The sequence below is a fragment of the Doryrhamphus excisus genome, chromosome 18 (assembly GCF_030265055.1).
Source record: "Doryrhamphus excisus isolate RoL2022-K1 chromosome 18, RoL_Dexc_1.0, whole genome shotgun sequence".
Taxonomy (NCBI): domain Eukaryota; kingdom Metazoa; phylum Chordata; class Actinopteri; order Syngnathiformes; family Syngnathidae; genus Doryrhamphus; species Doryrhamphus excisus.
Genome location: NC_080483.1, coordinates 414,330 through 486,418, shown reverse-complemented (window position 1 = coordinate 486,418; position 72,089 = coordinate 414,330). Strand labels below are relative to the sequence as shown.

Sequence of the window (72,089 nt, the reverse complement as noted above, 5' to 3'; positions counted from 1 at the left end):
ATATAATATAATGATAATAACATTACTATAACTAATAATAATAACAATAGTAATTCTAATAAAAATAATAATAACAATAATAATAATACATTTAATTTCTAATACACTTCACATCAAATAAATGATTTCAAAGTTCACATATAGCAGATTGCATGACACTTTTACATGTAAAATATGTGTAAAAATATAGGTGTAAAAATTGACCGTTGATCGTTAATACTATATACCCCCCCCCCCCCCCCCCCTTCCCGGCAATTTTGTTAAATCAATGCGGCCCGCGAGTCAAAAAGTTTGCCCACCCCTGGTGTAAGTCATGGAGCAAAAGCTCTTGTCTGTGTAGCATTATAGAGTGCGCATACAGGGAGCAGGTTGGTAATGGCCTTTTCCCACCACAGTCAGTGGCTCTACACGACTTTTTTTAATACAAATGGCCCAAAAATGAGCATAATCGGTCCCCTGTAATAATAAACGTACTATTAGTACCCCACTCAGTTTCACTATCCACCAAATTAAGTTTTTGATTGGACGTATTAACCGATATCATGGGGCCTTCTTGTTGTCTTTACTGTTAAAAATAATCATTTATCATCAGACTTTTATTCTTAAAAGTGGGGGGCCACGGTGGCCCGGAGAAACAGGTGTAAAGGCTGTGGGGTGCAAGGTGCCCCCCCCCCCAGTGGGACTTTTCCAAAGGGAGATGGATGGAGGTGGTGAGCAGGGAGCAAACCTTCCCCTCCAGCGACCACATGACTCAGCAGCCGCCCCCCCCATCCATCATGCCCCTCTATGCACCTTTTTATCTGGCCCCTCCAGTTACCCCCCCACCCCCCCAACCACCCTTTCTCACATGTGGTTGAAACTCAGCACTTTCTTAAGCACACTGTATGCGGTGCACCTCGGACAGCGATCCATCTTGTGCATCCGCAGGCAGGCAGGCGAGGAGCATGTGCAGGGAGCCGTGTGGGCGCCCGTGGGCGGGCGGCGTGGGCGGGCGCCAGCAAGAGATACATGGTGTGCTCTTCTGTGCGTGTGTGTGTGTGTGTGTTTGGCTCGCTTTGCACCCGCTTGAGGACTTGAAAACATGACACTGAGAGCTCGTTCGCATCCCGGCACTGCTGTTTGGAAAATAAGAATAAAAACCATGTTGGGACCAGACCACCAAAACCGCTCCACGTCGCTCAGGTATGTTTTCCTGGCCACATCGGCGCACGTGGGCGCAGACGCTTGTTGCTAGGCAGGATTCATAGCCCTCAATCCGACATGCCCCGTCGACCAATCATATTCATATTTCTTTTGTGTCTTGACATTTAACATTCTAAAAATGTCATTTATAGAAGCATAAAGTCTAAATATTAAGACAAACAAGTTGGAATCTAACAAGGGAAAATATGAATATTGTGAGGAAAAATAATAGTCAATAATAATAATATAATTTATAAATAATAAATTATTTAAAATTTTATTTAAATAATAAATAAATAAATAATAATAATAATTTAAAATAGTCATTTTAAATTAGGGTTCTCACAAATAACGCCTTAATGGCGGTAACTAATTTATTTTGTTCATTACGTAATTTTTTTTAGCGTAATTAACACGTGCGCATTGGGCAAGCCACCACTATCTGTTATGATGACAAATTAGCAGTTATTTTGCAAGAATAAATTCCAAATATTACAAAAAAACACATAATATTGTGAGGAAAAAGAATGTCATTTTTGAACTATGAAATATTATCATGGCAATATTATTAGATTAGATTAGATTAGATTCAACTTTATTGTATTATTTTATTATTTATATATATTATATATATATTTATTATTTTATTTTTATGATTTTTTATATTTATTATTTTTATTTATTTTTTATTGTATTTTATATTGGTGTTTTTATCTCCTGTACAGCGACCTTGGGTGTCCTGAAAGGCGCTTTTAAATAAAATGTATTATTATTATTATTATTATTATTATTATTATTATTATTATTATTATTATTATTATTGTTATTGCTCATGTCACTGGTACAGGGCAACAAAATGCAGTTAGCATCCAACCAGAAGTGCAATTATATAAGTACATTAGTATGGACAGATCTATATGTAAATAAAACTATACAGGCTATGACTATGATACAGTGAGAATATGTACAGGGATATAAATGACTATAATATGGCTATCGTAGATTATACAGATTATAAACAGAATGGATATGACAATATATAATAACAGTATTATCATATAATTGTCAGTATTATCATGTCATGGCTGAGATCAAGTAAGTTTTTCTCTCATTTTGTGTGGAAGTGGTAAGTTTTTAGTTCATTGATCCTTCTTCTCCACTCCATTTCAAACACTCGAGTCTAGAATAAACCCTAAACTGGAGAGGCTAACTAGTTAGCCGGCTAGCTTGCTGTGCTATGAACATATTGTGTTTATTCATCGTAATGAATATTGAATCCTACTCATCGCGGTCGGGTCTGGAACCGATTAACTGCCATAAACGAGGGACAACCGTATGATACAATTACACATTTGACTATTATGATTAGGATTTTCCATCATTTTTTAAAATGAGAAATAAAAACATAAAAATAGGAAGGCAACGTGCCAAGGAGAAATGTAAGTAAGCTGTAACTGTTGTACCGCGCTAGATGACAGTAGGGGATGAGGTCCTGCCCCGAGTGGAGGGGGTTAAGTACCTCAGAGTGGAGGGACTACTATGACTACCTCTGGGCTTAGGCCGCCGCCATGACCCTCACTCGGGTAAGCGGAAGAAGATGGATGGATGGATGGATGACATGACAGCGGTGCTCACACCAGCTGTGAGGTGGACTCGGCCATTTTGCCAATCATGGCTGCGTGATGGCTCATCCTCAGTGGATATTCCACCCAAGTCGCTCTACAACAGGGGTGCTCATTAAGTCGATCGCAAGCTACCGGTCGATCGCGGAGGTGGTACTGGTCGATCGCGGCGTGACATTACAAAAATATCATCCCAGCATCAATGCCGTCACTTGATTGACATACAGGGCAGCCATTCAGATGACAACTGAATGTTGCCCTTCGGGCGACCAATCAAATCAAACAACGTCTCTAAGTGCAGCAGAACTTACCATGTCAGCCTATCATCCATCCCCGTTACTTGATTGACATACAGGACAACCAGTCAGATGACAACTGAATTTTGACCTTTAGGTCACCGCTCATGCGTAAACAACGATGCAAAGTGCTAAGCTAGTCGGCGAATTGCGTCAGATTTTAAGCCCTCGCTAAAGTTTATGGTCACTAAAATGAGTGAAGGAGCTGGACCAAGTAAAAAGGCAAAAACTGGACCAAGTAAAAAGGCAAAAAACATATGACTTCCATACGGATATGGAATATTATACGGATATTATGATACGGATATTATCCATGACTGATAAACATTTGGAAGTGTGCTTGAGGCTGGCTATCAGCAGCTACTGTCCGGACTATGCATCCCTGGCTGGTTCAATTCAGTGCAAGTCATCAAAGTAAACTCAGGTAATTACAAAAAATGTTAATAGTTAATTATGTGTGTTTTGCAATATTGGCTCATTTGGTTATGTAAGGTACATCAACATACATTGTACGTACAAATAATCCTCAATACATTTGAAAATAAATAGATGTTTTGCATTTTTGTAGTGGGTAGATCATTTTGACTCGCTCATTTTAAAAGTAGCTCGCATGCTGAACAAGTGTGAGCACCCCTGCACTAGAACTACTCCACATCTGCCATCCACAGTGACGGCATTGCGCTGCCGAATGGAGCGCTTTTAGGCATATTCCGTGTCGCCATGTTCATTGTATTCATCATCCTTCAACACACATATATATACGTACATATACTCACACACATGAATATATATATACATATATTGAACCGTGACACTAAAATTGCACAAAATTTTCAAAACTTTTCAAATTTTTGAAACTTCAAAAATTTTCAATTTTTTAAATTTTTGAAACTTCAAAAATTTTCAATTTTTTAAATTTTTGAAACTTCAAAAATTTTCAATTTTTTAAATTTCAAAATTTCAAAAAATTTCAATTTTTGAAATTTTTCAAACTTCAAAAATTGAAAATTTTTGAAATTTTTCAAATTTCAAAAATTGAACATTTTTGAAGTTTGAAAAATTTCAAAAATTTTCAATTTTTTGAAATTTTGAAATTTAAAAAATTGAAAATTTTTGAAGTTTGAAAAATTTCAAAAATTGAAATTTTTTGAAATTTTGAAATTTAAAAAATTGAAAATTTTTGAAGTTTGAAAAATTTCAAAAATTGAAATTTTTTGAAATTTTGAAATTTAAAAAATTGAAAATTTTTGAAGTTTCAAAAATTTGAAAAGTTTTGAAATTTAAAAAATTGAAAATTTTTGAAGTTTCAAAAATTTGAAAAGTTTTGAAATTTAAAAAATTGAAAATTTTTGAAGTTTCAAAAATTTAAAAAATTGAAAATTTTTGAAGTTTCAAAAATTTGAAAAGTTTTGAAAATTTTGTGCAATTTTTCAAACTTCAAAAATGTTCAATTTTTGAAATTTCAAAATTTCAAATATTTTCAATTTTTGAAATTTTTGAAACAATAATGAAATGACGTGCTATTCTGCTGTGTGACTGCAATTTTAATGACATGGTGGAATATTTCCAGTTTTACTGAGTCGTTGTGATGATATATTTTGTGCTAATTTCCTCAATACATTTGAAAATAAATAGATGTTTTGCATTTTTGTAGTGGGTAGATCATTTTGACTCGCTCATTTTAAAAGTAGCTCGCATGCTGAAAAAGTGTGAGCACCCCTGGTCTACAAGGTGTACCCTGCCACCTTTCCTTTCTGTCGTCTTGTGCCTTGAGAAGAAGACAATGTGAGATTTCGTGAGCTGTACGACAAACAGGAAGTGTTGAACTTGAGTAGTCGGTGTGGTTGTCCCGTGCACGTGGTTCCGCCGAGGACCCGCCAGGGATGCTGCTGCCCACCTGCCTGGCCGCTCGCTGTTAGCGCTGCGGGAAGAACGGAGTGAGATAATGAAGGCCTTGATCGATTGTCTCACTGCGGACGTCGGGAATCCCTGATACGGCGGCGCGTCAGCACGCCGCATGCATGCGCCATCATCCTGCCGGCTTCTTTCTTCCCTTTGTCGTCGCCTCCCGTTCCTCTCCTCCCCCAAATGTCAACTAGCGGCGTCTGCACAGAATCGGAGCTTTCAACCTCAGGCCTCCCCATTTGTGGTGACATTTCACAGTTTAACAATGAAACATCCATAACAGAAGGAAGAGATGACAAGTTGGTCTGGCCTCAGTAAAGCGTATTACGCCGCAACAATGGCTTCCATCTTTGGGAGTGTCGTCGGGTTGGCGTGGTGGCAGTGTGACAATTATTCCCATCACTGGGTGGAACCGGGATTTCAAATTGGATTCCCAATGAAACAGGGGTGCTGAATATTTATAGACATCAACTTCAGCCGTGGAGACGTGGAGCAAAACTACCAGCTCCTAATATCATGGAGGGCCAGCAAAGCCTTCCCTGCTGGCCTAAACACTCTCGGAAGCACTGACCTACATTTGCAGCTTACATTTGGGGGGGGTCTAAAGTGTGGCACCTGCAAAAAATACCATTGAACCAGAAAACCTTTTTAAATACTTCAATAGCAAACATGGAAAATAAAAATGGAATAAAGTCAAAATATGAAGAGAAAAAAGTCTTTTTAGAAAAGAAAAGAAAACAAGAAAAGATGGAACAATTTTAACAGCAAAAATGTAAAAATAAACACTAATTTCACAAGAAAAAAGATATTAAGAGAAAAAATAATTTCATGTCATAACGTAATATTATTGAAAAATAACATTATTTTAGTAGAATAACGTTGAGATATTCAAGAAACACATTCATTTTTGGCGCATTCAAAAATATGATGACCCCAACCCTATATCAAAAATGAAAAACGACAATAAAAGTTAAAATATTAAAGTGGACCTATGATGCTTTATTCCACTTTTCTGCCCTATAAATGTAGTTAGAATGTTTTATTCCGGTGTTAATCCATTTGGAAGTTAGCCCTGAAAAAAGTCTGGGATGTTCGCAGAACGCTCGCTTTATTCCATTTATGGCCGTGCCACCTGGAAGTCCTCGGGAGCACTTGGGAGTGTGACCATTCCCAGCGGCGTGGCCATGCCGTGGGTGGAGGAATAAATGAAAACCGTTTTGGAAAGTCAGCTGGAATAGGTGCAGATTCTGGAAGATCTAGAAAGCTTTCTGTGCGAGTTATTATGTGTAGCTGCTCTATAGGAGTCTGGAGGGCCTAAAATGAGTATATGAGGTCCACTTTAAGAGAGAAAAGTTGTATTCTACAAGAAAAAAATAATAATTTTACAAGAATAAATAAAAATTATGCGGGAAAATAATGTCATTTGAGAAGCATAGAGTTGAAATATTAAAGAAACTTTTTATAAAGCTGTGATATGATGAAAAAAAACATTTAAAAAATGTTTAGAAAATGAATTTGTGGTTATAATGTTACAATTATTATTATTATTATTATTATTATTATTTATTTATTATTATTATTATTATTATTATTATTATTATGTTAATAATGAACTATTATTATTTTTATTTATTTTATATATTATATATATATATTATTATTATTTTTTTGCACATTGTTTTTGACTTGTATCAGCGTTATTTCCTGTGGGGAGACATTGCCTGGGTTTGTGTACGTTTGGGTTCTGGTTGTACCTTTCGGTAACGGTGTGGACTCGAGTCATGTGACTTGGACTCGGGTCAGACTTGAAGCTGGACTCCAAATAAGGTGATTGTTTTTATGTGATAATAACAACAAACATCATAACTATACAACAAATATGAAAATGCATTCAAGGACTCAAGCCTGAGACTTTGGACTTGACTCAACCTGGCTTGTTTTGACTTGAGACTTGACTCGGACTTGGAAGTCTTTGCTGGAGACCTGCTTCCACCTCTGCCTCTGGGAAGAAGTAAATAACAATCAAAGACCAGCTAATATGATGGGTGTCGCTTATTGCACACCCTCCCCTTAAAAACAGCCCGCAAAGACAATTTCCTGTTTGAGATGATTGGCAGAGGGCGAAGTTAGGAGTCAAGTATTGATAGCAGTCTGATAGCAACCAAGCGTGGGCCCCACTCTGTGTTCATCGCTTTGATAAATCTTCATTTGGGCCTTTCGTTGCTGCTGCTCGCCACTCCTCGTTTGCATAACGACTTCCTCGCCAAGCCTCCAATGGAAACACAGAGATCGAGCTAGCATGCGGGGTTGGGGGGTGCGGGGTGGGGGTCCCCTGGGACCAAGTCGGAGAGCCACTTTGATGTAATCCTCTCTTGAGCTGACATAACTTCCAGCGCGTTCGCTTACATCATCGCACGGCTTCACGCAAAAAGAAAAAAAACCAAGGCCCTTCGCCAACATGGCTGCTTGGTTGTTGCTATGCTCCCATTCGCTTTTCCCGTTCATTGGCAATAAATTCCATAATTTGTGGACTATTTCAAGTCTTATTTGGAGTTGCTGTGATGATTTATTTTATACAGGATTACTTTTATATTCATGAAATAACACATTCTATTATGTTGTACTTAAATCTATGATTTAGTGGACTATTTTCAGTCTTGTTTGGAGTTGCTATGATTATTTACTTCTGACAAAATTGCCTTTGTCATTAGTTACGTGCAAGAGGAGCAATCATCTTAATGAAGTAGTTAATTAGCTCTGCCTTATTAGGTCAAGTTCTATGATTTAGTGGACTGTTTTGAGTCTTATTTGGGGTTGCTCTGATCATTCATTATCTATCCGTCCATCCGTCCATCCATCCGTCCATCCGTTCATCCGTCCATCCAAAAGGGGTGATGGTGCATATTAAATAATACATTCCATTCTGCTGTATTACTGCAATTTCTCTAACTTTATGGACTATTTCAAGTCTTATTTGGAGTAACTCTGATTATTTAATTTCCACTAAATTGCAGTTGTATTTATTAGGGGCAGTCACATTAAATGAATTGCTCGTTGTATACTGCTGCATTACTCATTTTTATGACTGTTTGGAATATTTTCAGTCATCTTTTCCGTCATTCAGATTTTGTATTGTGCACAAGGTTTTTGCCGTCGTTAATCACATGGAAGGGGACGATGGCGTTAATTAAATGACACAATATTTTCTGCTGTATTACTAACGATTTTATGACTTGGGGGAATATTTCTATTATTTATATGAAGGGGGGTGATCACATTAATTCCATCACTTGTTCTATTCTGCTGTATTACTGCAATTTTTATAAATGGGTGGACTATTTCTAGTCTTGTTTGGAGTCATTGCTATTATTTATTTTGTATGGAGGACCAAAACTGACAAAATAATAAATAAATAAATAAATGTGAAAATAAAAACAAAAATGAAAAAAAAAATCAAAAAATTAAATACACAAAAATAAATACAAATGGAAATAAAAACAAAAATAAAAAAATATATACATAAATAAATAAATAAAAACAAAAATAAATACAAAAATAAAAAACAAGATTCAAAAATTAAAAATAAATACAAAAATAAATATATAAATAGAGTTACATATCAATAAATAAATAAAAGCACTGATCTCTCTCCTCCCCGACGGAGCTTTTTCGCACTCACATGTCGATCAACCAATAGGCGAACAGTTCAACCCAAGACACACTTAGGACCGCCCCCTCATTTGAATAGTTTTTCCTTCTGCATTTCAAGCTGACATTGTCCGCTGCATGAAATAAATACATATGAGAGCAGAGTGCTTTTATTTATTTGTTGATATGTAATTCTATTTATATATTTATTTTTGTATTTATTTCTACATTTATTTTTGTATTTATTTGTAATTTTTGAATCTTGTTTTTTATTTTTGTATTTATTTTTGCTTTTATTTATTTATGTATATATTTTTTTTGTTTTTATTTCCATTTATATTTATTTTTGTGTATAATTTTTTTTTTTTTTTCATTTTTGTTTTTATTTTCACTTTTATTTATTTATTTATTTATTATTTTGGCAGTTTTGGTCCTCCATAATTTTTGCACCAAATTGCTACTCTCACTTGTAAGAGTGGCGATTGCATTAAGGAATAATATTTATGGAATATTTCCAGGCTTACTTGGAGTCGTCGTTGGTGTTCTCGTTAATTACTTGCAAGAACGGCGATGGTGTTCCTTGAATGACACATTCTATTGTGCTGCATTACTGCAATTTCTATCATTTGGTGAGCATATTTCATATGTCTTATTTGGGAGTCACTGTCATTATTTAGTACCGGGTGGCCTCTGTCGTTAATTACTGGTGGGGGCGGCGATCACAGTAATGAAATGACGAGCTATTCTGCTGTATGACTGCAATTTTAATGACATGGTGGAATATTTCCAGCTTTACTGAGTCGTTGTGATGATATATTTGGGATGAATAGCAATAGATATACGAGTAATAAATGTGGTGTTTGTTCATTGAAGAAACAGGTTGGGTCCCGCTGATGAAGAGTCATTTCTGCTGCGGTGCTGGCCGGGAATGTTGTCATTTATTGATTGGTTCTTTGTGGTGGCGTTCCGGTGCATTTCTATGAGTAAGCGCTGGTTTGAAACAAGCAAAGAGATGAATGACACCACCGAGTAAAACAACACGTGAACATCTGCCAGTCTGCTGTCCGTACCAAAAACACACACACATCTTTTACTTGTTTGGACGCAATTACGTCTCTGGCAAGAAAGGAGAGAAGCACCCGTGACAAGATTGTGTGTGTTCATCCTGCAAGGCTGGGTCGCATCAGGACAGCAGGAGGTACAAAACCCAAGAGGACGGCAAACAATCTGCCTGAGCGTATGATGCCTGATCATTCGAAGAGGCCTCGACAGCCATTAACACCTACTCCACAACGACCCCGGCAGAAGGCTCCAGGAAGATGTGCAGAAGATGCAGTCGGCGTAAATGGATCTAACATGGCAACGCTTCTGGGAGTTCAGACTCGTCCTTTTAGTCCACATGTGTTCTTCCGATGAAGGACTTGGTCAAATGACATCGGGCCTGGACTCACACCCACAAACAAACACCAGGACGTTTTTCCTGTCCTCCGTGTTCCTCTCAGTTTCTTTTTCATCTCATCACATGACACCTCATCAAGTGTCCGTTATCACCAAACCACGTCCCGGCGTCATTGTTGCACTTAGTCAGAGAACGCCATCAATTACTGCTGCTGAAAGCCGCTCGGCCTGCTCATTTCAACAGCGCCATTAACCCTTGCAAGTTCTGGCAAATGAGAAACCGATGATGTCCGAACGCTCCATCATCTTCCTCCTGAAAAATCTGGCTTCTTTTCACCTCACAGGGAATCGACGCTGCCATCTTCTGGCGCTAGGAATGACTTGGAAGTTCTGATGACGCTTAGCGACGCGTCAGGGTTGGCAATACTGGAAATTGTACAGTAAGAGTATTGGCACTTCGAATACGATAGTTTTTACATGATTTAGTGATTGACATTTTTTGGCAACGGTGTGGACTCGAGTCATGTGACTTGGACTCGGGTCAGACAATAATGAACAATAACGGAACAGCAGACTGGCAGATGTTCACGTGTTGTTTTACTCGGTGGTGTCATTCATCTCTTTGCTAGTTTCAAACCAGCGCTTACTCATAGAATTCCACCGGAACGCCACCACAGAGGACCAATCAATAAATGACAACATTCCCGGCCAGCACCGCAGCAGAAATGACTCTTCATCAGCGGGACCCAACCTGTTTCTTCAATGAACAAACACCACATTTATTACTCGTATATCTATTGCTATTCATCCCAAATTAGCATAAAATATATCATCACAATAAAGCTGGAAATATTCCACCATGTCATTAAAATTGCAGTCACACAGCAGAATAGCACGTCATTTCATTATTGTTTCAAAAATTTCAAAAATTGAAAATTTTTGAAGTTTCAAAATTTCAAAAATTGAAAATTTTTGAAGTTTCAAAATTTCAAAAATTGAAAATTTTTGAAGTTTCAAAAATTTCAAAAATTGAAACAGTAATAATTTCATTATTGTTTCAAAAATTTCAAAAATTGAAAATTTTTGAAGTTTCAAAATTTCAAAAATTGAAAATTTTTGAAGTTTCAAAATTTCAAAAATTGAAAATTTTTGAAGTTTCAAAAATTTCAAAAATTGAAAATTTTTGAAGTTTCAAAAATTTCAAAAATTGAAAATTTTTGAAGTTTCAAAAATTTCAAAAATTGAAAATTTTTGAAGTTTCAAAAATTTCAAAAATTTTCAATTTTTGAAGTTTCAAAATTTCAAAAATTTTCAATTTTTGAAATTTCAAAATTTCAAAAATTTTCAATTTTGAAAATTTTGTGCAATTTTAGTGTCACGGTTCAATATATGTATATATATATATTCATGTGTGTGAGTATATGTATGTGTGTTGAAGGATGATGAATACAATGAACATGGCGACACGGAATATGCCTAAAAGCGCCCCATTCGGCAGCACAATGCCGTCACTGTGGATGGCAGATGTGGAGTAGTTCTAGTGGGTATGATCAAGACCGCCTTGGAACGGCTAGCTATATACGCTCTGAAATGACACTCTTACCAACTATTTTTGTTGTCATCGTTAGCATTTGTATCAACAAAAGTACTTTTAGCTGTGCCAGGCGTTCAAGTCGGTAAAAAAGAGGCTGGTCCACGACTGTATATTTATATATTTTATATACACTCACATACTGTACATTGAAAAAAATCATGAACTGAAAGTACTAATCTGAGATTTTGAGAATAAAGTGGCACATTTCCAAGAATAATGTCGTGAATGAAGGAGAATAAAGTTCATATGAGAGGGAATATAGAGCACAGCTCTTCAGGAAGGAAGGAAGGAAGGAACCTTTTATTTGTAATGTGGCAGCAAAACAGATTAGCATGTCTAGCTAGCCCTTCTCACGTCCGCCTTCCTTACCCCGCCCCCTTCACATGCCCGAGGTCAAAAGTCATATAAGTTACCACTTTGTTATCTTATAATTTTACAACTTTATTCTCTATGCAGTGAAGCATAAAGCGTATTCAAGAGTACAATAAATGTGTACACGTTGGCAGGTGTGCAGTAACATAGAAAGTAGAGTGATTAATCCATGGTTAGTTGATTAGTTGGTTAGTCATCTATTTTTCTAATCAATAATATTTTTTTTAATTTAATTATCCTCAGCCTGTCGAACGTGAATAACCTGAATGTCCTATTTGTTGATATCGATGGAACCGGATGATGAACAGATGCACGGCTGTGCACGGTGCCGCCGACACCAGAAGCCATCGCGGCCATCCCAGCGGGGGGGGAGCGCCTCCGTCTGCTCTTTCAGCAAACCTTCCCGTGACCTGTGTCGCAACGAATTAGCAACACCCGCAACGGTTTTACGCTGCGCTGAAAAGGAGAGCGCAGGTAACCCGCGAAAGGACGACGGGGGACTGTGTTTGGGCGCCCCCCCCACCCCCCCCGTCCGCCCGCCCAAGCTTGTCAGATCGATGATGCCTTAAATCGATGTTCCAGCAACACCGCAAAGCCCGTCGAGGCCATTAGCGGATTAAGATAGACCACAGTTCCACTCCGAGTCCCTTTTCCGCTCGCAGGGTCCCTCCCACTTGACAAATGAGGCCGGGGAAGTGTGAGGTAAAACAAAGAGGCACATCAGGAAAACTTGGACAGCGGGGGCGGGGGTCGACACTGCTGGCAACGGCGCACCTGTAGCCGTGCGCTTCCTGTGCACGTGTAGCGTCTGTGCAGCCTCAAAATGTATTTTTCCTCACAGCATGCGGCCAACATAAAATGCAAAATAGTCGTCTCTTCCAGGGAACTGCAGGATGGGATGTGAGGGAACGCAGGAACGGCAACGAGGGGGGGGGCGGGGTGCGGGGTTCTTCTGATAGGGTTGTTTATGTGCCACTGTCTGTGGATCATTGATCCATTCGTCTTCATTACGTCTCCCTGAGAGAACTATTAAGTCCCGCCACCCTCGCTCGGGTGTCGGCGGCGTTGACATTCGCCGCACGGGCGAGCAGAGATCCTGCCACGTCTCCTAACAAAGGCTTAGAGCTGACACTTTTATTCTGCTTGCGGTCGACGCTAGACGCTTGAAAGTGACCTTTTTTTAGATCTCACAGAAGTAAACACCAACCTCGCGTTTTTTAGGACAGTCCAGGGTCAAATGAAACCCGCGTATACGTACCTTGGAGTAGTCAGCGTGCAGCTTGTGGAGCAGTATAGCAGTATTTACTAGCCACTCAAAGTGAGTCAACACACATGAATTAGAATTTCATTGTGTTTTTCCTGTTTTCAATCATGGACAAACTGGACAGTACCAAGTTTGTCAAGATGTCTCTCAATGCTAACGTTAGCATCTTAGCGTTTTCTACAGCATCAGTGACCCAATGTAGCCACTCATTGTGGTTGGAAACGGAAACTTACACACTTCCTCACTGCTTGCTCAGTCCACACCGCCCTGTGATTGGCTGGCCACCAGTCCAGGGTGTACCCCGCCTCTCGCCCAAAAAGAAAGAATGAATGAATGAATGAAAAAAAATAATAATAAAAACAAAAAAGGGCTGCACTGCGGTTGAGTGGTTAGCACACAGCCCTCACAGCTAGGAGACCCCAGTTCAATTCCACCCTCGGCCATCTCTGTGTGGAGTTTGCATGTTCTCCCCGTGCATGCGTGGGTTTTCTCCGGGTACTCCGTTTTCCTCCCACATTCCAAAAACATGCTAGGTTAATTAGCCACTCCAAATTGTCCATAGGTATGAATGTGAGTGTGAATGGTTGTTTGTCTATATGTGCCCTGTGATTGGCTGGCCACCAGTCCAGGGTGTACCCCGCCTCTCGCCCGAAAAGAAAGAATGAATGAATGAAAAATAATAATAATAATAACAAAAAAGGGCTGCACGGCGGTTGAGTGGTTAGCGCACAGCCCTCACAGCAAGGAGACCCGAGTTCAATTCCACCCTCGGCCATCTCTGTGTGGAGTTTGCATGTTCTCTCCGGGTACTCCGGTTTCCTCCCACATTCCAAAAACATGCTAGGTTAATTAGCCATTCCAAATTGTCCATAGGTATGAATGTGAGTGTGAATGGTTGTTTGTCTATATGTGCCCTGTGATTGGCTGGCCACCAGTCCAGGGTGGACCCCGCCTGTTGCCCGAAAAGAAAGAATGAATAAATGAAAAATAATAATAATAATAACAAAAAAGGGCTGCACGGTGGTTGAGTGGTTAGCACACAGCCCTCACAGCTAGGAGACCCGAGTTCAATTCCATCCTCGGCCATCTCTGTGTGGAGTTTGCATGTTCTCTCCGGGTACTCCGGTTTCCTCCCACATTCCAAAAACATGCTAGGTTAATTAGCCACTCCAAATTGTCCATAGGTATGAATGTGAGTGTGAATGGTTGTTTGTCTGTATGTGCCCTGTGGCCACCAGTCCAGGGTGTACCCCGCCTCTTGCCCCAAGACAGCTGGGATAGGCTCCAGCACCCCCGCGACCCTGGTGAGGATAAGCGGTAGAAAATGAATGAATGTTGTCCAGTTCTTGTGGCAAGCCTATTCTCATGTGCGGGTGTGGTTTTTGTCTATACCCAAAGTCACCTGGGATAGGCTCCAGCGTACCCTTAGTGAGGATAAGGCAGCGTGTAAAATGGATGGATGGGCGCTCCCACCAAAGACTGACTGAGGTTACATAAGCATGACTCAAACATGCGCCCACTCAGCTTTGGCAGAAGGTGACATGTTTAGATTCAGCAGCCAATCCTCAAGTGTTCTCGTTCAACGTATTCAAACGTGTGTTTTTATGCTCCGTGATCCAAAGCTAATGCTATGAATCCGGACTCTCCCGAGACATCCCGCAGCTTTTGTGCATGACTGTGCCCCGCGCCTCCAATCAGCGGCGCCGCGTCGACTCTCAGCTCCTGACTTGCAGTGTTTGTGTCTGAGAAAACGCTTCAATCTTTCCCCCCCACTGTTTTTTTTTCTTCACAGATGACCATTTTGGACGCCATCTTGATCAGTGTCTCGTGAGACCAGGAAGAAAAGCATGTGGCGTGCTAGCCGCCGTTGCTATGTGTGAAGGAGTGGCGTGGCGCCCATGGAGACCGAAGGCTATCGTGACCTCCCGGAGACCAGCGATGGTCAGGGGGTGGGCCTGCTGGACGGGCGGGGCGGGGGTGCGGCCGAGGAGGACTGGAGCGCCCCCTACCCTCTGGGCTTCCAGGTCTCTTTGACCACAGTTCTGATCCTGGAGCTGGTGCTGGGCTTCAGCAGCAACCTGACGGTGCTGGTGCTGTACTGCGCTCAGTCCAATCTGGTGGACTCGGTCAGCAACCTGGTCACCGTCAACCTCCATGTCCTGGACATCCTGGTCTGCGTGCTGTGTCTGCCGCTCACCGTGGCCGTCATCCTGGTCCCAGCTAACGGGAGCGGCGTCGGGAGCCTGGCGACCTTGTGCTGCTTCCACGAAGCCTGCGTGACCTTCACTAGCGTGGCCACGGCCGTCAACGTCCTGGTCATCAGCCTGGATCGCTACGACATCTCGGTACGTCCGGCCAGCCGCCTCCTAAACCCACGCCGAGCCGGACTCCTCCTGGCGGCAGTGTGGGCCGTCTCTCTGGCGGTCTTCTTCCTGCCTTTCCTGGAGGGGGACTTCTTCTCTTCGAGGGACGAGGACGGTGAGGACGAGTTGCCGGGAATGCCGAACATGGACTCCGAGTCTCCTACTGGACACACGGCACTTTTTTCTTCTCCTTCGCCTTCCGTTTCACCTTCAAGGCACCCCGCCGCACCTTCACACAACCTCTCTCCGCTTTGGCAGAACAGGACGCTGCTCTGCGTCGGAGGGCAAGGGTACTACACGGGGATGGCCATGTACTACCACTTGTTACTACAAGTACCGTGCTTCTTCATCGCCGTGGTCGTCATGCTCTTCACCTACTCCCGCATCCTCCAGGCCCTCAACATCCGCATCGGCTCCCACATGATGAGGGGCTCCCGGACCAAGGACTCCACCTGCAGGATACGCTGCAGGACGAGAAAGACGCAGCTCACCTCGCCAACGGAGGCGGTCTCCTCCAACCAGAACCAGAATCTCTCTCACCCTCCCCTGATTCCCTCCCCGACCCCCACGTCCCCTCCGCCACTCTGCTCCGTGCCCCAGGCCATTTCTGACAGCGGCGCCACGGTCACCACCGTCAGCACCGCCGCCACCACGCCCATCGCCACCACCCCCGCCACCCCTGCTTCTCCCACTCTGGCTTCGGGATCCACGCAGACCCGCGCCACCTCCCCGCTGCCGGCTTCCTCCATGGGCGTCCAGGCCTCGGTCTCCGCCATCATCGCCTTGAGACGAGCCGTGCGTCGGCACCGGGACCGTCGGGAGCGCCAACGGCGTGTTCTTAAAATGTCCCTCATAATCATATCCACCTTCCTGGGCTGCTGGGCGCCCTTGTCTGCCGTCAACATTCTCATCCTGTGTCTGGGCCCCAGCGACGGCTTGGTGCGGATCCGCCTTTGCTTCCTGGCCATGGCTTACGGGACCACCATCTTTCACCCTCTGCTCTACGCCTTCACCAGGCAGAAGCTGCGGCGAGCCCTCAAAACACGCGTGAAGAAACGGGTCGTCTCCCTCCTGCAGGTGGACCCGGCTCCCATTGGGGGCACGGTCATTCATAACTCCTGGGTGGAAGGGGGAGGTCAGAGGAAGAGTCGCAAGCCCCGGGTGGAGGCCAGCGACGGCACTGATCGATGCCTCACCGAGGCTGTGAGGGAATGAGGCTGGTCTTCATGGTGCGCGCGCCTCTGAGGGATGGTGCGCCATCTTCCCTTGATGGATGCTGTGTATATCCTTGCATGCGCGGGAGAGGCAATTAGTTTACAAAGGATGGATCCGCAACCTGCGCTGGCAGGCTGATGTGGCGACGACAGCTGAGGTCCAACAAGAGCCATTTTCCTGCAGTCCTTTACCGACGTCACACGTGAAAATAGCCCACTGTATAGCGGCGTGGAGGCCCGGACGACGTCGGATTCGTACCTTATGGCCCCCGCATCCGTAGATACAACACGCACACACACACACACACACACACACACACACACACACACACACACACACACTGGTCAGCGCTTAGTCATTAAAAAGCACACCAATGTTACCTGCACATGTAATCTCAGTGACTACTCATTTTCCCCCATTTTTTCATGCCTTTTTAAGTTATTGATGTACAGTATTATGGTGCTGCTGTATGTTTACAAAAAATATGACCCAGACAAAAATGCGGCCTGTAATTGCAAGCGTTGGGGTTCAAAGTTTACAGTGTGAAATTACCAGCAAACTGGTAAAAAAAATAATAATAATTTTTTAAAGGCACCAATTTGTGAAACCAGGGCAAAGTGAAAGGAAAAGTGTTTTTTTTTTTTTGTGTGTGGGGGGAGGGGTGATCATCTGCAATCCATATGAGACATGAACACACTCATCATTCTCCATTCCGTGCGTTCTAAAGATATAAAAACAGATAAAAAAGGCCCAGTCTGGCCAATCAGGAGCCTTAGAAAGCCCACCGTTTTTGCATGTTTAATGGGAGCGCCGATTTGTCCCACTTTGGTTGGTGGTCCTTGAACGCACACACTAACTTTCTTACACGCTGCACCGATAGACTACTAGTTTAGTCTTGGTTTGACACAGACTACTAGTTTAGTCTTGGTTTTACACAGACTAGTAGTTTAGTCCTGGTTTGACACAGACTAGTAGTTTAGTCCTGGTTTGACACAGACTAGTAGTTTAGTCCTGGTTTGACACAGACTAGTAGTTTAGTCTTTGTTTTACACAGACTACTAGTTTAGTCCTGGTTTGACACAGACTAGTAGTTTAGTCCTGGTTTTACACAGACTACTAGTTTAGTCCTGGTTTGACACAGACTAGTAGTTTAGTCTTGGTTTTACACAGACTACTAGTTTAGTCTTGGTTTTACACAGACTACTAGTAGTTTAGTCCTGGTTTGACACAGACTACTAGTTTAGTCTTGGTTTGACACAGACTAGTAGTTTAGTCTTGGTTTGACACAGACTAGTAGTTTAGTCCTGGTTTGACACAGACTACTAGTTTAGTCTTGGTTTTACACAGACTAGTAGTTTAGTCCTGGTTTTACACAGACTAGTAGTTTAGTCCTGGTTTTACACAGACGAGTAGTTTAGTCCTGGTTTTACACAGACGAGTAGTTTAGTCTTGTTTTACACAGACTAGTAGTTTAGTCTTGGTTTTACACAGACTACTAGTTTAGTCCTGGTTTGACACAGACTAGTAGTTTAGTCTTGGTTTTACACAGACTAGTAGTTTAGTCCTGGTTTTACACAGACTACTAGTTTAGTCCTGGTTTGACACAGACTAGTAGTTTAGTCCTGGTTTGACACAGACTACTAGTTTAGTCTTGTTTTACACAGACTAGTAGTTTAGTCTTGGTTTGACACAGACTAGTAGTTTAGTCTTTGTTTTACACAGACTACTAGTTTAGTCTTGGTTTGACACATACTAGTAGTTTAGTCTTTGTTTGACACAGACTAGTAGTTTAGTCCTGGTTTGACACAGACTACTAGTTTAGTCTTGGTTTTACACAGACTAGTAGTTTAGTCCTGGTTTGACATAGACTACTAGTTTAGTCTTGGTTTTACACAGACTAGTAGTTTAGTCCTGGTTTGACACAGACTAGTAGTTTAGTCTTGGTTTTACACAGACTAGTAGTTTAGTCCTGGTTTGACACAGACTAGTAGTTTAGTCTTTGTTTTACACAGACTACTAGTTTAGTCCTGGTTTGACACAGACTAGTAGTTTAGTCTTGGTTTGACACAGACTAGTAGTTTAGTCCTGGTTTGACACAGACTACTAGTTTAGTCCTGGTTTGACACAGACTAGTAGTTTAGTCTTTGTTTGACACAGACTAGTAGTTTAGTCCTGGTTTGACACAGACTAGTAGTTTTGTCTTGGTTTTACACAGACTACTATTTGACACAGACTAGTAGTTTAGTCCTGGTTTTACACAGACTACTATTTCACACAGACTAGTAGTTTAGTCTTTGTTTGACACAGACTAGTAGTTTAGTCCTGGTTTTACACAGACTACTATTTGACACAGACTAGTAGTTTAGTCTTGTTTTACACAGACTACTAGTTTAGTCTTGTTTTACACAGACTAGTAGTTTAGTCTTGGTTTTACACAGACTACTAGTTTAATCCTGGTTTTACACAGACTACTAGTTTAGTCTTGGTTTTACACAGACTAGTAGTTTAGTCTTAGTTTTACACAGACTAGTAGTTTAGTCCTGGTTTTACAAAGACTACTAGTTTAGTCTTAGTTTTACACAATCGTTCTGAAAGGGTTCAGTTAGAGGGCATTCATGTCCGTATGTCGAAAGTCGGCGCGAGCACGCCGCCGATGTTGTTTACATCCATTGTGGTCTTCAGCTACAGTCACATTGACACAAGTCGCCAGATAGCTGTCCTTGGCTATGCCTGTAATTAATAACAGCTCGTAAGCCAAATTTTAGCTCCCATTTTAAAGCCAAATATGAGTGGAGAGACGGCCGGCATTTAAAAGACACGTGTGACGCACGTATGGCAAGGTTTATGTTTGTTTCTTTTGGCTTTATTCCAAGGCACCACTGTATAAATGACAATAAAAAGTACCGTCAGGGCCCCAGTAACGTCTCGCTTCTCTCTGGCAATCAAAACACAACAACAGAAGATACAAAAGATGCTGGTTTTGTTGGTTTTGTTGCTAAATTTACCCGTCAAAGACCCTTTTCTTTCGTCATTTGTGCTCAGAAACAAAAATACAGTAAACCTCGGATATATCGGATTCAATTGTTCCCACTGGTTTTGTCCGATATAAGCGAAATCCGTTATATGCGTATACCGGAAAATGTCCGTTTTACGCATATATGGGATTTATATCCGGTATATGCGTAAATGGGATTTTATCCGTTATAAAAAGGCACTTCCTTGACTATGTTTCCAATGTACCTGGACGCGCAGGCAACGCTGCAAACGCTGCAAATGACGTCGTATAGCGGCCTGTCACCATTCAGATTCGAATCGGAGCGCCACGATGCGGCCATCCGATATATGCCAGGGAAATTTCATGGAAATGCATTGGAACGGGACTGGAGATTTTGTCCGAAATAGGCGAAATCCGTTATAAAAAATCCGATATATGCAATGAATTTTTATTGGAAATGCATTACAGAAAAATTGGTTCTTTTTTATCTGTCCGTTGTGAGCGAATTTCCGATATATCCGAGTCCGATATATCCGAGGTTTACTGTAGTTTCACATCCCGTTAGGTCCCATTACATCCAGTAATTAGCTGCCTGTTGTGTTGATGTCTCATGTCAGGATTGTGGATGATTTTTTTTTTTAAAGTGGACTTTTCCTCGAAACTAAAAGGCATGACTTTTTCTACAGTCGTTTTTTTAGAGGAGCATTGATTGGATGATGAAGGGCGAGTGATGGCGTGTATGTGATGAAGAAATGTTTGTTTATTCCCAAACGAGCAAAGCAATGACCCCTGAACATGTGAAGAAAAACAATGTGAACACACAATTGTTGCGTTTTCTATTTCCACTCCCCCCCCCCACTTCCTTGACATGGGGCCCCCTGTAAAGGGCGGCGTGGCTAGCTAATAACTTGCTGTACGACGCCCACAGGAGACTTACCACCGCTGTGTCCGTTTCAGAGTGGAAATCTAAGGGCGATATTTTGTACGTGACGGCAGGTAATGAAGTATTTGGAAGCAGATAAAATACCGACGCTGATACTGTGGAGGGTACAACTACTGACCTTTGCGTCCCGGACATATTTCCGCCGTACCTGTGTTTTTTTTCGATCTCCTCAGGGCTCACATTCACAAACGTGCTGGACATGAAATGATGGACCAGCCCTCAATCAGCTCTTCTATTAACGCGTGTTGCCGTAAGTCAAGAGTTACGTCAGCGAGTAGGTAGAGAACACGTTCATCGCCCTCACCCCCCCTTTTACACCACTTGTGACCCCGACACATGTCAATCATTCTTGTGTGTTCTTGTACATTTTTCAGGGATGTAAATACTGAAGTGCCAGATTTTGGGTTTAGTCAATAAGCTTTTTTTTCCCTCCCTTTTTTGGTCACAATCATCTGCCGGACAGAAAGATCCATCGTGATGACGTGAGTTCCTGTAGAGATTCGTGTAATCGTATTTGTGTTAATAATCTATGTGTGTAATCTGTACTGTACATTTATGAGCCTGTGAATAGAGAAATATTAGTATTGTATAAAATTTATATTGCGTGTTATTGTATAGAACAGAATCTGAATTAAAATGTAATCTAAGAATTGAGCCGTCTCATCTTTGTACGTGCGTCACTATGGGTCGGAATGGTTTTTGGATTGCTACGATCGCGCCGATATGATGGAATTATGACATCCTACCGATCAATACGATAAAATGAAACGCTACAATGAGGCTAGATTATGCGTACTGTGCTGGTGAGCAAATCAAGCACTACGAGTTAACGATCTGTTGTAGCTTCTGATGAGCTCACTTGTACCAAAAACATTCACTTCAGGAGGAAGGAAGTTGGACCAAATGTTCCATAATGATGGGGGTTAGGGTTCCATGATGATGGGGGAAAGGAAAGAAACGGCCATGTTGAAATGACACCAGGACAAAAAGACATAACGCATATTTTTGTTAGTTTGGGGGTTTTGGGACCCCCAAACTGGAGGAATAAAGTGTAGAACGGAGTCGCTTGGACCAAACAAACTAGTGTCTAGTACAGGGGTGGGCAAACTTTTTGACTCGCGGGCCGCATTGATTTAACAAAATTGCCGGGAAGGGGGGGGGGGGGGTGGTATATAGTATTTTACACGTAACGGTCAATTTTTACACCTATATTTTTACACATATTTTACATGTAAAAGTGTCATGCAATCTGCTATATGTGAACTTTGAAATCATTTATTTGATGTGAAGTGTATTAGAAATTAAATGTATTATTATTATTGTTATTATTATTTTTTATTAGAATTACTATTATTATTATTAGTTCTAATAATATAAGTAATACATTATAAGTAATGTTATTATCATTATATTATATAATATATTATAATTATTATTTATATTATTATAGAATATATTATTATTATATATTAATAGTAATAATAACAATAATATTGTTTATTATTATTTTCAATAATAATAATATTATTACTATTATTGTATTAATATTAACAACAATATTAATATAATAATAGTAATATTATTATTAACAACATTATTATTGTTATTATTATTATTTTTACTATTGTGCTTGTGTTCCTTTTTCCTGGAGCATTTTGTAAACAACAGACCACATCAAATATTGAAATTGATAAAGCAGCTACCTCAACCATCAAAAAGTTTTCCCAAGCCACAATGGCAGGTTGTATGTTGAATTTAAATAAAATACTTTGGAAAGAACGGGCGGGCCGTATTGAAACACTTGGCGGGCCGGATGTGGCCCCCGGGCCGTAGTTTGCCCACCCCTGGTCTAGTATCAAGTGCCCAAATTGTCCAAATTCTGGATTGGGAAAGAAGACATTTACGTCAAACGTCTCCAATGTCTTGACTTCTCTAACACCCAATCAGGTGAAGAAGCGATTGTCATGCAGGACGGCTGTTTGCCAGCCCCGCCTGGCAACAACCACAACAACAATGACCCCATTGTGGCCACCCCAGGGGGGCCCGGGGCTCTCCAAGCTGGATAGCCCATTTTAGGACATGTCATGGCTCACCATCAACAGGGACGCTAATTGACTGACATGAAGGGCTAAGATTGGGGTTCAGCCTTGTGGATTCTTCTGGGGAAAACCATGGATTCATCCTGCTGGGGGGCGGGAAACCGGAATCCATCCCTTTCTTTTGTTCCTCCGGACCGTCGCTGTCCCTCCCTCTCTGCATCTTGTGATTCCTCTCCACGTGAATTTCATCCCTAAATATAGAATCTCTGTCCCAGATATTTAGCCGTGACTCTACTGGCCCAGCACTCGCACTTCTGGAGTACTTCCATGTTGAGGCTTTTTTCCCATCCCGAAGAAAACGTTCCTGGGATGTTTTGTTGTGTTAAGTGATTTGCTGGATCATCTCATTCACGTCCTTCACGAGCCTTCATTTCCTCTTCTTCTCTGGCGCATCTCTTCTTCTCTCATCCACGCCAAGGCCTTTCCAAACTAAGTGGGGAACAGCTGCAGTGTCTCGCAAGGAAAGGAAAGTCACCTTGAGGGATGAAAGAGGAACAAAAAAACGTGAGCGAGCGAGGGAGCGAGGGAGGGAGGGAGGGAGGGAGGGAGGGAGCGAGGGGGGAGGAGGGAGAGAGAGGAAGATTAGGAGGGGCGAGGCGGCCGTGGGATCTGGCATCAGAACCTTAGATGACTAATTAAAGGGACAAGCCCCGCGTGGCTGCGGACTAGCGGTGTACTGTTGGGGCCTGTGGTGTACTACAATGTTGTGTACTACTCACTACAAGGCACATACATGTACAGGAAGGAAGAGTACAAGTACACGGGAGTCCATCCGATCCTTAATTATTTGGGTCTTAATTAAAAGTGATGGTCTTAAGTTGCTGTCCTGGTGCTGAGACTGCCCTCGTTGAATTTGGTCAGATCCACTAGGAAATGGGAATCCAAAGGCCTGCATGAGCAGTAACTACTCTAAATTGATGTGCCTTAGTTCTTCAGTAACTACTCATTAGTTCCTCAGTAGGTACTCTGATAGGTTCCTCATTAGTTCCCCAGTAACTACTCTGAATGAATGTGCCTTCGTTCCTCAGTAACAACTCTATTCATTAGTTTCTCAGTCACTACTCTAAACGTATGTGCCTTAGTGATTGGTTCGCCATGACTTCATCAGTAACTACTCTAAATTGATGTGCCTTAGTTCTTCAGTAACTACTCATTAGTTCCTCAGTAGGTACTCTGATAGGTTCCTCATTAGTTCCCCAGTAACTACTCTGAATGAATGTGCCTTCGTTCCTCAGTAACAACTCTATTCATTAGTTTCTCAGTCACTACTCTAAACGTATGTGCCTTAGTGATTGGTTCGCCATGACTTCATCAGTAACTACTCTCAATTGACGTCTTAGTTCCTCACTCACTCCTTTACTAGGTTCCTCATAGTTAGCTGGTAACTACTCTAAATGTATGTGCCTTATTTCCTCAGTAACTACTCTACTCATTAGTTCCCCAGTAACTACTCTAAATGAATGTGCATTTCTTCCTCAGTAACAACTCTATTCATTAGTTTCTCAGTCACTACTCTAAACGTATGTGCCTTAGTGATTGGTTCGCCATGACTTCATCAGTAACTACTCTAAATTGACGTCTTAGTTCCTCATTCACTCCTTTACTAGGTTCCTCAAGTTAGCCGGTAACTACTCTAAATGTATGTGCCTTATTTCCTCAGTAACTACTCTACTCATTAGTTTCTCAGTAACTACTCTAAACGTATGTGCCTTAGTGATTGGTTCGCCATGACTTCATCAGTAACTACTCTAAATTGACATCTTAGTTCCTCAGTCACTCCTTTACTAGGTTCCTCATAGTTAGCCGGTAACTACTCTAAATGTATGTGCCTTATTTCCTCAGTAACTACTCTACTCATTAGTTCCCCAGTAACTACTCTAAATGAATGTGCATTTCTTCCTCAGTAACAACTCTATTCATTAGTTTCTCAGTCACTACTCTAAACGTATGTGCCTTAGTGATTGGTTCGCCATGACTTCATCAGTAACTACTCTAAATTGACGTCTAAGTTCCTCAGTCACTCCTTTACTAGGTTCCTCATAGTTAGCCGGTAACTACTCTAAATGTATGTGCCTTATTTCCTCAGTAACTACTCTACTCATTAGTTTCTCAGTAACTACTCTAAATGAATGTGCCTTCGTTCCTCAGCAACAACTCTATTCATTAGTTTCTCAGTCACTACTCTAAACGTATGTGCCTTAGTGATTGGTTCGCCATGACTTCATCAGTAACTACTCTAAATTGATGTGCCTTAGTTCTTCAGTAACTACTCCTTAGTTCCTCAGTAGGTACTCTGATAGGTTCCTCATTAGTTCCCCAGTAACTACTCTGAATGAATGTGCCTTCGTTCCTCAGTAACAACTCTATTCATTAGTTTCTCAGTCACTACTCTAAACGTATGTGACTTAGTGATTGGTTCGCCATGACTTCATCAGTAACTACTCTAAATTGACGTCTTAGTTCCTCACTCACTCCTTTACTAGGTTCCTCATAGTTAGCCGGTAACTACTCTAAATGTATGTGCCTCAGTTCCTCAGTAACTACTCTACTCATTAGTTCCCCAGTAACTACTCTAAATGAATGTGCATTTCTTCCTCAGTAACAACTCTATTCATTAGTTTCTCAGTCACTACTCTAAACGTATGTGCCTTAGTGATTGGTTCGCCATGACTTCATCAGTAACTACTCTAAATTGACGTCTAAGTTCCTCAGTCACTCCTTTACTAGGTTCCTCATAGTTAGCCGGTAACTACTCTAAATGTATGTGCCTTATTTCCTCAGTAACTACTCTACTCATTAGTTTCTCAGTAACTACTCTAAATGAATGTGCCTTCGTTCCTCAGCAACAACTCTATTCATTAGTTTCTCAGTCACTACTCTAAACGTATGTGCCTTAGTGATTGGTTCGCCATGACTTCATCAGTAACTACTCTAAATTGATGTGCCTTAGTTCTTCAGTAACTACTCCTTAGTTCCTCAGTAGGTACTCTGATAGGTTCCTCATTAGTTCCCCAGTAACTACTCTAAATGAATGTGCCTTCGTTCCTCAGTAACAACTCTATTCATTAGTTTCTCAGTCACTACTCTAAACGTATGTGACTTAGTGATTGGTTCGCCATGACTTCATCAGTAACTACTCTAAATTGACGTCTTAGTTCCTCAGTCACTCCTTTACTAGGTTCCTCATAGTTAGCCGGTAACTACTCTAAATGTATGTGCCTCAGTTCCTCAGTAACTACTATACTCATTAGTTCCTCGGCAACTACTCTAAATGTATGTGCCGTAGTTCCTCAGGAACGACTACTCGGTTCTCAGTTCCTCAGTAACCACTCTAAATTTATGTGCCTTAGTCATTCGTTGGCTCTAAATTGATTTACCTTACTTCCACAGCAACTACTCTACTCATTAGTTCTTTGTTAGTTCCTCAGTAACTACTCTAAATGTATGTGCCTTAGTTCCTCAGTAACTACTCTACTCATAAGTTCCTCAGTAACTACTCTAAATGTATGTGCCTTATAGTTCCTCAGTAACTACTCTACTCACTAGTTCCTCAGTTTGTCATCCAAATGTATGTGCCTTAGTTCCTCAAGAACTACTCTACGAGGTTCTCATTAGTTCTTCAGGAACTACTCTAAATTGATGTGCCTTAGTCATTCGTTCGTTATTAGTGTTCTACATTTATTTACCTTGCTTCCACAGCAACTACTCTACTCATTAGTTCTTCATTAGTTCCTCAATAACTACTCTAAATGTATATGTCTTAGTTCCTCAGTAACTACTCTACTCATTAGTTCCTCTGTAACTACTCTAAATGTATGTGCTTTATAGTTCCTCAGTAACTACTCTACTCACTAGTTCCTCCGTTTCTCTTCCAAATGTATGTGCCTTAGTTCCTCAGGAACTACTCTACGAGGTTCTCATTAGTTCCTCAGTAACTACTCTAAATTGATGTGCCATTTGTTTATTAGTTTTTCAGTAAGTGCTCTAAATTGATGTACCTTAGTTCCTCAGCAACTACTCTACTCATTAGTTCTTCTTTAGTTCCTCAGTAACTACTCTAAATGGATGTGCCTTAGTCATTAGTTGTCCATGAGTTCTTCAGTAACTACTGTATTTTTGTGTATCTTATTGTAGTAAGTAGTAGTGTAGTAGTGTTTATCACGTTGTGGAGCAGATTGCTGTTACACTCATAAATACGTAGTGTGCTTGAATGCCTCATCAGGAAGAAAGGAGGGAGATACAGAGTGGTATTTCCCACAGGTTTTTCAAATATTATTTCCACCTAAGGAGGACAAGCGGTATCAAACATGGGTAGATGGATGGATATGTGTACATATGTGTACATATGTGTACATTATCGTCTTGCTTCTTGTACAATGCCAAAATGAGACAATGTCTTCCATCGGTGTTGCACTACGTTGTTGTTATTATGGAGGCTCAGTGAATGAATGTGTTACTAATGGCTTTGGCGCCCTCTTGTGTTCAATCATCGGAACAACAACAACCCAGCATGGACGGCAAAGCGGTGGGAAAACCAAAGTCCAACCAAGACGGTCGAGCCGCAGACCTCCGCTGTCAGACCCCCCACCCCCCCACCGGTGTCAGGACCGGAATACGTCAAATTTGAAAGTCAACTCAACCACCACAGGAATGAATCATACTGGCTATTGGGAAGACTAATATTTTATTGAAAAATATTGACTCCTCTCGTTGTCTCGTCTCGATGCAGTAAAGTACATCATCGTGCTGCTTTGACAAACGTCTACCGCTAGAGGGCGGTCTTAACACAGAAAAGCCATAAAAGCTTACCAAACCCGATCCTCCTCCCTCCTCCTCCTCCTCTTCTTCCTCCTCCTTCTTCCAGGAAATGTTTACTAATGCAAAATTAGCAAATAGGAGCAAAACTAATGGACAAAAAAGAGGATTAAAACAATATAATGCAGTAAAATACAAGTAGAATGTAAATGTATATTAAAATAAGCTAATTATATAATATACAAATAAAAACAAAATAATAAATAATAAGCATGAATAAGATGATAAAGAGAATCCAAAACAATGAGCAGGCAAAAGAGGCAAAGAAAGCGCCAAAGCGCTGAAATGGCACGGAAACTTTAAACAAATGTAGCTAGCTTGATAGCATGTTTAGTCTACAAGTCTCGACTTCTGAAAACGGCTACAATGCTAACATTAGCATGCAACACCCAGCATACAAGGACGAGTTAATACTGACCAAAATGTCTAAATGATACTATGCTAACATTTATTCTACCTATGAACACAGCTAAAATTATACTTCCCAATTATACTATACTATACTATACTATACTATACTATACTATACTATACTATACTATACTATACTATACTATACTATTTACCACTATATACCATTTCAATTTGCCTTAAAGTGTATCACCCCCCTTTCTACATGAATAATATGAATAATTGAACAAGTGGATATTGTATTTTCATGCAGTACTGTATTCCACGAGGTGACCGTGACCAAGAGTGTGTGTAAAAAAAGGCATTTTATCTTCCACTTCCTGGTCCTGGTGAAATATTAACCCTCTGTTTCCTGCTTTTCATGACTTTGGTGTCTCCATCGGTCTGTGTGAAGATCCTGATGCTTGTCTTCTCAAGGTATGGGTGAAGAAGCAGAGGTGTGTATATGTGTGTGTGTGTGTGTTAAAGTGTGAAAGGGTAAAAAACAAGAGACTGGTTCCTCAGGCCCAGCAGGTTTCCACAAAGCGGTTCAGCTGGTTTTCCTCCTTGGACGTGGCCAGGAAGTTTGAAAAATAATAAGACGACTTGTTTAGAAATGTCAGCTCTGGTTTGTGACGGACATCAGAATGGCGGAATGTTTCCCTCAGTGACCCGCAGCTCCCTGATGCCGGCGGCACTCGTGCAGCACTCGTGCAGCACTCGTGCAGCACCGGACCACGATGCTACCGTTGCCATAAAAATATGAGCGCTGTCGTCACGTCCTCTTCGACGTCATCAGGAGGAAAACAAACAGTTGCTGACCTTTGGGCGCTGACAAAGTGCCAGGAGGTCAAAGCATAAAGCCATAAAAATACGACTAACATGGCGGCGTTAACAAGCCTTCTGGTGAAGGTGTGTCGGGTTCAAAGTCCCCAAAGGAACCTGAACTAACCACCATGACATGACATGACTCTTCTTACTGCTGCCTTGCTTCACTTGGCCTACTGCTTCACTCGGCCGCTTGGCGCCGATGCTGTGGTCCAGGCGGCTAATCCCGTCTTCAGTCCGAAACGATAACATGCCAGATTCATCTTTCTCAAAGGTTTACCATTTATTCATTGATTAATTAACCATTCATTCATATATTTAAACAAACAAGCATGCTTTAAAGATATGTATTTGTAATAATTGTTAATAAACATTAATTAATTAATTAAGTTTAGAGAATAATTTAGATTTTATTTTTAAAATATTGAACATACAACATGCACATCTTTATTTTGTTACTTTCTAAAAAGAATTACAAAAACAAGCATTTCAAATGTTTTTCCAGATTATTTTTTTCGATTAATTATTTTTTTTTTAAAAACATGCATTTAAAAAAATTATTTGGTTTGTAAAAAAATTACTTTACAAAAAACCCCGCAGTTTAATTTTCTCATTAAATGGCACAATTTATATTTCTTTTTAAATAATATTGATTATTTTTAGAAAATATGCAAGATTTATATATTTTTTTAATTGTATTTTAAAATATTAATTACATTTTTAAAATGGCCCCTATATTTCTTTTTATATAGCATTGACCATTTTTTGAAAACATGCATGATTTATATGTTTAAAATATGTTTTAATATATTGATACATTTTTAGAAAACTAGCCCTTTTTTAATATTATTTTTATGTTTTGAGAATAATTTTTATCATTGCTTAATTACACTTTTATTGCTTATTTTTTATGTTTTAAAAATTATTTGGTTTGTTAAAAAAATTTTTTAATGTTGATTAAATTAATTTTAAAAATATTATGAAATTAAAAAAACAGGCACAGTTTATATTTGTTTTTAAATATTGATTATTTTTAGAAAATATGCATGATTGTTAATGGTATTTTTAAAATTGTATTTTCAAATATTATTTACGTTTTTAATACAGCGCCGAAAAAATGTTTTTTAAATATTAAACAAAAACATGCACAGCTTTATTTGGTTATTTTCGAAAAACAATGACAAAAACAAGCATTTCCATTTTTTTTCCCAAATAATATTCCTTATGTTAAAATGATATGTATTATGTATTTATTTTTAAATATTCAGTTAAAAAAAAAACACAAGTATGTTTTTGATTTGTTTTAAAAAATATGAAGCCATTTGTCTAGTGTCAAGTGTCGGGTGCTGTGCCACACATTATTCTTCTTTTAGGGCGTGTAGCGAAGCCATGCGTAGTGAAGGCGTGAACTTTGACAACACTAATTATTAGTAATTAGTTGGGATGGATGAAAATGAAGTCATAATACATTCTACCAAGCTGTGTGTGTTTAGTCCCTCCCATTTAAATCAGAGCGAGAGAGAGAGAGAGAGAGAGAGACGCTCCGTTCCGTGATTGGCCCCCAGCGGTGCTCCAATCACTGCTGCTCTCATTCCCAGATCCCACACGGCTCACGGAGCAGACGTGGCCTGGTCTTCCTGGCTCTTTTACCTTCACGGGCTCTTGATGGGGACTTTTCTTCGGAGGATGCTGACCCTGACCTTTTGAAGGAGGATGACGCCGCTGGGGAGGAAGGTGCAGCAGGCGCTGCTGCTCTTGGTCCTGCTGAGGTCCTGCACTGCTCAGACTCAAGAAGGTGGGCTCTCTCTCACACACACACACACACACACACACACAGATGCGATTACCCTGTGGAGGTCGTAAGTCGAACTCTCCGATGCTGACCAAAAAACACCTGCATGTCCGCCACAAAGTCACAACCTGCTCCGCAAACTCCACAACCTGTTTGCTCTGACTCACCTGCACCGCTCCCACCGCACACACACACACACACACACACACACACACAGTTGTGCAACATTTCAACACACCAGCCAAGACTTTGAGGGCAACTGAAGTCTAAACTCCAGTCATCCTTTCCAGTCATCATCCTTGGTGTGTTTCAGCACTCGTTGGATTCTTTTCAAAAAGCTTTGTCGCCCAAAAAAAGATTATTTTTCTCTATTAGAAATTGTTTTTGTCAATATTTTGATGCTATAAATATTCAAAAATATATATATTATTTAAAATACTAGTATTTTATTGTAAATATTTGATAGGTTACAAATATACTACATTTAATTATTAATTATTATTTAATTATTATTAGATATTTTATTGTAAATGTCTTTTAAAAGTACATTTATTTAACAAAATGTTATTAAAAATTGTTTTTGTCAATATTTTAATGCTATAAATATTAAAAAATAATATATATAATTTTAAATACTAGAATTTTATTGTAAATATTTGATAGGTTACAAATATACTACATTTAATTATTAATTATTATTTAATTATTATTAGATATTTTATTATAAATGTCTTTTAAAAGTAAATTTATTTAATAAAATGTTATTAAAAAATGGTTTGTGTCAATATTTTAATGCTATAAATATTAAAAAATAATATATATAATTTTAAATACTAAAATTTCATTGTAAATATTTGATAGGTTACAAATATACTATATTTAATTATTAATTATTATTTAATTATATTTAATCATTAATAGATATTTTATTGTAAATGTCTTTCAAAAGTAAATTTATTTCATAAAATGTTAGTAAAAAAACATATGTATACCCAAAAACAATTAATGAGAAAAAACTATCATGAATATTATATTATATTTTTAATTATATTATAAATATATTTTTAAATATGTATTAGTTTTAAAAAAAATGCTTTATTATAAATATGCATTCATAAATATTCAAATTTTTTATTTATTTAAAAATTATTAAAATGTGACATTTTTGGTAAATATTGTATTTTGTTAAATGTATATATTTTCCAAATAATGATTTAATTATGTTAAGTCAATATTTTATGATATTAAGTTTATATTTTATTATAAATATTAGTTACTGTATGCTTGTAATTCTATTTCAACTGCAATTTCTATGACTTGGTGGACTGTTTCAAGTCTTATTTGGAAGCCGTCTGATTATTTCTTTGTCACGATGTTGCAGTCATGAATTACTCGCAACAGGAGGAACCTCATTCGTGCAACAACACTTATTAATCGACTATTTTACTGCAATTTCAATAAAACGGTTTATTCTGGTGTAGTACTGACATTTCTATGACTTTGTGGACTATTTTGAGGCGTATTTGGAGCCCTTATGATGATTTATTCTGCCCCAAATTGCTGCTGTCTTTAGATACTCGCAGTCACGTGACTTCAATGACTTTGTTCTGTTATGCTAACTACAATTTCCCTGACCTTGTGGAATATTTCCAGTCTTGCAAGTAACTTGCAAGAAGGGTGATTGAGTGACATGTTTATTTAGCCGTATTGTCTCTGTTCTGACTTTTGGTTGGTTTGGAGTCTTTCTACTGAATTGTGTGATGACTTGTGGTTTGTTGTTACAATGGATGTGATTAAGATGCTACTAGCAAAATGTCTCATGCTTTAGGCGTACCCCAGAGCTAGCACGGCTGCTATATGTTCATTTCTGATGCTACACTGATGCTGCATTCGTTGTTTTCACATAAAAGCGACGCATGTCAAGTAAACGATCCCAAGTGATTCATCCAACAAGTGAGCGTAGCATTCATGCGCTCCTTCGCACGCAAATCTGACACATTTGTTGACATATTCCACCCGCTCGTTCGGGCGCAATCTCGTGCCAAGTTTCTGTTGACCTCGCTCATTGTCGCAAAGGCTCCACTCCGAGCTGATTATTACCTCCGCCCCGCCTTCCCCCATTCTGTCTCCGAGGTGGAATCTCGGTAACGACAACACCAAAACCTGATCCGTGCTGCGCCGTCTTCTTGTGTGACATACCAGGCTACATTGGCATAAAAACAGGACAATTATTTGGAGGTTTTTGAACCCGAGTGTTCCCAAAAATCTCCTCTTATGTCATCCTTTGGGTCCTTTCTTGTGTTGACTCGAGTGTTTCTACTCTTTTTTTAACACGATTAAATCAATAAGTTCACTTTCAGTGAGTGTACTCTGCTCCTTTCACAGACCAACTGTAGAAACGCGTGTCAAAGATCATCTATTAGCTAAGGAGCGCTCTTAGGAATCGACAAAAGTCAGAAATGTTCTATTTTGTATCAACATTTTTTGTGCAAAAATTTCAGAAAAATGTGCAAAAAAGAGTCGTCAATTAACAAGAAAAAGAGTCGTAATATGACCTTTATCCAAGGTCAAGGGTCACAAAAGGCCCCCCACGTGTAGCTGTCTCAGGCAATGCGTGTTACAACCGAGTATTAAAAAATCGGATCTTTCGAAAATTAAGTTGTACATTTGGGAGGAAAAAAAGTTGTAAAAAATAAAAGAATAAAGTAATTTTAATTTTTGAATAAAGTCATAAATTTATCAGAATAAAGTCATACATTTACAAGACTTTCTTTAAAGTCATAAGTTTGCCACTTAGTCATAAATCATATATTTTCCGGAATAAAGTTGTACATTTGTGAGGAAAAAAATGTTGAATTTAGGAGAATAAAAGTGTTGATATTATTTACCATAATAAAGCTGTGAATTCACCAGAAAAAAGTTTGGGGGAAAAGTCATAATGTCATAGCTGTCTCTGGCGATGCCTGTTGACTAAATATTAAAATGATCTGCAATTTTTAAAATGAAGACATAAATGTATGAGAAAAAATTCTAATATCACAAGAATAAAGTTGTACATTTGCAAGAAAAAAATCTTAAAATTATAAGAATAAAGTTATAAACGTAAAAGAAAAAATTATAATATTACAGGAATAAAGTTATAAATTTATAACAAAAAAATCATAATATTACAGGAATAAAGTTATAAATTTATAACAAAAAAATCATAATATTACAAGAATAAAGTTGTAAATTTACGACAAAAAATGGTAATATTATGAGAATAAAGTTGTACATTTACAAGAAAAGAATCATAATATTACAAGAATAAAGTTGTAAATTTACGACAAAAAATGGTAATAATATGAGAATAAAGTTGTAAATTTACAACAAAAAAATCATAATATTACAAGAATAAAGTTGTAAATTTACGACAAAAAATGGTAATATTATGAGAATAAAGTTGTAAATTTACAAGAAAAAAAATCATAATATTACAAGAATAAAGTTGTAAATTTACGATAAAAAATGGTAATATTATGAGAATAAAGTTGTAAATTTACAAGAAAAGAATCATAATATTACAAGAATAAATTTGTAAATTTTTTAAAAAAATATTGTAATATGACGAGAATTAAGTTAAAAATTCACGAGAAAAAAAATCATAACATTATGAAAACGGTCTCGTCAGAGCGCTCCCTCCTGATTGCACAAACACGGTGGAGGTTTGGAGTCGAAGGAGTCAAATGAGTCGAAGGAGTCAAAGGAGTCAAATGAGTCGAAGGAGTCAAAGGAGTGTGATGTTGTATCAGATGTGCAACATCGTCATGCTACAGTTTAGCCATCTTTCAAAAAGGAGGCCATTGTTTATCTGCATGCATGTTCACGCCAATCCCTTTCTCTCTCTCTCCCTCTCTCTCTCTCTCTCCCTCTCTCCCTCTCCCTCTCTCTCTCTCTCTCTCAACCGCCATCCATCTGCCAGCGCTGAAAGTCGTCCTTTGACAGAAAACCCACTCGGCCTGTTGACATTCCCAGCCTCCCCCAGCTGCAGCCTGTGCATTGTTTGCACGGCGCTCATGCCATTACCCCCCCCACCCGCCACCCCCCCCAACGTGTTCAACGACTGTACTCTCGGTCGCCCTGTGCATTCCTCGGATCGAGAGGTTAGCGTGCAGGTTAGCATCTGCAACACTGATGGTGTCGGTCAATAAGTTGTTACCTTTCCCGCCATCGAGGTTCCATTTTGGCCGTGACGCAACCTTTACGTCCTTTAGCATGACACCATGTGACCATGTGACCATGTGACCATGTGACCATGTGACCATGTGACCATTTCTTGGGGCTAAGCATGTGATTCAGTGACCTGACCCCAAAAATAATATCAGGTAGCAGGTCTTATCAGAACTTTATGGACACATTTCTACCTTTGGAGTCGCCTTAGAGCAGCGCCCGGCACCAAAGATCTGGCAAAGATCCTCTATATAAGAGTGCTCTGCTGTTTTTAACAGCCGACTGTAAAAACGCTACTCGTCAAAAATCCTCTATACTGTATGACAGGAGCACTCTGCTGTTTTTAGGAACCTACTGCCAAAAAGTCTAGTCAAAGATCCTCTATATACCAGGAGTGCTCTAGTCAAAGATCCTGTATATGGCATGACTCTGCTGTTTTTAGGAACCTACTGCGAAAAAGTCTAGTCAAAGATCCTCTATATACCAGGAGTGCTCTAGTCAAAGATCCTGTATATGGCATGACTCTGCTGTTTTTAGGAACCTAGTGCTAAAAAGTCTAGTCAAAGATCCTCTATATGACACGACTCTGCTGTTTTTAGGAACCTACTGCTAAAAAGTCTAGTCAAAGATCCTCTATATACCAGGAGTGCTCTAGTCAAAGATCCTGTATATGGCATGACTCTGCTGTTTTTAGGAACCTACTGCTAACAAGTCTTAGTCAAAGATCCTCTATATACCAGGAATGCTCTAGTCAAAGATCCTGTATATGGCATGACTCTGCTGTTTTTAGGAACCTACTGCTAAAAAGTCTAGTCAAAGATCCTCTATATACCAGGAGTGCTCTAGTCAAAGATCCTCTATATGACACGATTCTGCTGTTTTTAGGAGCCTACTGCCAAAAAGTCTAGTCAAAGATCCTCTATATACCAGGAGTGCTCTAGTCAAAGATCCTCTATATGACACGATTCTGCTGTTTTTAGGAACCTACTGCTAAAAAGGTTCTCTATATAACAAAGATCCTCTATATAACAGGAGTGCTCTAGTCAAAATCCTGTATATGGCATGACTCTGCTGTTTTTAGGAACCTACTGCTAAAAAGTCTAGTCAAAGATCCTCTATATACCAGGAGTGCTCTAGTCAAAGATCCTCTATATGACACGATTCTGCTGTTTTTAGGAACCTACTGCTAAAAAGGTTCTCTATATAACAAAGATCCTCTATATACCAGGAGTGCTCTAGTCAAAGATCCTCTAAATGACACGATTCTGCTGTTTTTAAAAACCTACTGCTAAAAAGTCTAGTCAAAGATCCTCTATATACGGTCCTAGTCCTGGCTCGGGGGCCAGCCATAATAAGTCCTGCATGTCATATAGGGGAGGGTCCTAGTCCTAGTCCTGGGGGCCAGCCATAATAAGTCCAGGGTCCTAGTCCTAGTCCTGGGGGCCAGCCATAATAAGTCCAGGGTCCTAGTCCTAGTGGTGGGGGCCAGCCATAATAAGTCCAGGGTCCTAGTCCTAGTCCTGGGGGCCAGCCATAATAAGTCCAGGGTCCTAGTCCTAGTCCTGGGGGCCAGCCATAATAAGTCCAGGGTCCTAGTCCTAGTCCTGGGGGCCAGCCATAATAAGTCCAGGGTCCTAGTCCTAGTCCTGGGGGCCAGCCATAATAAGTCCAGGGTCCTAGTCCTAGTGGTGGGGGCCAGCCATAATAAGTCCAGGGTCCTAGTCCTAGTGGTGGGGGCCAGCCATAATAAGTCCAGGGTCCTAGTCCTAGTGGTGGGGGCCAGCCATAATAAGTCCAGGGTCCTAGTCCTAGTCCTGGGGGCCAGCCGTAATAAGTCTAGGGTCCTAGTCCTAGTGGTGGGGGCCAGCCATAATAAGTCCAGGGTCCTAGTCCTAGTCCTGGGGGCCAGCCATAATAAGTCCAGGGTCCTAGTCCTAGTGGTGGGGGCCAGCCATAATAAGTCCAGGGTCCTAGTCCTAGTCCTGGGGGCCAGCCATAATAAGTCCAGGGTCCTAGTCCTCGTGGTGGGGGCCAGCCATAATAAGTCTAGGGTCCTAGTCCTAGTCCTGGGGGCCAGCCATAATAAGTCCAGGGTCCTAGTCCTAGTCCTGGGGGCCAGCCATAATAAGTCCAGGGTCCTAGTCCTAGTGGTGGGGGCCAGCCATAATAAGTCCAGGGTCCTAGTCCTAGTGGTGGGGGCCAGCCATAATAAGTCCAGGGTCCTAGTCCTAGTGGTGGGGGCCAGCCATAATAAGTCCAGGGTCCTAGTCCTAGTCCTGGGGGCCAGCCGTAATAAGTCTAGGGTCCTAGTCCTAGTGGTGGGGGCCAGCCATAATAAGTCCAGGGTCCTAGTCCTAGTGGTGGGGCCAGCCATAATAAGTCCAGGGTCCTAGTCCTAGTCCTGGGGGCCAGCCATAATAAGTCCAGGGTCCTAGTCCTAGTCCTAGTCCTGGGGGCCAGCCGTAATAAGTCCAGGGTCCTAGTCCTAGTGGTGGGGGCCAGCCATAATAAGTCCAGGGTCCTAGTCCTCGTGGTGGGGGCCAGCCATAATAAGTCTAGGGTCCTAGTCCTAGTCCTGGGGGCCAGCCATAATAAGTCCAGGGTCCTAGTCCTAGTCCTGGGGGCCAGCCATAATAAGTCCAGGGTCCTAGTCCTAGTGGTGGGGGCCAGCCATAATAAGTGCAGGGTCCTAGTCCTAGTCCTGGGGGCCAGCCATAATAAGTCCAGGGTCCTAGTCCTCGTGGTGGGGGCCAGCCATAATAAGTCCAGGGTCCTAGTCCTAGTGGTGGGGGCCAGCCATAATAAGTCCAGGGTCCTAGTCCTAGTGGTGGGGGCCAGCCATAATAAGTCCAGGGTCCTAGTCCTAGTGGTGGGGGCCAGCCATAATAAGTCCAGGGTCCTAGTCCTAGTGGTGGGGGCCAGCCATAATAAGTCCAGGGTCCTAGTCCTGGCTCGGGGGCCAGCCATAATAAGTCCAGGGTCCTAGTCCTAGTGGTGGGGGCCAGCCATAATAAGTCCAGGGTCCTAGTCCTAGTCCTGGGGGCCAGCCATAATAAGTCCAGGGTCCTAGTCCTAGTGGTGGGGGCCAGCCATAATAAGTCCAGGGTCCTAGTCCTAGTGGTGGGGGCCAGCCATAATAAGTCCAGGGTCCTAGTCCTAGTGGTGGGGGCCAGCCATAATAAGTCCAGGGTCCTAGTCCTAGTGGTGGGGGCCAGCCATAATAAGTCCAGGGTCCTAGTCCTAGTGGTGGGGGCCAGCCATAATAAGTGCAGGGTCCTAGTCCTAGTGGTGGGGGCCAGCCATAATAAGTCCAGGGTCCTAGTCCTAGTGGTGGGGGCCAGCCATAATAAGTCCAGGGTCCTAGTCCTAGTGGTGGGGGCCAGCCATAATAAGTCCAGGGTCCTAGTCCTAGTGGTGGGGGCCAGCCATAATAAGTCCAGGGTCTTAGTCCTAGTGGTGGGGGCCAGCCAAAATAAGTCCAGGGTCCTAGTCCTAGTCCTGGGGGCCAGCCATAATAAGTCCAGGGTCCTAGTCCTAGTCCTGGGGGCCAGCCATAATAAGTCCAGGGTCCTAGTCCTGGCTCGGGGGCCAGCCATAATAAGTCCAGGGTCCTAGTCCTAGTGGTGGGGGCCAGCCATAATAAGTCCAGGGTCCTAGTCCTAGTGGTGGGGGCCAGCCATAATAAGTCCAGGGTCCTAGTCCTAGTGGTGGGGGCCAGCCATAATAAGTGCAGGGTCCTAGTCCTAGTGGTGGGGGCCAGCCATAATAAGTCCAGGGTCCTAGTCCTAGTGGTGGGGGCCAGCCATAATAAGTCCAGGGTCCTAGTCCTAGTGGTGGGGGCCAGCCATAATAAGTCCAGGGTCCTAGTCCTAGTGGTGGGGGCCAGCCATAATAAGTCCAGGGTCTTAGTCCTAGTGGTGGGGGCCAGCCAAAATAAGTCCAGGGTCCTAGTCCTAGTCCTGGGGGCCAGCCATAATAAGTCCAGGGTCCTAGTCCTAGTCCTGGGGGCCAGCCATAATAAGTCCAGGGTCCTAGTCCTAGTCCTGGGGGCCAGCCATAATAAGTCCAGGGTCCTAGTCCTGGCTCGGGGGCCAGCCATAATAAGTCCAGGGTCCTAGTCCTAGTGGTGGGGGCCAGCCATAATAAGTCCAGGGTCCTAGTCCTAGTGGTGGGGGCCAGCCATAATAATCCACATGATGTATCATGGATCGGTACGACTTCCAATGGAACCCAGAGTGAGTGTTTTTTGCGTGTCCTCTGTGTGGCTTCTGGGCTGGTTGACATTTGAATAACAAAGCAGGCTGAAGTTGACATAAACAAGGCCTTATCTAAATGTACTGTATGCCCCCCCCCCCACCCCCACCCCCCTCCTCCTGCGCATACACTCCTTCTTACAGCACAGACATTCATTGTGTGCGTGCACAGACCCACTTCTTGCAACATGAAATACACTTTGTATCATATTCATAGAGACGTCATGCTGCAATGACCACCACTGGTGCAGAAACAAAGTATTGGCTGGGAATACTTACAATACTTAATATTTAATATGCTCATGTGGTGGCCATGGTTTGGATTTTTACAAAACAATCATTTCAGAAATATATATTTTATGTTGTTATTATGGGCTGTTTGAGGGAAAAATGAATTTATTCCATTTTGGAATAAGACTGTCTCATTTCAAAATACATAAAATAATAAAAACATAATGGAAAGATTAAAAAACTAAAATAAATAATATTCATTCATTTTCTACCGCTTATCCTCACGGGGGTCACATGGGGCGCTGGAGCCTATCCCAGCTGTCTTTGGGCGAGAGGTAGGGCCAGCCAATCCCAGGGCACATATAGACAAACAACCATTCACACTCACATTCATACCTATGGACAATTTGGAGTGGCTAATTAACCTAGCATGTTTTTTTGGAATGTGGGAGGAAACCGGAGTACCCGGAGAAAACCCACGCATGCACGGGGAGAACATGCAAACTCCACACAGAGATGGCCGAGGGTGGAATTGAACTCGGGTCTCCTAGCTGTGAGGGCTGTGCGCTAACCACTCAACCGCCGTGCAGCCCTTTTTTGTTATTATTATTATTATTTTTCATTTATTCATTCTTTCTTTTCGGGCGAGAGGCAGGGTACACCCTGGACTGGTGGCCAGCCAATCCCAGGGCACATATAGACAAACAACCATTCACACTCACATTCATACCTATGGACAATTTGGAGTGGCTAATTAACCTAGCATGTTTTTGGAATGTGGGAGGAAACCGGAGAAAACCCACGCATGCACGGGGAGAACATGCAAACTCCACACAGAGATGGCCGAGGGTGGAATCGAACTCGGGTATCATAGTAATGAATATATATATTTTTTAATGAATGTATTCAATTTTGGAATATACTGTAACACATACTGTAACTAAATGAGGATAAATGAAGGGAAAGATTGATGAAAATGCATATTAAATATACATATATATATTAGTATTATGGGTACCCATAATTCTCGGCCTGATATTAGCATAAAAATATTAAATATTGGGTGATATCAGTGTGTGATTTTTTTCCAGATCATAAAAAAGTATATTTAAAAAATGCTGTATACAACACATACTTGTTCATTCTACGCATATTGGTATTGGAAATTGACAGTCGACAATAAAGTTTGATATACTTGTAGTTATACTTATACTTATACTATTTACTTTATGAATGAGGACACAAAGCTGGGATGTTTGGGGAGTTGTTGGTGTATTTACTAACCAAAAGGCTTCATTCAGTTTGTTTTTTTTTTGGGGGGGGGTGGAAAAGATTTCGACACCCTCGCTCTTGTGAATATTGTCGCTATGGCCTGGGAAGTACAGTGAACAATGACGTGATTGTTTGTATGAGAGAACCGTTTGACCTTTCGATATGTTGCAAACTGAATGGAAACCAGTTTTTTCCTTTCTGATTTGTTTTCAGTGGTGGTGTGTACCGGCACCCAGAATGATTTGAGCATGACGGGAAATTCTGAGATCCAGTACAACTTGATGAGGGAGCGGTACAGGGGCTGTGAGATCGTCATGGGGAACCTGGAGATCACCATGATGGAGCACACCAGAGACTTCTCCTTCCTGCAGGTAAAGACGCCCAACCGGAGCACCGACGTCATCATCACCCAATTATACTCGTCCGCTCGTTAAGTGGAAGCTAATACACTGTTGGCAAACTCAAAAATAAGGCACTTTTTTTTTTTAATATTTTTATTATTATTTTTGCAATATATTTTATACACACAAACAGTATTGTGCTTTTATTGCTATTAATTATGTATATTTTTGTTCATTTGTAAACATATTTATTTTGTAGTATGTATTTATAGACACTTATTGTGTTATTATTTTATGTTATTGTTTTTGTATTAAAAATTATATAGCTATATAAATTAATTTTATTACTATTATTTATACACTTATTTGACATTTATTTATTTTACAGCATATACCAGGGGTGGGCAAATATTTTGGCTTGTGGGCCGCATCGAGTTAACAAAATTGTGTATTTAACACACAATTTTATGGTTATAATTTTTCTTGAATTATTTGTCTAAATTTATCTGTAAAAATGTTATACTATCAGCTGTATCAGGAGCACTTTAAACATCAGACCACATCAAAATATGTAATTAAATTTTACAGTTTTTTTTTTTTTTTACAATATAAGACTTGCAAGTCATGTTGCCAGTTTGTATGTTAAAAGTTGAAACTTAAAATTTACAATACAACTGGCGGGCCGGATTCAAACGCTTTGTGGGCCGCATGTGGCCCCCGGGCTGCAGTTTGCCCACCCCTGGCATATACTGTATATAGTAAAAGTACAAAAATAAACACTTTTTATTTTATTATTTTTAGTATTGTTATTTTTTATTGAATACACACACAGTATTTTACTTTTACTATTAGCTTTGTATATTTTTATTTATGTTTAAATGTTTGTATTTTGTAGTATTTATTTAGAGTAAAAAAGATGCTTATTTGTTATTATTTTGTTTGTTTTTAGTATTTAAAAAAAAATATATATATTATATTATATTATATTATATTATATATTATAAAATTTATATATATATATACATATATATATATATATATATATATATATATACACACACACACACATATATATATATATATATATATATATATATATATATATATATATATATATATATATATATATATATATATATATATATATATATATATATATATATATATATATATATATTACCATTACCAACAAATAAAAACCCACTAATTTTTTTATTTTAGTATAAAAAATCTCTCTCTCTTTCTCTCTCTCTCTATAATATATTGTGAAGTATGTGTATCTCGGCAATTAACAGTGTGGTTGTACCCCTTCCCCCCACCCCACCCCACCCACAGTCAATCAGGGAGGTGACAGGCTACATCCTGTTTGCCATCAACGAGTTCAGCCGCCTGCCGCTGGACCACCTGCGCGTCATTCGTGGCACCACCCTGTACGAGGACCAGTACGCCTTGGCTGTGATGGTCAACTACCAAAAGGACGGCCAGCACGGCCTGCAGGAACTGGGCCTGACGCACCTGACAGGTACAGTAAGCAAGCAGCCGCGTGGTAGGCTGTACTCTACATGGGAGCGTGGGGCGGGTGTGCAGATATGGGCGAGCGCTTTAGAACACCCATGCAGCGCCGCCCGCCACGCCTTTAGCATACCTGTCGTTGTGGTGAAGTCCCAGCAATGACGTTCTCTCAACTGCCAGTGAAACATGAGCCCCTTCCGTCACAAATAAAGGCAATATCCCAGACTCATATGATGAGTCATAAACATGTCGTGGCTTGTTAGCGTAGTAGCTCCTCATTTACATGTGCAATGTCTGCCAAACACAGAGATACTGGAGGGAGGGGTGAAGATCTTCCAGAATAAGTACCTGAGCTACGCCCCACGGGTCACCTGGCTGGACATCGTGAAGGACAGCACGGCGCCCATCGTCATCGACGACAACGGACCTGACAGTGAGCGAAAAGGAGATAAAAGATGTTATTGTGATAATTCAATAAAATTTAAAATAAAACCTCCTCCTGGGGCGCTGTTGTCGTGTCAGGGGAGACGCAGCCTCAGAAAAATAAAGAAAATAGAAGATGAATGAAAATGAAGATGCGGGTATCTTTTGGTATAGTGTATTATAGTGTTTTATGTGCCTTCAAATAATAATAATAATAATACATTTTATTTGTATAGTGCTTTTCAAAATACTCAAACACTTTACAGGAGAATGGAGTTGAATAAAAACAAGTAAACTGAGTAGAAGACACACCAAAATACAACATTCATTCGTTAATACACAGTTAAAACATGAGTAACATTAGATAAATGGGATAGTAGCTTACATGTTAAAATATTTGAATGTATTTTGTGTTTTTCATCTTTCGATATATGTGTCTAAAAACAAGGTGCTGTCATATTTTGCCTAATTATAAAAAAGTATTTCTTTACCACATTCCTATTTAAAAATATAAATTATAGAATATTCGGTTCGGTTGTTTTTTTAAACCTATCTCCTAAACCTATGTCCTAAAATGGGTCAACGTTGTGCTGGACTTTTAAGCCATTAAGTCCTTAAATGACTACAAAATGTTGTCATGTGACAGTCACGTGACACGACGTTACCCAAAATGGCAGCGCGTCAGGTAAGCTAGCTCATTTCTGATAGCTTATATTTTGCCAGTAAATGTATTTTAAAGCCAGTTCAACCATTGTTACCGCATTTCTACAATGTGTTCATATGGAGCAAGTTTGGAAAATCTCTTATATGTCGTTTTTTTAGCATTAAAATTGTTGTGTTTGTCACAGTAGCAAAAAATGCTAGACAGTTCACTCATCGTGAATGAGCATATGTATTTTCATTCAACGTACAATTGTGGTAGAAGCACAACAAAAAGCTCACCCCTCCCACATGAAGTAGCAACAGCAGAGTAGCGTTTTCTAACCAGGTTCTAAACATATTTACTTTGTTTCTCATTGATAATGACTTTTTTGGAAAGTATCATGGGCATCCGGGATCATTGCGTCATTAAGCCACGCCCCCCAACCTGAGTCCAAACACTTAATGTAAAAATTGTCATCTCATTCTAAACAGGAAGTATTGGACAAATTGGACTTTTAACCAAATTAAACTCTGAAATTTAAAAAAAAAGATGTTTACATTGTCTAACTACAATGCGTTGGAAAATGGTGCTTGTAATAGAAGCCAGTGGGACATTTTTTGTCCTCTAGGGACCCGAAAGGGTGGGGGGGAGTATTTGGAATCTGACCATGCAAAAAAAAAAAACAACCACAACAAAGCATCCAAATCTATTTTACTAATCTATTTACTAATTTGAAAGCAAAAACAGTCATTGGGTAAAATTGGTATTTAGAGGATTAAAATCATCAAAATATTAATGTGCTTGCTATTTTTTTATTAGAACTCAAGTTGATTGAGATATCTAAGCAAAAAAAATTATAAAAATATGAATCTGTTCTGTTTTCATAGAAGTTTTTGAAAGGGTGGGACTTAAAAGCACAAATGTGTGCAGGTACTTACGGGTTATATTAAGTGCTGTCTAAGGGTGCGGGTGCATTTTTGTGGGGGCACCTAGTCAAATATGCATCATATTTTCTTGAAATGTGATTGTCTCATCTGTATATCTATACCAATAAAGTTGTCATAAAGTCATCGTAGAAGACCTCCTTTAATACCGACTATGTGTCCTTATCAGAGCCTTGCAGTGCAGCATGTGAAGACGTACCGTGTTGGGGTCCAGGAAACGACACATGTCAGATCTGTGAGTGTGTTTTTACCCCCCCCCCCCCCCCCAAAAAAAAAAATGTGTGTGTGATTATGAAATAAACATGTCCTTAAATGCCCCCCCCCCAGTGACAAAGACAATCTGCGCCCCTCAGTGCAACGGTCGCTGCTTTGGCAGAAACCCCAGCGAGTGTTGCCACAACGAGTGTGCTGGGGGCTGCACGGGACCCTTGGATACCAACTGCTTTGTGAGTCTTTTTTCCCCCTCGAGATGTCTGCTTCAGCGCCTCTGACTGGGACGTGTATCAAAGCAACCTCTGCCCCTTTTGCAGGCTTGCAGGAACTTCAACAACTCGGGTTCCTGCGTTCCTCAGTGTCCCCAGACGGTCATCTACAACAAGCACACCTTCAAACTGGAGCCCAACCCCAACGCCAAGTATCAATATGGCTCCATCTGTGTCGCCCAGTGTCCCAGTGAGTACTTGCAGGTCTTCTTATGCATATTTATGTAGCGTCCTACCCAGAAATAAGAAGCAGACTTGTGAAAATAAACCAATAACAATATCATCATGCGAGTATGGATCCGATACATGGATATGGGATCCCTCCACCCACCCTCCACCCTCCACCGAGTGCTGTTTTCCCCCCTGAACAAACATCTATGCTCTCCTGTCACAGCAAACTTTGTGGTGGATGGCAGCTCCTGTGTGAGCAACTGTCCCTCGGGTAAAATGGAGGTGGAGAAAAACGGTGTGAAAAGATGCGAACTCTGTGGAGGTCTCTGCCCCAAAGGTAGGTACTTTAGGTACCTTTAGGTACTTTACTTAAAGGTAGGACTCGTTCATTTGTGGTTACCACATCCAAACACAATGTTGCAGTCCCTTCACTCTATCCTGGTTATTGAAAACTATGCTAATGACTAAATCATCTTTTGTGATTTGTGATTGAATGCCGCCTATTATTAGTCAGAATATTTGCATATTTAAATTTGACATATTTTTTGAAGCTTTTTCAAGCGTAAAGATGTCTAAATGAAGATGAAGCATTGAGAAGACACAATATGCTAATATGTATTATTGTACACCGGTCACTCTGTGCCAGTAATATTATTGTAATTTTGGTTGAGACACACAAGCACCAGACTTGCTGGCTTTAATTGCAGCATCGAATGATCTCACAACAGGCATAATAATCCCTGACACGGGATACTGTTGTCGCCGCAAACCACGCCAAGCTAAAACTCAACTTTGAGTCATCGGAACACATTTACAGCAACACACACACACATGTTTTATTTATGTCACAGGGGTGTAGAAGTGACTATAGGGGTGTTATTTCATGGCTAGAGGGCTCTTATAATGTTACAAACTGTATTTAGGTCGGGTCGTACAAAAGGTTTTTTATGCTCTAACTCCAGAAATATCATATTTATGAATAAGTAATCTTGCTTTGTGGAAATTCACTTATCACAGGCATTTCTAGAACCAATTAACCATGATAAATGAGGGATGTAGGGACATTTACACAATTCAAAGTGCAATTTGACCTCAACCTGCTCGAAGATGAGCAATTACTGATAGTTTGTTGGCTGTGTTTGACTAATCGATAAATGAATAAGGAGAATGTACAGTAAAATAAATCAGAAAATTTAAGATATATGAACAAATGCCGGAATAAAAATCCTGAGAGAAACATTGTATATTGTACAAATACGATTTTCATGATAAAAATTCAGGATAAATGATATCATGTTTTTCTGCTATATGGGAAAAGCCATATCAAAAATTCAGCTTTTCTGATTTATTTAGCTTATTTATGTGTTTATTTATTTAATTCCATGAATGGGTCCAACAGTTTGACAGACAATATGGAACATCTCTTCCATGTGAAAACATTTGCATAAACAGACCCGACTCGATTTTAATTGAAGACCCCATGACAGAGTGAAAAAAAATATCCTCCCATTTCGTGTGGAAGTGGTAAGTTTTTTGCTTGGTAAGTTTAGAAAAAAATAAATTCCACGCTAACTGGTTACGTCGCTAGCTTCCTAGCTAGCAAATGTCTTGAGTCCCAGTACCATCACAGTTGCACAATGTGGTGTAAAAAAAAGAATAATAGGAGTGAAAAGTGACTATGGGGGTGTTATTTCATGTCTACAGGGCTCTAATCATGTTAAAACCCTTATTTAGAAAGTCAAATGGGTTTTCTGTGCTCTACCAAATAAGAAGCGTATGTAGAGGGTCTGATTGCTTCAAATGTATACAGTATATACGTATATTAACAAAGTTCCTATGTTGGCAACCTCCTGCTTTGCCCTCTTAATCCCTGGCACACCAAATGAGTTATAATGTGTTTATGAGCGAGGGCCAGCAGGTAGTAGCAAATCTATTTGTGGCAGTCGAAATTGATCTGTGGCGGGCCCCCACAAACGAATGAAGGTGCGTGAAACGTTGGCTCGTGAGGATAATTGAAGTGATTCTCCTTCCTGCCAGTGTGCCGCGGGACGGGGACTCAGAACCGGCAGACTGTGGATGCTCTCAACATTGACAGTTTTGTCAACTGCACAAAGATCCAAGGCAGTCTTCACTTCCTGGTGACCGGAATCCATGGGTAAGATTCTTGGTTCGAACGGGCGGTGTCACGATGTCATCCAAACTGGGAACCCGATCGGTTCAGCGCACGTGCAACTTGCAACTTCTTCTTCTGCAACATCACATGCTGCAGTTTTCATGAACGAACGTAAATGGTCACTTTACACTTTACACATACTTTATACTGTAAAGTCTCGTTATATCGATATTCTCGGGAGTCGGAAAAAATATTGATATAACCGGACTATCAATATATCCGATCCTGCGCCGAACTGCATTAAAAGTGGGCGATAAATGGGGGATCTTTGATATGGCATGTCATTTTCTCCTTGAGTTCATGGATTGCGTATCTAGCATGCTTTTGTACTGTAGTGAAGTGAAAAATAAACTTATGCATTAAATAAAAACGTCTTTACACTTTTTTAGTGACTATTTATTTTCTAAAATTCAACCAATGCAAAATCCTCACGCTTCAGCAGACAAAACCATAAACATTGTTGCAAAAAATGATTGCATTCATATACATAACACAATTCGGTTAAAGTCAGATGGGTCACATTTTTTTTCAACATTTATTATTTTCATAACGCACTCTTGCAATAGTGACTCTGAGTAAATTCAATAATGCACTCGACATTGTTCTATACACACGAGAGAAACCACGAACGCCAGCATGTACATATGAAAAACAGTGATTATTGCAAGCGATAAAAAGATATCTGAATACAACACAATTAAATACATAAATACAAATTCAATTGTTCGTGCGGATCTTATCTCTAAAATGCTTCACGAGCTTCACAACTCCAATTTATACCTGCTTTCATCCCTTTTGATGTTTACCAGTATTGTATGTTATCCAGTATTTACTTATCATATTAATCTTTAAGACACAAGTGTATTGATTTATTTCAAACAACAAGAGATTGCTTCTTTGATCAAGCAATACCGTAAGTTTACTTTCATAATTTATCAGTAAAGCTAGTGCCAAGAATATTGAACACATCTGAAAACACTAAGTCTACTCACTGAATCTTCCCTCTAAATGATACAAATATTTACTCCTTTACTTCAAAAGATTGTTTAATACTTACCTCATATTAATTACCAGTAATCCTCTAATTACCGTCCGTCGGTGGAAAAGCCGAAACGGTGTTAGCCTGAAAATCAAACAATACGCCGTTTACAGATTTCGCTAATGGTGGTATTGAAATCCTTAAGCAAATATCGATTCAGCTTTAAGCTGCTTTTGTATCGATATAAGCAGACCAAATTGGCTGGCGGGAGATGAAAAGGGCATCGTAGTAACCGGATTATCGTAATAACCGGGTATCGTACTAACGGAACTAATTATATCATAAAAGACTAGAAATTTGCCGGGAAATGAAAATAGTATCGTAATAAGCAGTACTATCGATATAACCGATATCGATATAACGAGACTTAACTGTACAGTGATGTGAAAAAGTGTTTGCCACCTTCCTGATTTCTTATTTTTGTGCTTGTTTGTCACACATAAAGGTTGCAGATCATCAAACACAGTTTTTAAATGAAACCTTTTTGTTATGACGTTAGGGGAAAAAAAACCCTACATGACCCATTGTGAAAAAGGGAATGCATAGTTGGGATCTATGAATGTGGAAAAACGTATAAAGCCATTTCTAAATGGAGGCTAGCTATCTGCATGATCTCAGCTCTGCTCTTGTCTCTATAGTGACGATTACAAAAGCGTGCCGGCCCTCAATCCGGAGAAACTGAAAATCTTCAACACGGTGCAGGAGATCACAGGTGTGTGTTTTTGCTTCGTGACCCCCCCAACCCCCCCACACACACACCCTCCACTCTGACCACTGAACTTGCACAACATTTTCAGACATCCTCAGCATCCAGTCGTGGCCTGAAAACATGACGGACCTCTCTGTCTTCTCCAACCTGCAAACCATCCAAGGCCGATCACTCTACAGGTGTTCTTTTTTTATAGTTTTAAGACTTGATTTTTTTCCTCCATGTTAACTGTAACACAAATGTCAAGTCAAGCTCAATCTTATGATCATGTTATGTGTTTTTTTTATCCCTTAAAAACCAATTTAGAGGAGTGAGCTCAAGAAGGTATAGTAATATTTTCATGTGTCCAACTTTAAAGCTGGTGGTGGGCCCCTTCATAGTCTTGCAGCGTGTTCACGTCCGTCAAGTTGAACCATTCTTATTTTGCAGGGGCTACTCCTTGTTGGTGATGAAGATCCCCTCTCTGACCTCGCTGGGCTTACGCTCGCTGCAAAGAATCAACGACGGCAGCGTTTACATCACGGGAAACAAGAACCTTTGCTACCACGACACGGTCAACTGGACGCGCATCCTGAGCAGCAGCTCACGCCCACAGCGGCGCCAGAAGTACATTGACATCAAGGAGAACCGGCCAAGAACTGAGTGCGGTGAGTCGTGTTGGTTCCTTCATGGCGTGTCACAGGTTGGATGACATTTTTTGGTTTTGTTTTGGTGAGTAGTTGAGGAGGGACACGTGTGCGACCCCCTGTGCTCCTCTGAGGGCTGCTGGGGCCCGGGGCCGGACCAGTGCCTGTCCTGCAATAAATACAGCAGGGGAGGAACTTGTGTGGCAGACTGCATGTTCTTGACTGGGTGGGTTTTCATGACTTTCCATTTTGCTAGAATTGTTGTTCTGCCGTGTCAGCGTATTGAAAGACTTCTCACCCTGAATGCAGGGAGAGGCGAGAGTTTGCTGACACTTCGGGAGAATGCATGCCCTGTCACTCCGAATGTAAGGTCCAGGAGGGGATGGAGACCTGCACAGGCCCGGTAAGATGGCCGCTTCCATCCAAACTGAAACACTTTTGAACTGGCGTGAACAGTGAATGTACGGTTCAATGGTGCTGCACTTTCTTCAGGGTTGCGATGCTGCCACCTGGTGGTTTCACAGTGGAACCTCTGAGGCATCCTAATTGTCATGCAAGCTACAAATACCTGAATGTGGTTACTGTTAGGGTAGTGAAGGATAAACCAATGCAATCTGGGGTTTGACAAGCCTGAGAATTTTTAGATGGATGGCTTTTACAGACCTGTACCAGTACCTGGTAGCATTATGATAACAAATGACGTGTCTTGATTTTCATTCATTCATTTTCTACCGCTTATCCTCACAGCTGTCTTGGGGCGAGAGGCGGGGTACACTCTGGACTGGTGGCCAGCCAATCCCAGGGCACATATAGACAAACAACCATTCACACTCACATTCATACCTATGGACAATTTGGAGTGGCTAATTAACCTAGCATGTTTTTGGAATGTGGGAGGAAACCCACACATGCACGGGGAGAACATGCTCCACATAACTCCACACAGAGATGGCCGAGGGTGGACTTGAACTCGGGTCTCCTAGCTGTGAGGTCTGCGTGCTAACCACTCGACCGCTGTGCAGCCGTGTCTTGATTCTCAAATGTCCATTTCTGAGTGATCACATGTGGCAAAGTTGCTTGCATGTTAGCAGAAACACTGCATGCCACTATCACAGGGAGGAATGTTGGAACGGTACAGTATGTGGGCCTTGCTATGGTATGTTGTGATGCATTAACGTGCATCATCCTGACTTGATTTGTAATTTTCCTGTATTTGCACTTTAGTAAAGCTCAACATGACTGTGTCTCCTTAGGGAGCCGACCAGTGTGTGGCATGTGCCAACCTGCAGGACGGCCCCCACTGTGTGACCCTGTGTCCTGAGGGCGTGATGGGAGGTGAAGGGGTCATCTTTAAGTACCCAAACAAGCAAGGCCGCTGTGACCCATGTCACGCCAACTGTACCCAAGGGTAAGAGAAAGAAACATAGAGCCCAACATAGAAATCTATTTTTTTCCGTTTTAATTGTTTAAAATTCTGCCTTTTTTTTTTACCTTTGAAGCTTATTTTACCAGTTTAGAGTGTGTGCTTTTTGGGTTTGTGAATTTGTGAAAATGTCCATTAACTAAATGCATAAATCCTTATATTTATGTAGTCACCGTTGCAATTCCAATTGCCTTATTAAAATCACAACAAATGCTTTTCACACAGCCTCACTAGCATGCTCTGCTAAACTGAGCTAGCCCAGCTAGCTTCCATTCACGCTCTGTAATAGGAGACTCCGCCAACTTTCACTGGTGTTTAAGGTCGCCATTTTGACACCTTTTGTGTCAGGTTAGTGTTTGTGATGAGATGTCGCCACACTTGAGCGGTCCGCCGGGGTAATACTTCCCCACGGAAACGTTCCTTCTCCTCTCCTTTATTGGGCAATTCTGTGATTCCGTTAATATGGAAATCACAGGGTCTTGATGTGAATACTTTATTTTCTGCATTTAACTGACCCGATTTTCTGTCATTTTTCCCCATAGGTGCTTTGGTCCAGGAATTGGGGACTGCGTAGGGTCTTCCAGATATATTTCTGGGTAAGAATATCCTCTCCCTCCTGATCATGGTTCAAGGAAAAGTGCACTTTTCTTGGTATTTTACCACAAAGTAACTTATTTCTCAGGCTTAACAATGTAAATAATATTAATAACAATGTTGCTGTAGCATTAATATGTATGCAGAATAGGTGCGCCCCATTATGTGCATCATTAGCTGCCTCTTTTTAGCTCAACAACACACCTAAAAGAGGAAGATGTGTGTTCATGTCTAACTTAAAGATTGTGAAAAGTGCCCTGTTTTCCTGAAGAAGTTTGCATGTTCAAATATTGTCTTGTTTGTCTCCAGGCAAGCCACCACCGGCATCGTGCTGGGAGTTATCGCCCTTCTGTTTGTCAGCTTCTCTGTTTTCGTGCTGAGTGTTTTGTACCGTCGCGGCCTCGCCATTCGTCGCAAACGAGCTATGAGGAGGTACATGGCCAGCGGAGAGGTGAGTCCTTCGCTGGGGTTTGGTGATGCCTGTGTTGAATCCATTATGAGAAGTAGGGTAGTTATTCAAAGTACAACACAACAAGGGAGAGTCGTCCACTCGTCCCTCCTTTATGGCGATTAATTGGTTCCAGGCCCTACTGTCAATTGGAAGTACATTTCCGTCAAGTACTAGTCTGTATTTATCCATCAAATGGGAGAGATAAACTGTTTACCACCTTCTAAACGTGCTTTTTAACAGCTTTTTGAGCTCTATTGACATGAAATAACACCCCTATAGTCACCTTTACACTCAGTTACCCAAATATTGTAGCCATAACAAGACATATTGGGCATAGAAAATCAGCTTACCACCTTCTAAATATGCTTTTTAACATTATTAGAACCCTGTAGAAACACACATAGGGCCCCTATAGTCACCTTTACACTCCTATTAGCCAATATACTGTAGTAGACATAATAACAGAATATAAGATGTGCAAGACACAGAACACCTGTTTTTACATTATTAGAGCCCTCTACACATGACATAACATCCCTATAGTCTATTTTTACCTCCTGTTACTCAGATATCGTAGCCATAATAAGACATATTGGTCATAGAAAGCCGGTTTACCACCTTCTAAATATGCTTTTTAACATTGTTAGAACCCTGTAGACATGAAATAACACAGCAACAGTCACCTTTACACTCCTTTATTACCCAATATCGTAGACATATTAAGAGAAAATAATGTGTGTTGCTGTATTTGGGTTACAGCTGCAACGGTAGCCCGTGTAAGGAATTATTGTTCCTGATGTGAGATCATTCCTAGCTGCAATAAATGCCTGTTCTTCCGGCCATGAAGTCTGTTGCTTGTGTATCTCACCCAACATTATTATACCATATTTCTATTTTACTTTATTTTAGGCATTTTTGGGGCTTGAACATGCTTAATTTAAGCAAAACATACATACAAATGGCTTCAATTTGCGCTTTTTTTTACCAGTACTATGAAACAACATGGTTGATGAATTCATATATTTTTGAAAAAACGCAATAGAGTGAAGTCAGGAAATTTGAAGCGCAAAGTGGTGAGGGATTACTGTATGTACCCTTTGTGCACACAGAGTATTGAGCCACAGGACCCCGGAGAGAAAGGTCCCAAAGTCCACGCTCGGATCCTGAAGTCCACAGAGCTGCGGAAGATCAAGCTGTTGGGTCACGGAGTGTTTGGAATGCTTCATAAGGTTGGTGGCCAAAGCGCCGTGCCCGTGCAAGTACCCTGCATATTTGTTATATTATTCCGCTTCATGTGTTTTACAGGGTATTTGGATCCCTGAAGGCGACACGGTGAAGCTTCCAGTTGCCATAAAAACTATTCACGATCGCACCGGGCGGCAGACGTTCTTCGAAGTAACTGATGTGAGCACGGACAAACAAGTATTGGCTCCTCAGCCTTCACATGGCGTGACGGTATCCTCGTGGCTTGTTGAATGCAGCACATGATGGTGATGGGAAGCTTGGACCACGTCAACGTCGTCAGGATCCTCGGCATCTGCCCCGGAGCCAACCTGCAGCTCGTCAGCCAGCTCACCGGCCAGGGCTCCCTGCTGGACCACGTCAGGAACAACAAGAACAAGCTCAGCCCGCAGAGGCTCCTCAACTGGTGTGTGCAGATCGCAAAGGTAAAACAGGCTCCACACGTTTGACGCACGAGTCTCCATGCAAGCGTAGGCTGGGGTGTTCCTCACGGAGTATTCTGCTCTGCCCAGGGTATGTATTACCTGGAGGAAAACAGGATGGTCCACAGGAACCTGGCTGCCAGAAATGTGCTGTTGAAGAATAACTACACGGCCCAGATCTCAGACTACGGCATCGCAGACCTACTGTACCCTGATGACAAAAAGTACTTTTACAATGAGGTGAAGGTGTGTAGACTAGCAAAAAAACAGGTCATCAGTAAATTGAATCGATGTGCACACCTTATTGAACACTGCATCCTTAGACGCCAATCAAGTGGATGGCCTTGGAGAGCATCCTGTTCCGCAGATACACTCACCAAAGCGATGTTTGGAGCTACGGTAACTTGTCCTTTCATCATTGCCTTTTAGTTCTTGTACAGCAGCATTCATGCACATTACGTCAGCTGAGAGGTTTCTGCAATCAGCAGCGTGTGCTCCGACAAGAATGAGGCTGGAGGAATAGCTAATAGCCTTTTAGCTCCTGGTGCACCTTAAAGGGTCCTTGACATGATTTATCGACTTGGCTTAAAGGGGACCTAAAATGCTCATTTTCGGCCCCTTGGATTGACTTGTGGACTCCTTTAGAGCAGCTACACACAATAACCCACACAGAAAGCTTTCTAGATCTTACAGAATCTGCACCTATTCCAGCTGGATTTCCAAAACTGTTTTAAGTTATACCACTTACGGCCCTCCTCCGGGCACGCCTACTTTGCTGTGATTGGTCACACTCAGCTTGTACAGCTAACAGATTGTACCCGGCCACGCCCATATAAGGAAGTCACTGGCTGGATGGAGCTGGTGACTGAAACCGAAGGTTCAAAACCATCCCAAAATTCTGTAAGGCTTCATTTTCAAAATGCGCAAACCTCAATATCTGAAACTTTGGCATCATTTAACAAAAGAATACAACATTTGTTTTCATTTTTAGGTCAGAAAAAAGTGGAAAAAGCATAATAGGTCCGCTTTAAACCTTCCTCTTTTGGAAAAGAAAACAAACTTACAGTATCACTCAACAAGGTGAACATCCAGCAGCAACTCGACATTTTGGCATGACTACTATTTTGCTGAAAAATCGACTGAAGCAATTGGACCATCTACCATGAGAAGAGCTTGTTTACTCTGCTTTAGCTGAGAGGTGTTGCCCGATGATGCCACTTTAGGAATGAGGCTGAACCGCTAGAGCTAGCTCGTCACGGATGGCGCCATCGACTATTAATGGCATTTTTCCAAATTTACTGTTTGCTTTTCAAAATGAAACGGTGGAGAAAATAATTATAAACATTATGTAACATATTTAAGCAAATGGTGGGAATACAGTCATCCCTAGCCACTTTGAATTTGTCCCGTACAACAGCACGAATGCGAGCACCTTTGTTAGTGGGACAGTCTCTTTGTCTCAGTGGGTGGAGGCGGGGCCGCTAGCATACAAACAGAATGCAGAAGATTGCAACCTTGTGAGGAGCAATGCAAGGTACCATAGGATAAATATGATGATGTATGACATGGCCTGCTTCCTGTCCACACATGGGTCGTAATTACAGCATGAATGATGTCCATATGTTCTTGAGCAAGCGACTTTCTGCTGCATGGAGAATGACAGATACAATTTGTATTTTGCAGAGGTGGTGGGAATGGTTTTGTCGGTAACTGTTTTGTTTTATAACACACACATCCTATCTTTCCCCGTTGCTAGGCGTGACAATCTGGGAGATGATGTCCCATGGAGCTGAGCCGTACTCCACCATGCGGCCACAGGAAGTTCCAGATCTGCTGGAAAAGGGGGAGCGACTGTCCCAGCCTCCCATTTGCACCATTGATGTCTACATGGTCATGGTCAAGTGTGAGTTGCTTTGGCTCAGCGTTATAAAGTACAGTGTTCCTTTGCTCCATTGCCATTAACCTTTTGTAGTCTTGCTATGTTTTGTGCCGTATTGGTGATTTATTTTTTATTTTTTTACAGCCTGGCCTTTTAAGAAGAATTGCATTGTGGGCAGTCAAGTGTTATAGTTCTGATCCTAGTTGGTTACTTCAGATTATTTACTTATTTATACTTATTAGCTATTTTAGAAGCTATCGAGGGAACACTGTACTGTAATTGTGCTGGCGGGATGGATGACTAAAGATGGTGCCACCATGCCAACAGGTTGGATGATTGACGAGAACGTCCGTCCCACATTCAAGGAGCTCGCCAATGAATTTACCAGAATGGCGAGGGACCCTCCTCGCTATCTGGTGATAAAGGTAAGACACGGCAGTTACAGCACATAAGACATTGCACAGAAACACATCATCATGGGACTGTGGAACCATCGAAGCAGACGGTCCTGCTACGTCGATCGTAAGCTATAAGTAGATCGTGTAAACATCACTTTGTCGCTGTCATATGACATTAATATTCACTACCAAAAACGTACAGTAAAGTCTCGTTATATCGATATCAGTTATAACGAATTACTGCTTATTACGATACTATTTTCATTTCCCGGCAAATTTCTAGTCTTTTATGATATAATTAGTTCCGTTAGTACGATACCCGGTTATTATGATAATAATAATTACTACGATGCCCTTTTCATCTCCCGCCAGCCAATTTGGTCTGCTTATATCGATACAAAAGCAGCTTAAATCAATCTTTGCTTAAGGATTTCAATACCAAAAAAGAACACGGCGAACGGCTGCTTCCAGTCAACTTTATTTTTCACACTTCCACCACCAGAGCACAGCACACACACCGATTCCCGCACTTCCTGGTTCACAGGTCATGCTCAACAAGCCCCACATAGCTGGCCAAACACATGCCTGCAAGAGAAGAACCAACTGACATAGCATACACACCTATTCCAACGAAGACACAAGCGTACAAATACATGTATTTAATTATGTTGTATTCAGATATCTTTTTATTCTATACATAAGAGAGAAACTACGAACGCAGTTGGTTCTTCTGTTGCAGGCATGTGTTTGGCCAGCTATGTGGGGCGGGTTGAGCATGACCTGTGAACCAGGAAGTGCGGGAATCGGTGTGTATGTGCTGCGCTCTGGTGGTGGAAGTGTGAAAAATAAAGTTGACTGGAAGCAGCCGTTCGCCGTGTTCTTTTTTGGTATTGAAATCCTTAAGCAAAGGTTGATTTAAGCTGCTCGACATTGTTCTATACTATAGAACAATGTCGAGTGCATTATTGCCCACTTTTAATGCAGTTTGGCGCAGGATCGGATATATCGACAGTCCGGTTATATCGATATTTTTCCGACTCCCGACAATATCGATATAACGAGACTTTACTGTATTTATGTTATTTTGCTTAAAGAGTTTGGCATGCATTTCATCCTCATCAAAGAGGCAAGAGGAAGTGAAAAGGCATGCATGTAGGAGGTTGCACATTGAAAGTAAATTTAAACTTGTGACCCTGGTGAGGACAAGCGGCATAGAAAATAGTTGGATGAAACATCAACATTCAATTTGACTCTGGAATACGCTTGTATGCTTCACTCTTTTCTTGCCTTTTGTTGCAATTTCCTGTTTTCAATCTGTGCAGGACAGATAAATAAATAGATATTATCACTTTCTCAATAGTATTTCAGAAAATAATTTAAAACCACTAGCATCAAAATATGTAGTTAGCTGCCCAAGGACATGTACATTATCTTTAAACCCTGCACACATTTAAATGGAGACCAGGAACCAGTCCAAGCTGAGTACTCTCCGTATATCCTAGTATATTTTTTCTAGCATGTTGACTATATATACTGATATACTGTAATACAATAGGAGTTAAAAAGTTGTGTAACTTTTAGGAGCTACTTTACGTGCTATCAATGAATGACTAAGGTGTTTGTTGATCTCCACCAGGAGGATTGCAACCAACAGGACGCGCCTCCTGATGAGTTTGCCCAGCGGAGTGCAGACCTGGACGATCTGGAGGATCTGGACTTTGAACTGGAGGACCGGGTGGAGGAAGTGGAAGTAGATGGCGTTCACCCGCCCTCCCACTACCTGTCCCAGTCCAGAAGCCTCAATGGCCTCACCCGGCTGGATACTCACAGGGTACTTCCTGTCCATTTGAAAGACATCTTCACATAACTTGCTGTACGTGACGGCGTTGTGTTTGTTCAGGTGGTTCTGGGCTCAGCGGGCGGTGCTGGTTACCTGCCAATGACGGCAGGGGTTGACAACCCAGGACAGGTATGAGCATTGGTCACAACATTAGGTACATCTACACAAAGCCCTGTCCAGGAACTACATTAGAAATATGGTCCTATTATTTCCTATACCTAAGAAATACCAACATATGGTGTACCCCGCATGCAGGCTCCGTGGCAGTCCCGCTCTCGACTCAACTCAGCTCGCACCGTGTCTGAGAGCTCAGAGGGCTGTGGCTTTGCCGTGGACTTGGAGATAATTGAGGATTTAAGTCTGGATGGGAGCCCCAAGCGGGGACGTCACCGGGAGGACAGCGCCTACATGTCCCAGAGGGACAGCTTGTCCGGCGGCCCGCCTGAGACGCCGTCTCCAGAGGTGGATGAGGAGGACCAAAACGGTTATGTGCTCCCTGGGGACAGCCCGGAGAGAGGTGACACCGTCATTAATATTTAATTCATTTTCTGGCGCTTATCCTCACGAGGGTGCTGGAGCCTATCCTAGCGGTCTTCGGGTGAAAGGCGGGGTCCAGCCAATCCCAGGGCACATATAGACAAACAACCATTCACACTCACATTCATACCTACGGACAATTTGGAGTGGCCAATTAACCTAGCATGTCTAGCACAAAAAGACTAATAACACAAGACAGTCATCCCTCGTTTATGACAATTAGCTGGTTCCAGACCCAACCGTGATTAGTGAATTTCCATGAAGTAGGAGTCAATATTAATAAATGGAATATTTGTAGTTCGAGCATATAAAGCTATGATTTTCCAAACATTCTTAACATGATTAGAGCCCTGTAGACATGAAATAGCACCCCTATAGCCACCTTCACACTCCTATTATTCATTCTTGACATCACATTGCAGCTCTTATGCTGCAGGGACTCGAGACGACTGCTAGCTACTTTCTAAATATGTTTCTAGCATTATTAGAGTCATCATTACACTCCTACTATTCTTTGGTTACACCACATTGAGATTGTGCAAGCTACAGTATCACTGCGGGATACTTGTTAGCCCCCAATTGTTTTCATTAAAAATGTATTTAATTTAATTTATTCTCAACCTAGAGAGAAACGAGAAGTCAAAAACTTACCACTTCCACACAGGTTAGGAGGAGACTTTCTTTTCACGCTAAATCTAAGAAAGGGATTGGGGAAGAAAGACAAAGAAGAAGCCACAAACTTACCACTTCCACACAGGATAGGAGGAGAGCTTCTTTTCACTCTGTAATGTGGAACATGCCAGGGCTAACTTCATGGCTGCATGCAGCGTTCAGGTTATGCTAATGTAGCTTCTCTGTAACGTTACTGACACCTAGTGGCCATAAGACTACATATCACTTGTCTTTCCATATTTATATTTATACTAATAGGTCAAACGTCATTGACACATCTGAAAGAATAACTACTCCTTCCTCTCATCCATCCCAGAAACCCTGCTGTGCCCATCTCGGGTCATTCCCAGCAGGATTGCCAAGTCGCACTCCTCCGGCCTCTTGGACGACCTCGTGGACGAGGAATACGAGTACATGAACAAGCAGACGAGCGTCTCGCCCAGAATCAACAAGCACCTGAAAGACCCCGGCAGCCACAAGAAGCGGACGTCCTCCGTATCGTCGCAGCTGACGGCGTGCTCTGGGGATGTGGCGCCATCCCTCGGCACTCGTGGCAGCTCCGATTCTGAGCAGCTGGGATCTCAGGAGGTTCAGTACGAATACATGGATATCAGGTGTGGTGAGAAGGATGAAGGCCCTCCAGCGCATGACCCGCCCCCTCCTCCTCTCGCGTCGCGGATGGCGGAAGAGGAGGAGGAGTATGTGGAGGACAGTAACTATCACTACACTAACAGACAGCCCAACCTGCGGCAAGCTCTTCGAGAAAACAAGGAGTTGAAGATCCAAAACAGGGATGAGTATGAGGACATGGACTGCCTGGGCGCCGTGAAGCCTGGAGACGCGGCGGTATACCAGAACATGCAAACAGCAAACGAGGGCGGGGCCACTCACCAGTTTGGCTACGAGCCTTGCGTCAAAGTGCGAGCCGGAGTGGAAGTCGGCGGCGACCGATCCTTCGACAATCCAGGCTACTGGCACAGCAGGATGTTCCTCAAGCCCAAAGCCGTGCCGACATGAAGAAGCGGCCTCATCTCAGCCCTGCATCCAATTTTTATGAAGGACCTCATCAGCTCAAATGTAGCCTGGGGCTGGGTTTCAATTGCGTGCTGACACCTTTTGGATGTGGCGCTCAACAGGCCCCAAATGGTGGCTGTGCTGCAGCGTTGTTTTTAGCAAACCCACCAAAAACCACCAAATTGTAAACAAACTGTATTTTCATGACGAAAATGAAACGTTGACAACGTGGGTGGTCTACCTACATTGGTCCCCACCCATGGACCCACTCGTGTTCCCACAAATCTCAGGTGGAAGATTATTACGTGGCTGTTGGATGTACGTGTGGTAAAAAGCGCTGTGCTAGCATCAGTTCACCTCAATTTCACAAAACAAATAGCAATACTTATTTGATCTTTTCCAACTAAAACTATCCAATTTGCCAATCATGTTGACAAATATATTTTAGTAGTTTTTGGTTCAGCCATCCAATGGTAATGGTAATGGATGTTGTTATTATTATTTTTTCCTTACAGGTTCATTGGTGGATTTATGAAAAAACATTGGTCAATTTATTCCTACTTAATTAATAGTATTATTATTTGTATTTTTATTTTATTTTTAACAATTATTTTTCTAATGTTTTATTTGTATTTTTTATAATTTTACTGGAATACAAATACTTTTCTGACCTCAACAAATACGGGCTGCGTTGCACTGTGCTTATAATAAAAGTCGGCTCCACCCTCGCTCCTTGCAGGGTTCGAGTACTTCAGACTCAGGTTTTTTTTTTCAAGCCCCAAATTATACATTTTTGTCTTTTTTAACTAAAACTATACAATTTCCTATTTTTATACTTTTTTTTAACTAAAACTTTCCAATTTACTTATTGACATATAGCTAATATTTTTATCCTTTTTTTTTCTAAAACTTTCTAATTTCCAATACTTGACAAATTATATACAGATTTGTTTGCTTTCGTCGACTAAACCTTTATTTGGTGGGGAGTAAATCTGGACTAAACTATCATATATAAGAAAAGACTAAAAATGTGACAAAAACAAGAAGCTTTTCATCCAAAAAATAAAATGTCTGCCAAAAACAGCATTGCCGTGCAGCAATGAACCAGCAAATTCTGCAACACCTCGCAATTTTGTCCAATTCCCGCACGTTTTATCCAATCAGATTTGTCTCCAACTAGTGTTGAAATGCGCAGGTCTAAGCAATGGTGTGTCCTTGCACGGGCCGCCCAAGTCATTACCTCTTTGTTTATATTGACAAGTACATATCTTATCACAAGTACATATCATACCACAGCTGATGCTCAACGCTTCTCCATGAAAACGACGTGCGATACGGGCCAGACTGGAAATTGAAAACATTGCTGACAAATTGGCAATTGGCGAGTTGATGCTGTGTTATTGAAAAGAATCAAAAACATTGACAATTTTGCCGCAACATTATCCCCTCAAAAAGCCTATGAAATCATGGAGGGACCGATTTAGTGTACTTGTACGCACATTGAAACACAGCCCATGGAAAAGTCATATAGCAAAATAGTTCTAACTTGTATACAGGATTTTGTGACTGGTATTTTCAGATATAATTAAGAGCACTGAGGAGAAAACACTACAAGCTATATCCAGTATGTTTACAATTTGACATGAACAAAGTGTGTTTTTTGAGATTTGTATTTTTTTTTTCTTTGTACATTTTCAATTCAAATAAAAATAATGTTTTCAAATATGGTGTCGACATATTTCTCAACCACATGGATATATGATTGACTGATCATCTAGTTAAGTGCGGCCCAAAACACCCCGCATCTTTCAGTTGCAATTATAGAAAAACGAAACATTTAATACATTTCTAAGTAACTATATCAAATAAATTGATTTTTTTGGAAATATGAACCATTATTTTATTGAAAAAATAATATACAGCCACCCTTTTTGCATGTTTATGTTGTGAGCGGTGAGCTGTCCCACTTTGTTGGACGTCCTAGAATGCACCATTGCTAACTTTGCTAACAGTGCTAACTTTGTCCCAGCTGCACGGATACTACACTGCTATACTATACTACTATACTATACTACTATACAGTATTTCTCCTTGTTCTCTGATCTCAGATTGTCTCCCAAATGCTGATACTATGCGGGAATGCATAAAGGTAAGGTTTGATGACCTTACAGAGTACTAATGAAAATATGTATGTAAATATTTGTGGTCCTCAACTTGAATTCATGCTAGCTTGTTACACACCCTCGTCCAACACCAACAATCAACAATCTTGGGCAGAAAAACAATGTGATGGTGGCTCCGTGTTAATTGTATCCTTTTTAATTTCTTTTACATAATACATAAAACTCAAATAGCATCCCGTCCGTGGGTCCAAAAGTGTTGGGGGCCACGGACGGCAGTACTTGACAATTTGGCGGGCGTTTTGACGTCGCCGTGACGTAGAGCGTCACATTCAAGAGGGAGGGGCTTAGAGCGCTCAAGTGAGGGGGGCTGCAACCGCCTGGGCTTGGACGATACTTCACATTTTGGTGTCTGATACCAAGTCAATACATCTTTGCCGATATCGATATATATTTTTTTCTGTACTTGATTTTTTTTCAAGATATTCTGATGATTTTGTGATTTGGCTTTTAATACACTAATAGTGATAATCCATTTGTAGTGGATGTTGTTTACATTTTTCTTTCCGGTTTAACTTTATTTGTGCATTTAACATCCATCCATTTTCTATAGCACTTTATCCTCACTAGGGTCGCGGGGGTATGCTGGAGCCTATTCCAGCTGTCTTTTTGGTGAGAGGACATTTAACAGTGTACAGTATTAATATAGAAATAATATAAGAAAATGTCAACATAGTAATATAGTAGTGATTCCACTTTTTTACATACAAATTGTTGATCAAAATAAAGCCAACAACTACTATTGAAGCTCGGGGTTTGTCAACAATATAACACTGTATAAACATTTACAATATATTTCAACAAAAGACTTATTTGTGTGAATTAGATGCGGAAAATATCGAGCTCAAAGCCCGCGTAGTGAGTCTATACCAATATCATCGACATTGGGCTCGATCCGCCCACCTCTCCCGCCCACCCCTCCAGTGGCGGCAACTGACTGAGGCTGAAGCCGACACGAGCCGAGCTGGGCGTCGCGGGGATTCGAGTCACTTGACGGCCGATTCAACTGACAAACTCTGCCGAGATGTCCGACGACGAACAGGAGCAGACCATTGCCGATGACCTGGTGGTCACCAAGTACAAGATGGGGGGCGACATTGCCAATCGTAAGTCGCCGCCGTGTAAGCGTTCTTATCGGCCTCACGCGCAGCCATGTGGTTTACATGCGATCCTCACGCATGCTACGCTAGCTAGCTAGCTAGCTAGCCAGCGCCTAGCCTAGCAGAGCAGAGCTTAGCATAGTATGCTAGCTGGTTAGCAGGTGCAGGCGAGGGTCGTACAGCCGTGGCTAATGTTAGCTCTTTTATTGCTATTGACTCCTGTCTGTAAATAACACCACACGTAAGGCTTACTGTTAGCCCAGTTAGCCCCTTTTCATTCAACCAATGTTAGCAAATAGACAATTACCCTTAAGTTACCTAGCTCAATCAACTGTTCATTTTTGTCAACTTTTGTCATGCAAAGTGGGGAATTAAATAAGGCAAAGTTTGTCAGGATCGTTTTATTAGCAGGAATTAGTTAACAGGAACTTTAAGTTGTTGGTGGGTAAAAGGCTACGATAATGGAGCTGCCAACATTAAAAGCACAGTAAAGTAATCCGTGCTTGCTAAAGTCGAGCCAAACCCCACACTCACTATTATGACCATATATTCTGTAATTTTCTATGAAATCTGCTCTTATGCTTGATCACACATATTGATATTATTGGCATAAAAGGCTTACTTTTTATATGCCACTTGTTTGTTTGATTTTTATACATTAATAAAGTTTTATTCATAACTTGGCCTTGTAACTGAAGCTGATTAGAAGCAAAACAGAAGGTGCTTCTCACACTAATTAACATGTGATGTCAGCGGAAACCAAAGGTGAAGGCCGCATTCACTGTCATGTAAAAAAAAAAAAACATGCAAAAGGATAGCTGTACAATCTTAAGTTCATGGAAATTAGTAGCAAATCTTACAAAAATATGTATACTAGTGGTCACTTCGTGATGATTGGACACCACATGATTTTTAGACTTTAACTTGATAAAGTTGTAATTTGAGCCCATAACTATAGCTGGTGTGGGTCAGAAGCAAAACAGAAAGCTTTCAAGGTGCTCGTCTTGCGAATTAACGCGGGTGATGGTGGTGGATTGTTATTGCATTTCAAGAGCTCCTGTACTTTATCAATATTATGTGTAGCAGAACAATTGTATGTTGATTTTAACACCCCAAAACCATGGAATTTACATTTACGACTAACATTTTCAAAATATACAAAGAGGATCCTTGTAAAGATTTCTGAAGGTTTCTGAATGTGTCATATTTGGTGTCCTACAAATGCTCCGTCTTGATCAAAATTCTGCCATGTTTGTATCCCTGCGTTTTACTTTTCCCCGCCTCAGAGGCCCTGCGTCTGGTGATGGAAGCAGCCAAGCCCGGCATGTCGGTGTTGAGCCTCTGCGAAAAGGGTGACGCCTACATCATGGCAGAAACCGGAAAGGTCTTCAAGAAGGAGAAGGACATGAAGAAAGGTACGAGGACGAGAAGGAGGATGAGCTCCCATCAACTTGTTTTTCTGAAGGATGTTTGTGTTTCTGTCTTCTTCCTCGCTTGCAGGCATTGCCTTCCCCACCAGCGTGTCTGTCAATAACTGCGTTTGCCACTTCTCCCCGCTGAAGAGCGATCCCGACTACACGCTGAAAGATGGAGATCTGGTGAAAATGTAGGCATTGTGTTCCTCCCCACCCTCCCTTTCATTCCCTCTGTGTGTGCAGCTTTGTCTTCTTCTTTGGCTGTGCATGGGGGTATTCTGTGAAGCCAGCTGAGTGGGTTAGCAAGCTGTGTTGAGTCTTTTCTTTTTGTTTCCACAGTGACCTGGGTGTTCACGTGGACGGCTTCATTGCCAACGTTGCACACAGTTTTGTGGTGGCAGCCACTAAGGTGAGACTAATTTCATTTTTTGTTCTTTCACTTCCTCTTCTGAGAACACGTGCGGTGGAACCCATATTCCCTTTATCATCCCTGCTCAATAGCCCTCATCGTAAATAAAGTGAAAAATATATCATCATATAAAATATACCATAATGTGATCGGTATCAGACAATTTCAGTCCTGTGTCCAGTGACCTAGAAGTAGCTTCTCATAAGAGGCCAACATTTGACTTGACGGCCAGAAATAGAAACAGCAGTGTTGATTAAAACTAGATGACGAGTGAAACAGAAACGCATTTGAAAAGGTCCGAAAAATTTAGAATGAATGCGGGAGCCGTTCAGAAGCTGAAGCTGGACTGAAATGCTGTGGAAATATGCTCAAATGTGGAATTAAAGTAAGGTATTGGTCGTTTGAGCTCAAATCGGGAATTGAACCAACCATGTCTGGGTCTGCATCCAAACACTCTAGCAGCTGCGCGATACAACGTTTCCTAATTTGCCACAATTGGGGTAGCAGTAGGGTATGCCAAATAAATCTAGGGCCATGTCCCATCATGCTTGAAACATGAGACCTCCGCATCAAGTCCAGTCTGTATCCATATGAGCGATATGCTTGGTTTTCATGTCCTGCTTAACAGAAATATCCACATTTTAAAAACACTGATAAATATACAGAAAAATACTGTCATAGTACAGGGTCTTTCATAAAATGTTATATTATATCTAAGCCAATTCCCATTGAAATGTCTTCTCATTTTGGCACCATGTTTATAAACAGGAAACAATAGAATGTTTGATGTTTGACAAAGTTAGAAGGTGCGTTCGAGTACTCTCAAAGTGGGACAAAACACTGCTCATGTGAAACGTGCAAAAACTATGGTATTGTGTATTATTCTTGGAATAAAATAATGGCCCAGATTTCCACATTTGACATTCCTTTACATCAAATTTGAGTTGCCTATGGACTCGTTTCTACACAGATTTACATCCCTACTTGATATCAACCTTTTCATCTGCAATTATGAGTTAACTATGGACAAATATGATTCATTGAGATTAAATATTTGAATGTATTGACATAGTTTTCATGTATCACACCATGTGAATCAAATCATTTCAATGGCATGTACCGCCACTCGCTTTCATCGCCCAAATATTGCACAAACATACTTAACGTGCACGTGGCTTTAGCTCCCCTGTTCACCGGAGCCGCCTCTAGGTCAAGTGTTTGAATCCCAGAAATAAACAGTGCAGCAATGGCTAGTTTCCCCTTTGGCTTCCTCCGCACTGACGTTCTTATCCTGGCTGCAGGAGAACCCGGTCACGGGCCGCAAAGCCGATGTGGTCAAAGCAGCCCATCTGTGTGCGGAAGCTGCTCTTCGCCTGGTCAAGCCTGGTAACCAGGTAGGTTTGTGACGCCTTCAGGTCTTCTTCTTCCACCAAACGAGATGAAACACACAATTATACTTTGAAATATACAGAACATTCAGGTGACAGAGGCCTGGAATAAGATATCCCAGTCGTTCAAATGCTCACCGATCGAGGGTGAGTAACTCTTTAAGTCCCCTTTTAAATATTTGTAATACTTTGTTTACGTCATATGTAAAAATCTCATCTTTCCTTTTTGAAGGTATGCTGTCTCATCAGCTGAAGCAGCATGTTATTGATGGAGAGAAGACCATCATTCAGAACCCCACAGACCAGCAAAGGTAGTTTTACTGGCACCAGCCTCAGCAGGAGTGTTCATCACTAGCTAACCCAGGATTCCAAACACCCGCACACACAAGAACACAAGAAACCTGTCACGCGGGGGTCATCCAAAACATGACGAGCAAAACAAACTAGAATAATTAAACACATGTACAGTAAACCTCGGATATATCGGATTCAATTGTTCCCACTGGTTTTGTCCGATATAAGCGAAATCCGTTATATGCGTATACCGGAAAATGCCTGTTTTATGCATATATGGGATTTATATCCGGTATATGCGTAAATGGGATTTTATCCGTTCTAAAAAGGCACTTCCTTGACTATGTTTCCAATGTACCTGGACTGGCCAATGAAAAGAGACGTAAGGTAATGAGAATCGAACTTTATTGGACTCTGAGCATAACAAATTGTTAATTAAGCTAGGCCCTGTTACGCCCGTCAGGCCTACGTTATTTCCAATAGTGAGGTTAAGATCTCATTCCCTGCTGTGCTAGTATTATTGACGTCACTCACTTTTATATTTGTCCTAAATCTGGAGCCAGGAGAAAGACAATAGCCAGTGACATCAACAAGATTAGCATAACAATGCGGCCATCCGATATATGCCAGGGAAATTTCATGGAAATGCATTGGAACGGGACTGGAGATTTTGTCCGAAATAGGCGAAATCCGTTATAAAAAATCCCATATATGCAATGATTTTTTATTGGAAATGCATTACAGAAAAATCGGTTCTTTTTTATCTGTCCGTTGTGAGCGAATTTCCGATATATCCGAGTCCGATATATCCGAGGTTTACTGTAGTTGGTTTGATACTTGGATTTATTGTCTATGTTATTACAGTAAACCTCGGATATATCAGATTCAATTGTTCCCACTGTTTTTTTCCGATATAAGCAAAATCCGTTATATGCGTATACCGGAAAATGTCCGTTTTACGCATATATGGGATTTATATCCGGTATATGCGTAGATGGGATTTTATCCGTTCTAAAAAGGCACTTCCTTGACTATGTTTCCAATGTACCTGGACGCGCAGGCAACGCTGCAAACGCTGCAAATGACGTCGTATAGCGGCCTGTCACCATTCGGATTCGAATCGGAGCGCCACGATGCGGCCATCCGATATATGCCAGGGAAATTTCATGGAAATGCATTGGAACGGGACTGGAGATTTTGTCCGAAATAGGCGAAATCCGTTATAAAAAATCCGATATATGCAATGAATTTTTATTGGAAATGCATTACAGAAAAATCGGTTCTTTTTTATCTGTCCGTTGTGAGCGAATTTCCGATATATCCGAGTCCGATATATCCGAGGTTTACTGTAGTTGGTTTGATACTTGGATTTATTGTCTGTTATTACAGTAAACCTCGGATATATCGGATTCAATTGTTCCCACTGGTTTAGTCCGATATAAGCGAAATCCGTTATATGCGTATACCGGAAAATGTCCGTTTTACGCATATATGGGATTTATATCCGGTATATGCGTAAATGGGATTTTATCCGTTATAAAAAGGCACTTCCTTGACTATGTTTCCAATGTACCTGGACACGCAGGCAACGCTGCAAACGCTGCAAATGACGTCGTATAGCGGCCTGTCACCATTCGGCGAATCGGAGCGCCACGATGCGGCCATCCGATATATGCCAGGGAAATTTCATGGAAATGCATTGGAACGGGACTGGAGATTTTGTCCGAAATAGGCGAAATCCGTTATGAAAAAAATCCGATATATGCAATGAATTTTTATTGGAAATGCATTACAGAAAAATCGGTTTCTTTTTTATCTGTCCGTTGTGAGCGAATTTCCGATATATCCGAGTCCGATATATCCGAGGTTTACTGTATGTGTGTTTTTATGTCACAAGCAAGACTGAGGCACCCGAGTGCTGCATGCTTCACTTTGTCCCAAACACTGTCCAGTAGGACCACAAAGTCCAATTTAGATGGGTCTCAGTACTCACTAAACAAGGACAGCACCACCTACAGACGGTCCCGCTGGTTTATGATGGGGGGGGGGGCAAGGTCCTGACCCAGACATACCGTGATGACTGAAGTTATACCACACATCCTGCGGTTCCGAGTAGAAATTGAAATACTTGCTGCCGTGTTTGTGTGTCGTCAGAAAGGACCACGAGAAGGCGGAGTTTGAGGTGCATGAAGTTTACGCCGTGGACGTCTTGGTCAGCACGGGCGAAGGGAAGGTCAGTGGTCCGCTGTCAGATGTTTGAGTCTTTTTGGGGTTACCATCATGAGGATGCTCCCGTCTAACCTCAGGCCAGAGACGGAGGTCTGAGGACCACCATTTACAAGCGGGACCCCAGCAAGCAGTACGGCCTGAAGATGAAGACGTCCCGTACTTTCTTCAGCGAAGTCGAGCGGCGCTTCGACGCCATGCCCTTCACCCTCAGGTAGAAAACTACAACCTGGCTGTTCCCTGGGAATACTAGAGCTCAAGTGTTTTGCTTTCAGAGCGTTCGAGGACGAGGCCAAAGCGCGGCTGGGAGTGGTGGAATGTGCCAAGCACGACTTGCTGCAGCCCTTCAGCGTCCTCCATGAGAAAGAAGGTGAGGGTGTTGGCTTTCTTCACCATCAGCATCAAACACCTCTCTTCATCACCCGTGTCTGGCCGTGTCTTTTCCTTCTCAGGAGAGTTGGTAGCTCAGTTTAAGTTCACAGTGCTGCTGATGGCCAACGGCCCTCACAGAATCACCAGCGGCCCCTTTGAGCCCGAGTTCTACAAGTCGGAGCATGAGGTCCAGGACCCAGAGCTAAGGGTACGAGTCAATTTCTGTAAATCCCGTCTATCACGGTGTTGGTCTGCTGTATGATATATTTACCTGGAATGGATGATCCAACCAGTCGTTTAGAAAGGAACGTCTGGAAAATGATCAGGGGTGCACAAACCTTTTCACACCACTTTTTTCCCCTGTCCAATGAGCATGCGGAGTGAACGCGTGCTCCTCCGATGAGAACGTTTTCACAGGAAGCATGAATCCACCTGGAATAGGTGCAGATTCTGGAAGATCTAAAGTTGCTCTATAGGACTCCACAACTCATTGCAAAAGGACATAAAATCTAATCATGGGCCCCCTTTAAACACTTAGTAAGTTCTGAAGTACAGGAAGTGTAACCACCATGACCACATATTAGCCCAGGGGTGGGCAAACTACGGCCCGGGGGCCACATCCGGCCCGCCAAGTGTTTAAATATGGCCCGCACGTTCTTTCCAAACTTATAATACAACCTGACATCATGGCTTTTGCCAACCTTTTGATAGTTTAGGTCAGGGGTGGGCAAACTACGGCCCGGGGGCCACATCCGGCCCGCCAAGTGTTTAAATATGGCCCGCACGTTCTTTCCAAACTTAACAATACAACCTGACATCATGGCTTTTGCCAACCTTTTGATAGTTTAGGTCAGGGGTGGGCAAACTACGGCCCGGGGGCCACATCCGGCCCGCCAAGTGTTTAAATATGGCCCGCACGTTCTTTCCAAACTTAACATACAACCAGACATCATGGCTTTAGCCAACCTTTTGATGGTTTAGGTAGTTTTTTTTTTTTTTTAATCAATTTGTTTATTTGATGTGATCTGCTGTTTACAAAGTGCTCCTGAAAAAAGGACACAAGTTGCATGACACTTACAGATAAAATCATTCCAGGTGGACTGTTAGAATTATATGCGTAAAATATATAGTCTGGCCCCCTGTCAATTTTGTTAAATCAATGCAGCCCGCGAGTCAAAAAGTTTGCCCACCCCTGTATTAGCCGTTCCATGTAGCCGCCGGGTTCCAAAGTTTGAGAACAAAGTATACACCCGAATTTAGGGCGAATAAATTAATCCCAATAACTGAAAATGACCTGGGTCATTTGGCCAGCGTCAATATGCTGCCATGTGCATGCGTCCCCTCGTTCCCGCCTCCAAACAGGCAGGAAGTGGCTCTTTTATTGCCTGTAAAACATGCTCATCCTGACCCTTGTCTTTTCCAGACTTTACTACAGAGCTCTGCAAGCCGGAAAACACAAAAGAAGAAGAAAAAGAAGGTACTTTTCCAGCACAACGTGGCTCATGTTTGTCAATCAATGACGTACGCTCCTTTTGCCGTCACGTCCCTCAGGCCTCAAAGACGGCGGAAAACGCCGCCGGACAGACCAGTGAGGAAACGGAAGCGGCGGAATGAATACGGTACCGCCTTCGTGCCCATGCAAGGAGACCCCAAAGAGAAGCAAGACCCCCTCCCTCCTCCCCCCAACAGTCCTCTAGTCATTCTGATCTTTCACAATTTGGCCAACAAGCAGTAGGGGGCCTCGAGTAAATATTTCATGAGAGACATGGTCAACTGCTGAATCATGCTACTGCACCAACTGCAATTGACCCCCTCCCCCACCACACACACCATACTGTAATTCCAGCAGAAGTATTCCCTCCATGACGTTGGCCACACCTTGGAACATGACATAAGTCATCTTAGTCAAATGATGCACCGATCACAGCTACTGATGAACATCCTGGGAAAGTAGTCAGTCATCTACGTAGAGTTCCACGAGGTGTTTGGAGAGTCACGCAACCTGGCCGTCATCCTGCCTGGACCGCTTTTGGGGGTTTTCTGGAAGAATAACTGCGAACAAGCTGTTAAGGGAACAAACGCTAAATTTACTGCCATGACCTCCGTGACGAGAGAAGCCGTCAGGGTTTGATGCTTCTCCAGCGATCATCTCACATTGGAGGAGTTGTGGGTTCAGGTGTGCAGTGCAGCTCATTTAGTGGGCAAAAACGACTTTTCAAGAAACCACAATAAACCTTTTCATACTCCTTTGTTTTCAATAAAGGCGCATTTATGCCTAACCTTTACTATTTATTTATTGTCATGTGCCTTTCTACACTTTGACTAATCAACTTTGTCCACTATAGAAAAATTTAGTTGGGGGGGTACTGATACATTCTGTTTATTGATGTGAAAACCAAACCACTGATGGGCAGTATACTGTATTATAAGCTTTGTCTTATTGGTGACAAAGCAAGTTTGTGTAATGACTTATCTATTTAATGG

At 41.4% G+C, this 72,089-nt stretch overlaps 3 protein-coding genes across 8 annotated transcripts in view; all 3 read left to right on the top strand.

Annotated features, from left to right (window-relative positions):
- LOC131106382 (G-protein coupled receptor 22) overlaps positions 1 to 17,214 on the top strand; it is a 44,584-nt gene extending 27,370 nt beyond the window's left edge. For 3 of the 4 annotated variants that reach the window (XM_058055369.1, XM_058055368.1, XM_058055367.1), the window contains one exon: positions 15,074 to 17,214. In XM_058055369.1, coding sequence (XP_057911352.1) covers positions 15,180 to 16,859 — 1,680 coding nt within the window. In that variant the 5' untranslated portion in view covers positions 15,074 to 15,179 and the 3' untranslated portion in view covers positions 16,860 to 17,214. Of the gene's footprint in view, positions 1 to 541; positions 1,183 to 15,073 lie in introns of those variants that run through there. The other variant, XM_058055370.1, reaches the window with a different exon arrangement.
- A 13,294-nt stretch (positions 17,215 to 30,508) lies between these two features.
- Positions 30,509 to 61,932, top strand: LOC131106104 (receptor tyrosine-protein kinase erbB-3-like). 3 transcript variants are annotated; one of them, XM_058054875.1, is made up of 29 exons: positions 30,509 to 30,724; positions 40,900 to 41,057; positions 42,363 to 42,549; positions 42,847 to 42,972; positions 44,719 to 44,784; positions 44,877 to 44,995; positions 45,080 to 45,221; positions 45,426 to 45,539; positions 47,240 to 47,357; positions 49,053 to 49,126; positions 49,212 to 49,302; positions 49,430 to 49,447; positions 49,553 to 49,770; positions 49,843 to 49,975; positions 50,059 to 50,152; positions 51,003 to 51,157; positions 51,715 to 51,768; positions 52,076 to 52,217; positions 53,327 to 53,446; positions 53,523 to 53,621; positions 53,699 to 53,884; positions 53,972 to 54,121; positions 54,205 to 54,280; positions 55,638 to 55,784; positions 56,088 to 56,185; positions 57,795 to 57,989; positions 58,059 to 58,127; positions 58,254 to 58,515; positions 59,524 to 61,932. In XM_058054875.1, the coding sequence occupies exons 1-29, from the start codon at positions 30,643 to 30,645 to the stop codon at positions 60,222 to 60,224; spliced, it is 4,194 nt and encodes a 1,397-aa protein (XP_057910858.1). In that variant the 5' UTR covers positions 30,509 to 30,642; the 3' UTR covers positions 60,225 to 61,932. The 3 variants fall into 3 exon arrangements, with proteins under 3 accessions (XP_057910858.1, XP_057910857.1, XP_057910859.1); XM_058054874.1 differs by having other exon boundaries at positions 53,972 to 54,127; XM_058054876.1 differs by lacking the exon at positions 49,430 to 49,447 and having other exon boundaries at positions 53,972 to 54,127.
- A 1,370-nt stretch (positions 61,933 to 63,302) lies between these two features.
- Positions 63,303 to 71,884, top strand: LOC131106089 (proliferation-associated protein 2G4-like). Its single transcript, XM_058054850.1, has 13 exons — positions 63,303 to 63,507; positions 64,788 to 64,916; positions 65,002 to 65,107; positions 65,256 to 65,325; positions 66,627 to 66,719; positions 66,797 to 66,860; positions 66,946 to 67,024; positions 69,162 to 69,240; positions 69,314 to 69,447; positions 69,509 to 69,603; positions 69,686 to 69,813; positions 71,029 to 71,082; positions 71,157 to 71,884. Exons 1-13 carry the CDS (start codon positions 63,426 to 63,428, stop codon positions 71,217 to 71,219), a joined length of 1,176 nt encoding a protein of 391 aa, XP_057910833.1. The 5' UTR covers positions 63,303 to 63,425; the 3' UTR covers positions 71,220 to 71,884.
- Positions 71,885 to 72,089: the final 205 nt, after the last annotated feature.

What these genes read in the sequence shown, in the direction of transcription:
- LOC131106104 (XM_058054874.1), top strand. Translation starts at nt 30,643, where the DNA reads ATGACGCCGCTGGGGAGGAAGGTGCAGCAGGCGCTGCTGCTCTTGGTC. An exon ending in GGTACATGGCCAGCGGAGAG is followed by an intron (nt 52,218 to 53,326) that starts GTGAGTCCTTCG and finishes TTGTGCACACAG; the next exon opens with AGTATTGAGCCACAGGACCC. An exon ending in ACTTTTACAATGAGGTGAAG is followed by an intron (nt 54,128 to 54,204) that starts GTGTGTAGACTA and finishes CTGCATCCTTAG; the next exon opens with ACGCCAATCAAGTGGATGGC.
- LOC131106089 (XM_058054850.1), top strand. Translation starts at nt 63,426, where the DNA reads ATGTCCGACGACGAACAGGAGCAGACCATTGCCGATGACCTGGTGGTC. An exon ending in TTGTGGTGGCAGCCACTAAG is followed by an intron (nt 65,326 to 66,626) that starts GTGAGACTAATT and finishes TCCTGGCTGCAG; the next exon opens with GAGAACCCGGTCACGGGCCG. An exon ending in AAAAGAAGAAGAAAAAGAAG is followed by an intron (nt 71,083 to 71,156) that starts GTACTTTTCCAG and finishes CACGTCCCTCAG; the next exon opens with GCCTCAAAGACGGCGGAAAA.